The sequence below is a fragment of the Nicotiana attenuata genome, unplaced genomic scaffold (genome assembly GCF_001879085.1).
Source record: "Nicotiana attenuata strain UT unplaced genomic scaffold, NIATTr2, whole genome shotgun sequence".
Classification (NCBI taxonomy): domain Eukaryota; kingdom Viridiplantae; phylum Streptophyta; class Magnoliopsida; order Solanales; family Solanaceae; genus Nicotiana; species Nicotiana attenuata.
Window position 1 is genome coordinate 15,582 of NW_017671886.1, and position 72,089 is coordinate 87,670.

The 72,089-nt window shown below is 39.9% G+C and overlaps 4 protein-coding genes across 5 annotated transcripts; 2 read left to right on the forward strand and 2 right to left on the reverse strand.

The window, feature by feature from the left end:
- The first annotated feature begins 23,340 nt into the window (after positions 1–23,340).
- LOC109210734 (galactinol synthase 2-like) lies at positions 23,341–26,017 on the forward strand. The gene is made up of 3 exons (XM_019374190.1): positions 23,341–23,745; positions 24,374–24,694; positions 25,521–26,017. The coding sequence occupies exons 1-3, from the start codon at positions 23,413–23,415 to the stop codon at positions 25,851–25,853; spliced, it is 987 nt and encodes a 328-aa protein (XP_019229735.1). The 5' UTR covers positions 23,341–23,412; the 3' UTR covers positions 25,854–26,017.
- A 231-nt stretch (positions 26,018–26,248) lies between these two features.
- On the reverse strand, positions 26,249–29,882 carry LOC109210735 (lipid phosphate phosphatase epsilon 2, chloroplastic). 2 transcript variants are annotated; one of them, XM_019374192.1, is made up of 4 exons: positions 29,390–29,882; positions 28,149–28,374; positions 26,733–26,803; positions 26,249–26,564 (listed from the first exon to the last, which is right to left on the reverse strand). In XM_019374192.1, exons 1-4 carry the CDS (start codon positions 29,663–29,665, stop codon positions 26,337–26,339), a joined length of 801 nt encoding a protein of 266 aa, XP_019229737.1. In that variant the 5' UTR covers positions 29,666–29,882; the 3' UTR covers positions 26,249–26,336. The 2 variants fall into 2 exon arrangements, with proteins under 2 accessions (XP_019229737.1, XP_019229736.1); XM_019374191.1 differs by having other exon boundaries at positions 26,733–26,806; positions 29,390–29,881.
- Positions 29,883–31,509: 1,627 nt separating this feature from the next.
- LOC109210730 (dirigent protein 1-like) lies at positions 31,510–31,842 on the forward strand. Its single transcript, XM_019374186.1, has one exon. It carries the CDS (start codon positions 31,510–31,512, stop codon positions 31,840–31,842), a length of 333 nt encoding a protein of 110 aa, XP_019229731.1.
- A 24,994-nt stretch (positions 31,843–56,836) lies between these two features.
- LOC109210736 (jasmonate O-methyltransferase-like) lies at positions 56,837–59,098 on the reverse strand. The gene is made up of 4 exons (XM_019374194.1): positions 58,980–59,098; positions 58,456–58,881; positions 57,824–58,096; positions 56,837–57,292 (listed from the first exon to the last, which is right to left on the reverse strand). The coding sequence occupies exons 1-4, from the start codon at positions 59,052–59,054 to the stop codon at positions 56,957–56,959; spliced, it is 1,110 nt and encodes a 369-aa protein (XP_019229739.1). The 5' UTR covers positions 59,055–59,098; the 3' UTR covers positions 56,837–56,956.
- Positions 59,099–72,089: the final 12,991 nt, after the last annotated feature.

A 72,089-nucleotide genomic window follows, 5' to 3' on the forward strand; every position in this document is an offset into this window, starting at 1 on the left:
AAAGGATTGTCTTAGACATGACATTAACAATTGAGATCATGGGGAGGGGTTATGGAGGTGTGGGATTTACAATCATAATAGTGATGAATAATGGCAGGTTATTTACATCATCGATGAAAGTAGTGGTAATAGTGGACATCCACATTTATTAATAGTTTTACAACAGTATGTGTGCTCTATAAGGTCTTTTTCGGTTTAATCCTCTAATGTCTAGTACTTAAAACTCATTTATTCGACTAATTCACATTTAAATAACTTCCAAAAAGGGTGAATTGAGTGTTTCTCCTACCAAAAAGATGCTTAAATCCAAATACTTGAGAGTTCGGGTTAAGAATAGAAACATCTCAATCACTCAATGATACTAGGAATACTCTTTTAATATTTTTTTTTTAAAGATTTTAACCATTCAATATTTAAAATTCAATGGCTTAATGACGAGTGCAAAACACAATGCGAAATTAAAGCTCCCTAGCCAAAGATAGTACAGTATAATATCGTCTCCACAGAGATTGGATTTAAACAATGCTCTAGTAATTCCTGATTTAACTGCTATTCAGGATGATTAAAACTTGGTTGGAATGATTACCAACTATGATTAACTACTAAAGTAAAGAAATTGACAACTGACTGCAAAGAACTCGAGATTAGCAAAGTCGGTTTCTTATCAAAGTGAGGAATAAGGGTTTGACAGGATAGGTGCAAGATAGTTATTTGGGATTTAACTCACTCCAATGTTCTAATGATTCTCAAAAATTCACTCGATGATTAGTTCAAACGTGTAGTCAAGACTCCTCTCTCGATTAAATCTTAACTCTATGGGGTGAACTAATATAAACACTATGAAGTATGCAAGCACGCGTTAATGGAATGGTCCTTAGGAAAATGTCTTTCGAATACTCTCAAGTTGATTTAATCAACAATTCAACAAGCTCTTTCTGTTACTTAAGGGAATCAATGAATTAAATCAAACAAAATAATGCAAAGATAATCACCAAGATATTCCTCTTTTGATTAAATAAACTGATGAATAAAGTTGCAACAATTCAAAACTCCATAAACGAATTCAAGCACGGACTAGAGTTAAAATCCACAAATATTTATCAAACCACCATATCCGTCAAACCCTAAGGGAAATTATTCCATAATCATGAAGGAAGTCATCACAAATATAATTAAAGAATAAGGAAGCATCAATATAACTTTACAATCCAAACTCTCGTCTTGAACTGATGGAAAGATGATGGAATCTTGTGTCTTGTAGCCTCCATTGCTCTCCCAAAGCTTCCAAGGTCAAAAGTCCCTTCAAAAACGTCTTTTTGGTGTATTTATACCATGTAGAAGTGGGCCCAGGCGAGATTACCTTTTTTTAGCCGAAACAGGACAAATACTCTGAGAAAATTGCACAGGCGTGCCGCCCCATGCGGGGCGCTTGTGGGAAAGTTCAAAGAGCAAGTTCTGACAGACAACAGCCAAAGTGTACTGGCGCGCCACCCCATACGGCACGACAGTGGAAGTTTTTCGGAGTGAAATATTTTTCTTCGATTTTTGATATCTAGACTTGGCTCCCGACCCTCGAACACGATCCCGATTTAATCCCTTGGGCTTTTACTGAGACTTCAAAGCTCCAACTTATTCAATTTAGCTCCCGAATTTCCTTTTAACTCAAAATCACTTCCTACAAGGCATATAACACATAATAAGTGCAATACACTAGCATTTAAGCTCAAACACAAGCAAAATGCAGTAATTAGAGTGCAAATTATGACTAAAATACGTGATTCTAGCCTACCATCACTTAATTAATTTGTATTTGCACAAATGTACTATAGGGGTTTTTAGTGCTTCCTATCTAAGAAGTCTCTATTCTGAGTGATCAAACTAACCTTTGATTAAGCATGAATGTGATTTTATTATTCCACCTTTTAGATTCTTTTTCTCTATTTTTTACTTAATTATTTGGTGTCTGATTTGAAAGCTTTTTATAGAGGACGCAGTGCACGCTGCTCCCAAGCCTCGGACCCGAGACCTGCTCTTAGATTTAACTTTCAATGAAATGTACTATAGGGGTTTTTTAGTGCTTCTTATCTAATAAGACTCTATTATGAGTGATCAACCTAACCTTTGATTAAGCATGAATGCGATTTTATTATTCCACCTTTTAGATTCTTTTTCTCTATTTTGTACTTAATTATTTGGTGTCTGATTTGAAAGCTTTTTATAGAGGACGCAGTGGACCCTGCTCCCAAGCCTCGGACCCGAGACCTGCTCTTAGATATAACTTTCAATGAAGCCTTATTTCTAGCCAACGTCGCACATAATGCTAAACATTTGCTAAGTTGTGGGGTCAGGTTTTTATTTTTACACGTAAAATTTTCTATCATCAGGTTTTAGTACTCGATGACTACCCCAATCCAATATCCCTTACCATGGAACAAACCACCACCAATTCTCCACTTAAACCGCCAAATTTGAGCACCATGCACATTGATTCCCCACCATCCAGCACCCACGATACGAAACCATCCTTCAAGACCACCCTTCTATCCCACAATCAAGTGCTTCACTTACCCAGTACCAGCCACACGACACCCTCACATATTGATCTCTCAGATGAAACAACAAACGACCAACAACATGAATCCTTCATACCTCTAACATCTAATGAAAAATCCCGTCTCTACTCCCCTTGGAAATCATCGATAATAGTAAAAGTATTTGGACGCAAAGTTGGCCACCAAACACTAAAAACAAAACTTCGTTCCTTATGGCAACCCACTGAAGAGATACCTCTCACAGATCTAGGTTGTGACTTCTTTCTAATCAAATTCCAAAAGGATAAAAACACGAACAAAGCGCTACATGGAGGACCCTGGTTCATTTTTTAACCATTTTCTATCCGTACGTAAGTGGGAACCCATATTCATAGCCTCCAATGCACAAGTTACTTACTCAGCCATATGGATTCGTCTTCTAGAGTTGCCTACTGAATTCTATGACCTTGAGATCTTACATTGGGTTGGCTCCAAACTTGGGACACTACTTAAAATAGATACGTGCACATCGACAACCACTAGAGGTAGATATGCACGTATATGCATCGAAATCCCCCTAGAATGTCCGGTAAAAACTCACATATTCATTGGCACCCATCGTCAACAAATATTTTATGAAGGCCTCACCATGTTATGCACACTGTGTGGACGTTTAGGCCACAACAAAACCTGTGAACCCAAACACCCTTTTCTACTGCCTCCACCACCACATCACCCATTTCTACAATTTCTCAAAATACCACACTGTCCACACCCCTCATCAACACATTACTACACAAACCCCTTCAGCCCCTACATCTACTACTAACGAATGGAAAAAAGTCACTTTCCCCACACGATCAAAAAACAAAAGTCCACCACGCTGGAAAGGCCCTCTATCACAATGCCCAAGTTCCTCACTGGAACTTAGCCACTCCCTTCGCAATTTCAAGGCGGCTGGGCCACTGGCAAACGACTACATGGGCCCTACGGGTAAGCACTCTAACGAATCACTCCCAGTCCCTGCTCCCTCCACTAAAGGAAAAGACTTTCATACCCCCCCCCCCAAAATTTTTTAATAATAATACATTACTCCTAATTGAGGAAACTATGGATACTAATATGATGGACTCAGTCACAAATCAAACGAGCCCAACGTTACCCACTTCCAAGCCCATCACACTCTCTCCTAAAGCATATCAAGCCATCCAAAGCCCAATCCAAATGGGCATAGGCACGCCTACTCATTACAAAGGCCACCAACCATCCATTCCTCCTCCCACGTCACCCCAATCCCCTACCACCTCAAGCCACATGGTTACAGCTACTGACATGGACGCCACCTCGCCTTTACCGTCAAATCTCGCCCCAACATCAACTTGTACACAATCCACTACCCAAACTCATGATGGCCCTAATATATCTACTTTCCCAAGCCCACAGCCAACTCAATAGCCTACTCCCAACAATCACACCCTTCACTCAGCCCAACACCTATCACCCACGCCACATGCAACACCTACATGTGACATTACCCCTACCAGCAAACCATCATCAATTACACTTTCTAATCAACTGCACTAACTAACCACTCCAATAAAACCTAAGTCTGCCAATGTACCATTAATTCCCACACCAAATATTTCCCTTCCTACTACACGTAAACTTCCTCATATAACTAACCAACACCCTAATGAATCACCTACCATTAAACCTCCAACACCGGAGAACACTCTCTTACTCCAGCACCCCCCTTCTCAATCATCCCATAACCATGAATCGCAACATCATCCATCCTTGGAACATTCCCCCTCGCCACCTGCCACCCACATCACTCAGTATCCACCTACACAAGCTTACCCTCAATCATGAATGAGCCTACAGGAACATGCACTCACATTCACGATGGAGGTGGAAGGCCAGGATATGATACTCATGATCCAGAACCCAGCAGATATTGCTCAGATAGTAACGGAAGGCATGAGGATGGGGGTGGAACTCTACAACCAGTACCTCTGGGCCATGCATCCTCCCTCGTCCATGCAACACTTCCAGACACACACCCCACTTCCCCCTCCATACTACAATCAAACCTCTCCCATGGAGCTCCCATTCTATCCACCACAACTTCCACCTCACTCTCTAGTACCATGGATACAACCAAGGTCAACCATTCATATCCCATCTCCACTGCATGCACAAGTGACACCTTATCAACCCACTCCAGTGCACCCACCACTAGCCACTCCCAACGCACTCGACGAAATAGAGAAACTCGAAGTGGCAGCAAAAATGGCGGACATACGGGGAACTCAGCCAATATTGTGCTTCCTGTCGGCGCCCCCTTTTTCTCGTGAAATCGGGTTTACGACATTCGGGAAGACAACTCTATTCCCGTTTGGGAATTGAGTTTTTGGAATTGAAGAGTCGCCACCTAATTATTGAGTGCATTAGGACACTAAGAAGGGTTTTGAATTGGAAAACCAGAGTTCGAGTAAGGGCTAGAAATTATCTCGAGGGGAAGGTGTTAGGCACCCCTCAAGATCCACTAGTGTGGTTCCCGGCCATGCTATGTTGTGACTTTAATGTAAACAAGTATGCAAATAAATTTACACATAAGGGTTGCTAACAAGCATGTTGGAACTTATAAACAAAGAAGGAAGAGGGATAATGCAGTAAAAAAAATAAAGGGGAGTTTTGGGTGATTGAAAAGACAGAATTTGTTGATATTAAACAAAGTAACATAGGGCAAGGGGTCCTAGGTTTATAAATCACATGGATCATCCACACAACACCGGTAACCAATCGTGCGCATAGTGTTATCGTGTGATCATCATCTCCATGTCTACCCTTCCCACCCCGATAAGGTATTAAGCGCGAAATTATGTCGTTACCTACAACGTGCTATTACCCATCCCACCTATCAGTCCTGGAGGCTTTAAGACCACTAATCCTAAAGGGAGGGAGCTTGGCTTTTCAGAGTTTCAAAAGCTTAAAATACTAAGGCGTCAGGCAAAACACATAAGACAGTTATGGGAGCACAAAAGCAATTAAGGCTCAGACAAACCTCCTTTAATCACAGAAATCATGTAGTTTAGCACGTCTTACACATACTGATTAGGTCCAAATTATGCTTAACGTTAGGCAGGTTGGTTCATTACATATTTTTAGACAAGAAGTTTGCATTAGGCTCGCCTGGCTGCAACTTATCGAAGACTGGTGCAATTATTTAACTACTTACTTGTTTCCCTAAGTGATGGTATCTACTGGTTTCAGGAATAAGGAAGTGAACTGATTACTGAAAGTTGCCGGTTTTAACAAAATAATACGAGTTCTGCATTTGGTTACTACTGACGGATTAATCTTAAAACGAGTGATTCAGATTGGGTTAATAGTTCCTATAGGCATGCTTTCTAACGTTGTTAATTTTAAACACTTTTTACAGGCGTAGCAAGAGTGCAGAAAATCCTACGAGCATGGTATCTAGGATGCAGTTGATTATTATTTTGACCTACAACTGTTTGCCTAATGATGGATGCAAAAATGCAGAATCTTAAAGACATGGTTCCTACATGCGGAGTTCTTATGAGCAGGATATCTATATGATATGCAGAGTTCTTATGAGCATGATTTCTATAGATGAAAGTGCAGAGATAAGCATGATTTCTATATGTGAAAGTGCAGAATTCCTATGAGCATGGTTTCTACATATGAAAGTGCAGAATTCCTGTGAGCATGATTTCTATAGATGAAAGTGCAGAGATAAGCATGATTTCTATATGTGAAAGTGCAGAAATTCAAAGAAAAAAAGAACTCCTATAGACAGGATATCTACCCTTATGCATACACAGATAGCCCTCCCCTTTTTACTAAAACCCCATAAGTTATTACAAAATTACAGACCAAATGAATCAAACAGAAAATAAAATTACATTAGAGCTTTTAAGCTGCATCCACGGAACCTAATTCAGACCCAAGGTCTAACAATATGATATGAGCCAACCGTCGGGATCAAGTTCCAAGGCCTTTCCCTTATCTGGAATGTGTTAAAGTTCCAAGGAGTTTCAAGAACTCCAGGCAATGCTTACACATACAGAACTGAATTAAAGTGCGGTGTGGAAGGGCCAGCCCTCCAATGTCCAAGTTCAGAGGGAACTCAAGGTCCCAAGGCAAGGCTCATTGGAGGGGGGCAGAACTTAGAATCTAGGAACAAGGGTAAGTGCAATAGAGGGGATTAAGGGATGCTAAGGCAGGCTGGTGGTCATGCCCAGCAACATAGAATGCTGGCACACCCCCTGACCAGTCCACTAGCCAAACATTGGAGAGTCAGGACCTATTGAAGGTCAAACCATGGCCTGGGAAGTAATTGGGATACTGTCAGGCCAAGGTTTCAACTCAACACATAAAGGGGATTAGGAGTAGGGATTCATATGAGAACAGAAGCAAATAAAGGAAAAATACTTAGCATAAGTTACGAAGCATAAACATCAAACCACACAAAAGAATGAGACTACAGAATAAACACATAAGGATGAGGCAAACGTTTAAATAAAGGCATACCAGTTTCAGAAAGAGACAAGAAAAAGAGAGCAGAAGTCTTGCAAAGAAGCCACAACACAAACAGCAAGAGAGAATACTTTGTGTGTGAGTGTGAGTGCAGAAAAGACTCCAGTGTTCGTGTTTTTTGTTGTGTTGGGTGTTAATAAAAGAGCAGGTATTCATAGTGTGAGAAACATGCAGAAATAAGGTAAGGACTGTAATTCAGACATAATTGGAGGAATATGTGTCTTATTAAAAATCAAATCAGTATCAAAGACTTCCTTTAATAAAGCAATTAAACCAAACGGTAGCATGCAAGTGTTAAATAGGGAAAGAAATCACGCAGGGTTGGACATGACAAATAAGGAAATATTTTCAGCACAGTACGAATATACCACATGTATTAGGGGTTAAGTTCATTAGACCTTAATTAAGGAAAGGCCTGGAAAACTCGTGGATCTAAGCCGGAGAAGTTAGACTCAGGCTCGAACGTCCACAATATGCCGGAGTAGAGCCAGAGATAACCATGGAACCCTGAATCGAAGGAGATCTGGGTAGAGATCTTCAAGGTCAGGCCTTGAATCTTCAGAAAACCGGTGTATAAGAGCACCAGGGGGAGGGCGTGAGATCCCCATGGCTTTGGTGGCCATAGATTCCGGTGGATCTCTGGTCTGAGACGGCAAGAGGTGGCTAGGGTTTGAGAACCCTTGAGAATTTGAGAGAGTGGAGGGTTTCAGAGGCGGCAGCTGAGGAGAAATGAGGTAGGGTAAGGGGTCGTTTGTATTAAAAAAGGAAAGGGATGAGGGGAGCCGTTGATCTAAAAGATCAACGGCTAGGATTAAATGGGGACCGGGTTTGGGTATGATAGGAAAGGGTATGGGTCGGGTTACAATAGAATTGGGTCGTTTGATTAGGGTGTGATTGGGGGTCCAATTTGGGCTAAAATTGAAATACAAAAAGGGCTGTCATTTAAATAGCCAGTTTTCCCCTTTTTAATTTATAAAAATAGTAAAAAAATGACTTGAAAATANGTTTCATTTGGATTGACCCACTGGGAAGGATTATTTGGAGTTATGGCGGGGATTGGGGTGACGTAACCGGCTGCTTTGAGTCTTTCATATAGTTGGTCGATTGGCTCGGCGATGGCGCTGTATTGCCTGGGAGGTTTGCGGTCAAAGTTAGGGCGTGGCCTGGGGATATTTTGACGGGCGGGAGGTGATTGGTAGTGGGCATTATAGGCTTGGTAGACGGGTGCAGGTTGGGAATATCTTGGTGAGGTGGGTTGATATGTGGGAGAGGGAGATGATTGGTAAGCGGGTGATGGAATTTGGTAAGAAGGCGGAGGTGCTTGGTAGTTGGGGATAGGTTGGTATGTGATAGGGGGTACCGGGTAGGCTTGGTATTTTATTGGGGACTTGGTTCACTGTGCAACCATCACGGCACTCACGTCCTTTTTCTTGGAAGCGCCACCAGATTGCAGGGCTTTGTTGGTAGCCTGCAGTGCTTCAAAACTAGTGACCATTCCGCTCTTAATGCCCTCTTCAATCTTTTCTCCTAGTTTGATGATATCGGAGAATTTCTGGCCCTCTATCAACATTAACCTCTCATAATACTGCGGATCTTGCGCTCGGGCGAAAAATTGGTTCATATGTTCTTCCTCCAAGGCCGGCCTGACCTTAGCAGCCTCGGATCTCCATCGAGTAGCATACTCGCGGAATGTCTCAGTGGGTTTCTTTTTCAGATTCTGGATGTAGAAGATATCTGGTGCATTTTCTGTGTTGAACCTGAACCTATCCATGAAATCGGATGCCATTCCTACCCAGCTCGTCCATTTCTTGGGATCTTGGCTAATGTACCAAGATAGCGCATCGCCTTTCAAACTTCTCATGAAGAGTTTCATGCGAATCTTCTCGTCTCTTCCTACACCGACCAGTTTATCACAATAGGTCCTCAGATGGACTCTAGGATCCCCTGAGCTGTCAAACATTTCGAACTTGGGAGGTTTGTACCCCTCGGGAAGTTCAATGTCCGGCTGGATGCAAATATCCTCATAATTCAACCCTTCAATGCCTTTGTTTCCTTCCACGCCCTGGACCCGGCTAGTCAACTTTTTGAGCTCAGCTGCCAGGTTCTTGATGAGAGAGTCTTTGTCATTAGACTCTGGTGTGTTTGTAATGGGTTTGGTGTAGTCTGGCAAGGTTTCCACATATAAGGGAGTGTGGTGGGGATAAACATTTGATGGTTCAGGGATGAGGAGTGGAGTGTTGTTGAGATGTGTGTTGTAATGAGTAGCGGGCTGTTTCTGCGGCTTTGGGATGTTTTGTGGAGGTATGGGGTGTTGAGCACTGGGAAAGTTGATGTCTGGAGTAGTGAGGGAGAATGACAGACTTGCCAAGTTCCGAACTTGGTCTAGTTCTTCTTGAAATTTCAGTAGCTTCTGTTCGAGCTGCGCGGCACTTTCTTTGGACACCTGAATGCCCTAAGGAACCTCTATCCTTTCAGCTGAGTTCTCTTTTCTGATGTTGTCCATTTTCGCTTTGTTCTTGCTTTTGATAGGACATGGAGGAGGAGGAGGTGGAGGGCCCTTAGATCTTGTGGAATAGGATGATGATGCCAGAATGCATGAACTAACCTTTTGAGGAGGGGAATAAAAATAAAAGTAAAAACAACAAAAGGTAACAAGTTAGTGCGGATTCTGAGAAAAAAAATATTGCGGTATTTAAACACATAGTATAAAAATATAAATCGTGTCCTAAATTGGGTGCCTCGTTGTGCCCGAGGTAGGCCAAGCGACAAGTTGATTTGGAGAACTTATAATGCTAAATGCCTCATTTTATTGATAAAAACAAGACGAATCCCAAAACGACACTAAAGTTGCATAAGGTAAAAATGTCACTAATGGCCATTGGCCTTATTATGTTTAAAAGCAAAAGAAAAGACTCCTAACTACTTGGTCCCATAGGGACCTTCCGCAGGTTGAATGCTCACGTTGATCAAATCCTCCACCTCGCGTAGGTTCACCAGTAAAAATGCCTTTGCCAGGCGTTCTCCTTCGTTTCCCTCAGCGTTCTGGCAGTCGGTGACTCTTTTCCTCACTTTTCCCTCCAACTACAGCAGACTGTATTCCAGATATTCCAGCTTCTCACTAGCCTTGGTGACCCTCTCTTTCCATTTATTGATTTGGTAACTTGATGGGAGATTCCTCCACCAGGTCAGCAAGAGTGAGGGTATACTGACCATACCGAAGTCGGGGACCTTGTTCTCCATTTTTTGCAAAACAAAAGGGTTAAGACCATACCCCCCACCGGACTCGACTATTTAAACCAATAATTAGCATAAAAGCATTTAGTTCTCCAAATATATGCACAGAGTATGGTGTTGTCCGTTTGGGTCCCAGAGGAACCTAGTGGACTTTGGATAAGGCCATCTTAAAGAGTCATTATGTGGACAACATAACTGACTCGACTAGGCTTGACAGTGATGCATGAACAGTTAAATAGAATAAGGTTTCTATGGGGTGCTAGACCGGTACCCTTGAGCGGACAACTCAAGAGGTAAAGGCACGGAACTGTCGACTGCACCGCTGATCGACTAATTTTACCGCAAATACGCCTTTGCCAAAATTTAGGGGGTAATAATATTGGAAGAGCGCAACCACTCATCAAGCGTTGCTATGGTATTTTTTTGGCACGAGTGGAATATGATGTTGAAAAATGCAATTACAAGAAATGAAACAAATTGCCACGTATTTTCACGTTCATAATGATTACAATAATTGCTCGAAAATTACAACGGTATTGAAGAAAAATAGTAAATTAAAGCGTTAAAGAAAAAAAAGGAAACAAAAAGACAAGTCGGTTTTGAATAAAGGTATTAAACAAAGCAGTAAAGAAAGCAGTAAAGTCACATATAACATGAAGTGGTAAACGTATAAAGATTCCCCAGCAGAGTCGCCATGTTGTCGACGCCCCCTTTTTCTCACGAAATCGGGTTTATGACATTCGGGAAGACAACTCTATTCCCGTTTGGGAATTGGGTTTTTGGAATTGAAGAGTCGCCACCTAATGATTGAGTGCATTAGGACACTAAGAAGGGTTTTGAATTGGAAAACCAGAGTTCGGGTAAGGGCTAGAAATTATCTCGAGGGGAAGGTGTTAGGCACCCCTCAAGATCCACTAGTGTGGTTCCCGGCCATGCTATGTTGTGACTTTAATGTAAACAAGTATGCAAATAAATTTACACATAAGGGTTGCTAACAAGCATGTTGGAACTTATAAACAAAGAAGGAAGAGGGATAATGCAGTAAAAAAAAATAAAGGGGAGTTTTGGGTGATTGAAAAGACAGAATTTGTTGATATTAAACAAAGTAACATAGGGCAAGGGGTCCTAGGTTTATAAATCACATGGATCATCCACACAACACCGGTAACCAATCGTACACGTAGTGTTATCATGTGATCATCATCTCCATGTCTACCCTTCCCACCCCGATAAGGTATTAAGCGTGAAATGGTGTCGTTACCTACAGCGTGCTATTACCCGTCCCACCTATCAGTCCTGGAGGCTTTAAGACCACTAATCCTAAAGGGAGGGAGCTTGGCTTTTCAGAGGTTCAAAAGGTTAAAATACTAAGGCGTCAGGCAAAACACATAAGACAGTTATGGGAGCACAAAAGCAATTAAGGCTCAGACAAACCTCCTTTAATCACAGAAATCATGTAGTTTAGCATGTCTTACACATACTGATTAGGTCCAAATTATGATTAACGTTAGGCAGGTTGGTTCATTACATATTTTTAGACAAGAAGTTCGCATTAGGCTCGCCTGGCTGCAACTTATCGAAGACTGGTGCAATTAATTAACTACTTACTTGTTTGGCTAGGTGATGGCATCTACTGGTTTCAGGAATAAGGAAGTGAACTGATTACTGAAAGTTGCCAGTTTTAACAGAATGATACGAGTTCTGCATTTGGTTACTACTGACGGACTAATCTTAAAACGAGTGATTCAGATTGGGTTAATAGTTCCTATAGGCATGCTTTCTAGCGTTGTTAATTTTACACACTTTTTACAGGCGTGGCAAGAGTGCAGAAAATCCTACGAGCATGGTATCTAGGATGCAATTGATTATTATTTTGACCTATAACTGTTTGCCTAATGATAGATGCAAAAAATGCAGAATCTTAAAGACATGGTTCCTACATGCGGAATTCTTATGAGCAGGATATCTATATGATATGCAGAGTTCTTATGAGCATGATTTCTATATATATGAAAGTGCAGAATTCCTATGAGCATGATTTCTATATATATAAAAGTGCAGAATTCCTATGAGCATGGTTTCTACATATGAAAGTGCAGAATTCCTGTGAGCATGATTTCTATAGATGAAAGTGCAGAGATAAGCATGATTTCTATATGTGAAAGTGCAGAAATTCAAAGAAAAACTCCTATAGGCAGGATATCTACCCTTATGCATACACAGATAACCCTCCCCTTTTTACTAAAACCCCATAAGTTATTTCAAAATTTATTACAGACCAAATGAATCAAACAGAGAATAAAATTACATCAGAGCCTTTAAGCTGCATCCAAGGAGCCTAATTCAGACCCAAGGTCTAACAACATGATATGAGCCAACTGCCGGGATCAAGTTCCAAGGCCTTTCTCTTATCTGGAATGTGTCAAATTTCCAAGGAGTTTCAAGAACTCCAGGCAATGCTTACACCCAGATATCATTACAGAACTGAATTAAAGTGCAGTGTGGAAGGGCCAGCCCTCCAATGTCCAAGTTCAGAGGGAACTCAAGGTCCCAAGGCAAGGCTCATTGGAGGGGGCAGAACTTAGAATCTAGGAACAAGTGTAAGTGCAATAGAGGGAATTAAGGGATGCCAAGGCAGGCTGGTGGTCATGCCCAGCAACATAGAATGCTGGCACACCCCTGACCAGCCCACTAGCCAAACATTGGAGAGTCAGGACCTATCGAAGGTCAAACCATGGCCTGGGCAGTAATTGGGATACTGTCAGGCCAAGGTTTCAACTCAACACATAAAGGGGATTAGGGGTAGGGATTCATATGAGAACAGAAGCAAAGAAAGGAAAAATACTTAGCATAAGTTACGAAGCATGAACAGCAAACCACACAAAAGAATGAGACTACAGAATAAACACATAGGGATGAGGCAAAAGTTTAAATAAAGGCATACCAGTTTCAGAAAGAGACAAGCAAAAGAGAGCAGAAGTCTTGCAAAGAAGCCACAGCACAAACAGCAAGAGAGAATACTTTGTGTGTGAGTGTGAGTGCAGAAAAGACTCCAGTGTTCGTGTTTTTTTTTGTTGTTTTTGGTGTTAATAAAAGAGCAGGTATTTATAGTGTGAGAAACATGCAGAAATAAGGTAAGGACTGTAATTCAGACATAATTGGAGGAATATGTGTCTTATTAAAAATCAAATCAGTATCAAAGACTTCCTTTAATAAAGCAATTAAACCAAACGGTAGCATGCAAGTGTTAAATAAGGAAAGAAATCACGCAGGGCTGGACATGACAAATAAGGAAATATTTTCAGCACAGTACGAGTATACCACATGTATTAGGGGTTAAGTTCATTAGACCTTAATTAAGAAAAGGCCTGTAAGAATCCCATACTAATGTAATTAAGGTAATGAGATCAAATCAACTTAAGTAGAAAGGCAGGGTCGAAAGGAAAATATTTCAACAAGTCCAAGAAACAAAGGAAATCAAAACAATAAAGGAAAGAATCAATTCAAGAGTGCAATCAAAGTTACACAAAGAGATTTGAAATCAGTCCACAATCAAGGTTATTTTGAGAGGGAAATTTGACCTATAAAGAGTGCATAAACATTAAGCATGCGAGGCTGGATTTAAGACAAAGAAGAGTGTCATGCAATCAAAGAAAATCAGTGAGTGAGGACCATAGGAACATGGTAGTCATCTCAGAGAAGAGGGAATAGCATGCGAAAGGTCAAGTAAAGAGGTCAGAATCGTATGAAGAAACAAAGTTGACACAAAGATTTCGAAACTCAGTCGAACAGTAGAGGAAACAACTTCAGGAACTCAAATAGGTCCAAAGAGACTAGGGTTTTGAAATCAACACGTGCAGAGATAAGAAACAAACAAATCACATAACAAATAATCTCAAAACTCGAGTGAACCCCAAATTCTAGGGTTTTTTTACCATTAATCGAGTCTAGAGATAAAGACAAGTAAGTCAAGCAAAAAGAAAATATTAACGGAATAAGTGCAGAAATCATAAAGGAACACGTATTTCCCAGTAGAAGAAAAACATAATAAAGAACGATCATGCAAAAAAAACAGTAGAAGAACTCGTAAGAACAAGGTAGAAGAAACACAGTAGAAGAAGCACAGAAACATGTACAAGAAACATAGTAGAAGAAACATATAAGAATCACAGTAGAGCATGTTAAAAATATCAAAGAAACCCTAAATCGGGAAAGATGAAAAAGTTAAAAAGCAAGTTTTGAAAGAAACTTTTGAGTAAACGTTTGAGACCCCAAGATAAACACAGATCTAGGAAAGATCTAAGAGAAATCAGAAGAACCTCGAAAGGTTTGGGTTTCAGAAGAAACCTAGAAGTGAGAAAGGCCTGGAAAACTCGTGGATCTAAGCTGGAGAAGACCATGGAACCCTGAATCGAAGGAGATCTGGGTAGAGATCTTCAAGGTCAGGCCTTGAATCTTCAGAAAACCGGTGTATAAGAGCACCAGGGGGTGGGCGTGAGATCCCCATGGCTTTGGTGGCCATAGATTCCGGTGGATCTCTGGTCTGAGACGGCAAGAGGTGGCTAGGGTTTGAGAACCCTTGAGAGAATTTGAGAGAGTGGAGGGTTTCAGAGGCGGCGGCTGAGGAGAAATGAGGTAGGGTAAGGGGTCGTTTGAATTAAAAAAGGAAAGGGATAAGGGGAGCCGTTGATCTAAAAGATCAACGGCTGGGATTAAATGGGTTAAATGGGGACCGGGTTTGGGTATGATAGGAAAGGGTATGGGTCGAGTTACAATAGAATTGGGTCGTTTGATTAGGGTGTGATTGGGGGTCCAATTTGGGCTAAAATTGAAATACAAAAAGGGTTGTCATTTAAATAGCCAGTTTTCCCCTTTTTAATTTATAAAAATAGTATAAAAAATGACTTGAAAATAAATTAAACGTACTGGACCAATTAATAACATATAAATATTAATGTAAAAAATACTAAAAGTAATTTTATAATTATAGAATGCCGTTAATCATAAAATAGGCTATAATTACAATTATATGCAATTAGCTTAAAAATACCAAATAAATGTATAAAAATATACAAAAATTACCCCAATTATATCTTAGGGTAAATATGAGAATGAAATAAATTATTCACTAAAAAATGCTAGTTTGGGAATAATTATTGAATTTTGTAGTATTAAAATAGACAATAAATTGGTTTTAAAATCTTAAAAAAAATAAAGGAAAAATACCAAAACTTTGTGGCATGCTTATATATGCCTGTACATGCTATTTTAAAAGTATTTTGCATATATAAAAATATAGGAAAAAATTGGGTATCAACACTTCCTCAACAACAACAAATACTACGACCTCAAAGAACAATATGCAAGAAAGGTGATCATCATGTGCCCGCCGGAACTCCAAAGCTGCTCACTCAATCTTCGTCCAACAAACAACCCAGAGGTAGGAAAGTACGGGATAGTCTTGATCCCCTCATTAATGGGAACAACAGTGCCACAAATGGAGATACCACAGACTCCACCACCCTCACACCCCCCCCCCACAGTAATCAAATGCAGTTTATCATATGAAATTGTCATGGAGCTCAGTCACAAGACTTCAAGAGAAATTTTCGTTCGCTACTCAATTATCACCAACCTGTCCTCGTGGCTCTCTTGGAAACTCATCTACAATGCCATACTCACTTGAAGGAGGAGTTTGGTTTTACAAACATGGCACAAGCCCCAGCACAAGGACACTCAGGTGATATCGCATTGCTATGGCATGATGACCTACTCCAGCTTGATCAAATCAAGGTGACCTCGGAAGCTATCCACTCTATTGTACAGGTACCTCCTAACCCTACTACTTGGTTATTTTCAGTTATATATGCCAAAAATGACTTGCATGCATGTACTTCGTTATGGGCTCATTTAATGAGCATGCATGATAATATCCATATGCCTTGGCTAATTGGGGGCGATTTTAATGAAATAACTCGTGCAAATGAAAAATATGGGGGTAACCCTATTAATAACTCAAGATGTGACCAATTCATCCAATGTCTTAATTATTGCAATTTATTAGACTTAGGCTTTAGAGGAAGTAGATATACATGGACAAACAAACGCTGCCTAGCTAATAGAATTTTAGAAGACTAGATAGATTTGTTTGTAATTATGAATGGCTCAACCTCTTTCCTGAAGCCAATGTACAACACCTTCCACGAACCCATTCGGACCACTGTCCGTTACTCCTTCAATTGAAACTAAATTTTCCTCGTAAGAAATTGTTTCGTTTTGAAACCATTTGGTCATCCCACACGTCCTTCCCTTCTCTTATTACCAATCACTGGACTCCTCATAAATATTTGCTACAAGCAATTAATGATTTCACTGAAGATGTCCAAAACTGGAATCAATTCACTTTTGGAAATATTTTTAAAAGGAAGAAAAACTTATTAGCTCGTCTCAATGGTCTTCAATCATCCCCTGGTTACCCCACTAGTCATTTCCTTCAAATCCTAGAAAAAGGACCTCATAGAAGAATTTAATCAATTGCTTAGATTGGAAGAGGACTTTTGGCGATTAAAGTCAAGAATCAATTGGCTTCAACAAGGTGACGCCAATACAAAAAAATTCCACATGGCAACCCTCTAACGACGGAGGAGAAATAGGATCACAGCGCTTAAAGATCTAGGAGGAAATTGGATTACGGAACAACCCCTAGTCAATAATTTAATCCATACTTATTACAACACCTTATTCACCACATCCCATGCCCACTCCAACATTAAGCAGCCTAACCCTGATTTTCATACATTAACTGCCCTGGATCATACCACCTTGGCACGCCCATTATTCCCTCAGGAAATACATCATGCCATACGTTCTCTCCAACCCCTTAAATCACCAGGGCCAGACGGTCTACACCCCTTCTTCTATCAAACATATTGGCCTCAAGTTGCTCACTCAATAATCTCCTTTTGTAATGAGATTTTTAGTACTTGCCAAATACCAAATCAAATTAACAAAACCTACCTATGCCTCATTCCTAAGGTCAAAAACCCTTCACTCATCACCCAATATCGCCCCATCGGTCTTTGCAATACTATGTATAAAATAATTGTACATCGTATTAAACCTTTCATAACAAAAATAATTAGCCCTGAGCAATCTGCCTTCTTAAAAGGGCGTAGAGCCTCGGATAATGCCATAATCGTTCAAAAAATTCTAAACTACTTCCGCAAGAAGAAAGGTCAAGTAGCAAATTTTCTGATTAAACTTGACCTCGAAAAAGCCTTTGATAAGATGGAATGAGGCTTCATTAAAGAAACATTACACTTCTTTAATTTCCCTAATAATATCATCTCCTTAATAATGTCTTGTATCACCACCTTCTCTATCTCAATTCTGATCAATGGTCACCCTTCCCCATTCTTCTCCCCCTCGAGGGGAATCAGGCAAGGCGATCCTCTATCACCTTACCTTTTTATATTATGCATGGAAAGACTCTCACGCCAAATTCACCAACTAGTTGATTATCAACAATAGAAAGCCATCAAACTCTCAACCAACGGACCCCAATTCTCTCATCTCCTTTTTGCAGATGATATTACCCTTACCTCCAAACTAACCACCGCTAGTGTACATACAATAATTGATACCCTTACCCAATTTACTCAAAAATCCGAGCAAAGTATCAATTTCATTAAATCAAAAATCTACTTCTCCCGTAATGTTACACCATTGGACAAATCCTTTGTCCTAAGCTCCTTTAACATGAGGGAGGGTGTCCTTTTTGATAAATATCTTGGCTTCCCCTTGTTTGCTAATAAACCAACATCCCACGATTTTCAATACATCTTAGACAACTTTAAAGCCAAATTGTCAGGATGGAAAATCAATATGTTTTCGATGGCAGGACGTACTACCCTTATAAAATCAACCTTAAATACCCTCCTAAATCATGTTATGCAATTTATCAAAATACCTGCCCAAGTTATCAACAAAATGAATCGCTATCAAAGAAACTTTCTTTGGGGCACTACTCAACACAAAAAGAAACTACACTTGATTAAATGGTCTGTAATACAAAAACCTAAGCATCAAGGTGGTCTGGGTATTCAAAACCTAACTACTAAAAATAATGCACTTTTAGGAAATTTAGCTTGGCGTCTATTTAAATGTCCCAACACCCTGTGGGCATCTCTACTACTGACTAAATACAAAAACATCACCCAAAGCCATAACACCTCCCTTATCTGGAAAGCCATACAACTAGGTTAGAAATTTTGCCAACACGGCATAGTATGGCATATTGCCAAAGGAAGGCACATACACTTCTGGAACGAGCCATGGCTTGGACCTAATATTATCCTTCGTAACACTATAGAGGGACCACTACCCTCTCATGAAATAACTGCCACAGTCAGCCACCACATCCTCAACAATCAAATTGATACCACTTCACTCCCTTTTGTCATCCCAGAACCCACCCTTTCATTGATCAACCAAATCCATATTCCAACCTTAACTAACCCCCACTCCTTCGATTAGCTCATTTGGGGGCTCACTCCCAATGGTTAATTCTCTGTTAAATCATCATATCATACACTAGAAAACCCTAAAACAACTTACCCACATAATTGGCTTTGGAAACTACACTTACCACCAAAAATACTATATTTTCTTTGGCTAATATCACACTAAAGATTAGCCACAGCTACTTACCTTCACCATATCCATGTCACCCAATCCAATACATGCAATCTTTGTCTTCAAAGTGTAGAAACAATTACCCATCTTCTCTTCCAATGCCCTAACACATCCATTATATGGTCTCAATTGGGGCTTGCCCATACCTTACATGCTTGTGATATCCTACTCTCACCACCCATCTAAATCATCCACCAATTGATCAATACCTCTCCCAGCCTACCATTCCACTTGCCCCCACGTATACTGATTCCACTCATAGTATGGCATATTTGGAAGCTCCGAAATCACTACCTATTTAAACGACACTCACCACCCCCTCCTTCAATACGGAATATGCTATCACAAGCAGTAGAATATCACTACCTTATCCAACAAAATTCACAAGCACCGGCACCCACCCACATGTATGTCAAATGGCACCCACCACCTATAGGTAAAATTAAATTAAACACTGATGGAGCCGCCAAAGGCAATCCAACTAAAAATGGCATAGGAGGAGTATTCCGAAATGCCATGGGACATTGTTTACTAGGCTTCATGGGTACACGACCTACAGGTAACTCCACCTATATGGAACTACATGCATTATTACAGGGTTTGCAATTAGCTTGGCGTCATCAACTCATACCATTGGAAGTGAACGTGGATTCTACAGAGGTAATCTCGATGCTTAAGAAACACAATTTACACTACTCATCCACCTTAATGGAATGCAGGTACTTACTCCAGCAGCTGGGTAATCCTCCTATTATCCACACATACAGGGAGCAAAATTACGTTGTACATACTCTTGCTCAGAATGGCGCCACTGCAAACGTGCAGGACCACACAACAATCTTCACCCAACCACCCACCTTTTTGCTGCCACAACTTTTGGCTGATCAACAGGGAGCTGCTTACCCAAGACTTGTGAAGATTTCTGGCCCAGACAACTTGTCCTATAGGTTGCATGCACGTGAACTTGGTACATCTTTTGCAGATCAAGACCATGATCATCTATCAGCCCACTTTTTTTAAAGTGATCACTCCAATGATTACCTTTTTGATTACTCCTTTTGTAATGTATTGCAACGAGCTCCTTGTAATGTTACCGTTTAAATTAATATAATTTTGTCTGTTGACCAAAAAAAAAGTACTCGATGACTGATGCAACCGTTACAACAACACCAACTGGGTTTCTTCGGCGACGGTTACGCTAGTCAAACATCTCCATTTGTGGGTAAAATATTTCTGTATTTATTGTACGTAAGAAAAAATAAGAAAAGAAATAAAGAACGTCGTACAATTTTTTTATCCCATCACTTTAACCCTTTAGTCAATGTTTTGGAATTATTAAAAGAAAGTCGAATGATCTGTCAAAAATTAACGCATTAGCGGTTCAATTCAGCTGTGTTAATTTTCAGAATAGGAAATGGAGTCCACTACCTTATACTCAAAATATGTTATGCTTTTTAATGTTTATTTAGGTTAAATTAATTAACATTTTAATTCGTGTAAAAGATTGTAACTTTCGCAAAAATTCTTTATGTTTTAAAAGCCGTCTTGTAATTCCTTTTAAATGATAAAGAGGTATAAGGTGTTAAGAAAATATATGATTTTTATCCAAGGACTGGCTTAGGGGTCAAGATGCATGTAGGTGTAAAATAGCTGTAAATCTTAACGATTAAGGATCAAATATTTGTACGAAAATATAATGGTTATTCTGCGTAAGTCTTTGTGATTAAAGTTACTCGATATTTGTACGGGGGAAAGATATAACATATATCCGATGAACAATCAAGGTACATAAAAACTAACTCATGATTTTTAACCATGACTCGTCTCACCACAATCCTTAATAATAGCAATTAATCATGCTCCACAATTGTGGGGATCGTGACACTCCTTAATTAGTTAAGGGATTACATATGAATGTTCGCCAAAGCTAAAGTTGGTGTTGGACGACATAGTCAGCAGTCCAACTGAACCATTTCCAGAGGATAATGTTTTTGGCCGGTTTCAGATTTTCAACTGTTAAGACCAACTAACTTAACTGCTGAGACTAGAATAGTAGCTCAAATAAAGAAGTAGTAAATATTTATTGGTGTTATAAATATATTATATTATGGATGTTCATTTAGTACTCCGTTGTAAATAAGCTTCCTGAGGAAGCTTATCCATATGGGACTCCGCCGTAAATATGTTTATCTATTTGGTACTCTATTGGAAATAAGCCTCCTGAAGAAGTTTATCATTTCGGTACTCCTTTATGGATAAATATTACTCCCGGTAGAAGATTATCTAAATCTGATATAGTAGCAGCTTACAAGCAGCTTACACAGCAGCTTCCTTTCTTCTATAAATTGAGGAAATTTCAGTTTATTATGTACATCAGTTTGAAGTTGAATAATATATTAATTTCTCTATACTTGTCTTCGATTTATTTATTTTACCGTCTTTATTTTATAATAATTTGCTCCTTTTCACGGAAGTTGCCTTTTAATTAGCCAACGTGGCAAATCTTGTTGAGAAGTGGCAACCTTTGTGGGGCCAATATTTTAACTTTCCACCACTTTTGACTGATAATTTACCTAACAGTAACAGATAATGTTAAATAATCTCAGCATGATAATATGAAAAATAAACAATATTTACTCGCTAATTAAAGTCTGTTAACTTGCACTAATAACTAAATATTTCTTGTATAGAGTAAATCTAACACTGGAGCTTGTGACACCACGTAGAAGCTTCTGGACACGTGGCTAATTCTGTAGCAATTTTGACATCAATAAGTGGTGTTTGGTCGGCGACGGTTACGCTAGTCAAATATCAAATACCTCCATTTGCTAGTAAAAAGATTTTGTATTTATTGTACGTAAGCTTGAATAAGTAAACATATAATATTTGCATCTTCAAAATCTTTTAATTTATCCCTTTGGTCAAAACGTTGAATGCATGACTTCATAGAATATTTAAACTACATTAATATTTTGTGTATATAGTTATTTTTTATTGCTCAAATTAGTAAACAAAGTCCACATTACCTTTTAGGTAAAGCATATGTGTGTGATATAGAATTGAACTCGTAACCTAAAATTGAAAATATATATTACCATGGTTGTATACGTAATTCTACTTCTACATGGATTGGAGTTCATACTTTGTCAAAATAAATTCAGTTTTTCTTCTAGATAGGGACTTAATTAAATGTTGTCATTTTTGACATTGATCGATGGGTAGTGAATAGTGATGACTCAATATGAACAGTGTTCAGTAAGCACGAGACATGCATAAAATAATTGTCTACATTCAAAACATTCTTTTTATTCTTTTTAATATAATTTTAAATTAATGATCATGATATACGTTTCCAAACACTTATATTTATCTTCAAATTTTTCTCCACGTTTTTTTCCTTTCCAATTTTAACAGATTGCATTTGTAATCTGCTTAATTTGTTTCTCTATTTGAAAGCAAATAGTTTCATTAACCTCTTTCTTATATATAAAGTTCTTTTGAACGATTAAATTAACTGTAAGAGCGTAATTTTTTTTATAGAAATAAAGATGAGATATAATTGTAATTTAATATGCTACTCAGACTTTAGCATAAGCTAGTGTTACTTCCTCACCATCTAAGGTGTAGCCTTCGGACAGCTACACTTAACTACAAAATGATCTTATTGTTTAATTTCTAACGATCTAAATAAGGAAGATATTTAGGCGACATAATTGACCTATTAAATTCTAAAGATAAGATATCACATATTTGGAAACTAAAAACTTATCGGTTTCTAAATTAATTAATCTATTCTTACTTCAACAGAAAGGCCGATGTCCAATTGTCCATCATAACAAATTGATTTCGAGAAGTAGCTTATCTTTAATTTGTTGAAAAGGAAAGAAAGTAGGTGATATTTTATTAGTAATTAAGAAACGAAATCCAGATGTTAATTTTTTGTGCAATGTAGGAATGAAACAATGGTAGGAGGGCCAGATGGACTGTTATCTAGTGTTATCAAGTTTGGTAATTAATAATAAAATACAATGACATAAAAACTTTAATGAGTTAACATAATTTATTTCTGGTGAAATTAAAAAAAAAAAGTTAACACAATGTATTAAATTTTTAACACTTTGGCGCCACTTGCACCGCTTATTTTGTAACTGACGAAGTCAAAAGCATTGACACGACGTCGTGCTCGTGCACACAGCTATCTGGATTTTGTTTCCCATGCAATTTAATTAATATTTTGGATATTTTATTACATTGCCTAACGCCTATATAAGAGAAGGAAAACACTCGAAAACTCATCAACAAAACACAAGAAATCTTCTCTTCTTAATAAACTTTTTTTTCTCCCTCTAAACTCACAAAGAATCTCTTCTTTTTTTTTCATTTCAAGATGACTCCTAATGTTGTTGGACGTGCAAACAAGGGTGCCACTGGTTTAGCCAAGGCTGCAAGTTTGCCCAGCCGTGCCTATGTGACATTCTTGGCAGGGAACGGGGACTATGTGAAAGGTGTGGTTGGTTTGGCTAAAGGGTTGAGGAAGGTGAAATCTGCTTACCCTCTTGTGGTGGCAGTTTTACCTGATGTCCCAGACGAACACCGCCACATACTCATCAACCAGGGCTGCATCGTCCGGGAGATCGAGCCGGTTTATCCTCCTGAGAACCAGACACAGTTTGCTATGGCTTATTATGTTATCAACTACTCTAAACTCCGCATCTGGGAGGTATAACAAGTTTCCTTTTAAGTTTGCATTTGAGTTATAACTTTTAGCTGTATAGATTAATTTCTTATATCATTAGGTTAAGATTATCTACAACAATAAGTAATTATCTATAGTAAGCTTAATTTAGTATATCCTAAAATATGTTGTAAATGACTAGGTGGATGCAACGTATTATCAACGGGTTCATCAACTAATACACTTGGTTACTTTTACATGATGAGCATAGATATATACGTGAAAAAGTCACTAAAATATAACAGTGAAATTCTGAACCGATAATTGCAAAAGTGCAGTGATCCAATTGTGAGAAAATAAAGGTTGTACTGGTTCAAGTTTAAATGTTGGATCAGTCTCGACCACTTAAAATGCAAATACTCTAAAACTTTTAGACTACCAGTATATATAATTATATAAGTCAAGTCTTTTAAATTTAAGTTGTAAACATTGACAATATAAGTCTAATATACACTGTCAGTGTACAAGTTCTATTACTACATGTTAGTCCTTTAATATGACCGACTCATATACGTTACACGCCCTTTTTCTTTAATTCCAATCTATAGAAAAGATTGATTTGGTGCTAATTGCTGAGTGGAGTATTAATTATTATTATGTTGACTAAATGCAGTTTGTGGAGTATAGCAAGATGATATACTTGGATGGAGATATCCAGGTGTTTGAGAACATAGACCACTTGTTTGACTTGCCAGAGTCCTATTTCTACGCCGTGATGGACTGTTTCTGTGAGAAGTCTTGGAGCGATAGCCCACAGTACAATATTGGGTACTGCCAACAATGCCCAGATCAGGTCCAGTGGGCTGAAGAGTTAGGCCCAAAGCCCAGTCTTTATTTCAACGCGGGCATGTTCGTATTTGAGCCCAGTATCCCTACTTACGATGACCTTTTGAAGACCCTTAAAGTTACCCCTCCAACATCTTTTGCTGAACAGGTAACATTATTCTTGGCCTTTTCTTCTTGTAATTTTATCTTTGTCCAAATCCAAAGAGTTTATATGCACCATGTTTACTTTTCTTAGTCGGTATACATAGACTGTAGATTGATTATATATATATTATAGATGGATCAGTAAATATATTATATGTCCGTCGGTTATTTTTAATTTAAGCAGTTGGGTGAACGACTATTTAGGTTAATTCTTCAATAATTGTTTACATCATCAATGTATTTTAACTAGTTATAGTAGGTTCCTTTAAATGCTTATTAGAAAAATTTGCATGTAATTGTCTATCAAGAAACGGTAAAAATAGCACGGGCTAGCTAGTTTTTGGACTGGTCATTCAAAAACTGTCAGCGTTTGCAAAGTCATTGAAAAATAGCCATTATTTTGCTGCATCACGGAAAGTTCCAGCATAATATACCGGAGATCGTTGCACCTGTGTATGAACTTCCAGCATATTATGCTGGAACTCCAACACGCGGAAAGTTCCAGCATAATATACTGGAGATTGGAGCACCTGTGTATGAACTTCCAGCATATTATGCTGGACTGGTATATTATACTGGTACTCCAGTATAATATACTGTAGGTCCAGTATATTATACTGGAGTATTTTCCGGATTTTGAACAGTGTTTTCGTTGAGATTTATCTTTACATGAAAAGTGACTAAATTTCTATTACTTTTGAAACTGTGACTATTTTTGAATGAAACTTGTAAATCTGGCTATTTTTGAATTTGCTCTTAAGAGACATGTAGAACTTAAACTCTTGTCAAGATGACTAAAGTGGGCTTTTGTTTTGGTGAAACTTTTGTAGGATTTCTTGAACATGTTCTTCAGGGACATTTACAAGCCAATTCCAAATATTTACAACTTGGTTTTGGCCATGCTGTGGCGACATCCAGAGAATGTAGAGCTTGACAAGGTGAAAGTTGTTCATTATTGTGCAGCAGGGTCCAAGCCATGGAGATACACAGGAGAGGAAGAGAACATGGACAGAGAAGACATCAAAATGCTGGTGAAAAAATGGAGGGATATATACAATGATGAGTCGCTGGATTACAAGAATGCCAATGTCACTAACAAATTCATGCCAGTGCTTCCGAAGGGCGGCGTTGTTCGCTACGTAACCGCCCCCTCTGCTGCTTAGTAAAAGTAGAAACGATATGACTTATACACTTCTAAATGACCGAAAAAAGAAAAGAGATGTTTGATTCTTCCTTTTCCCTATTATTGAGGTGTCTAGGGTCTATAAAAAGTAAGTTATATATAGTACTATATAGCACGGTTTTGGCTTTGTTCTCTTTGCTTAGAAGAGACTATGTATATTTAGATAGGAGAACGTGCTATTTTAAGTTCTCCTTGAATTTGTATCCACTATGAATATTGGAAGAATACATAAATGAACTACATAGTATATTACTATGTTGGTATCTAGTTGATTATGTTACAGTTTGGAAACCGAGTATCAGCAAATGACATTTCCATAATCCTACAATGGGCAGAAATAGCAAACGAACATTTATAAGCAAAGTTGAGAAGAAATTTTGCGTGGAAATTATAAGCTTTGTATGGTTAATTAGTTGCTCTAAAATGATCAATGTTAGTGTTTACTTTCTCACTTTATAAAGAATCAGTTTTCCTCAAGAACCCAGTATCGAACCACATATAGGAGAAAGCTGACACAAATGGCGGCAGTGCCAAGAACGATAATAAGCCGAACCCACAAGTGGGATATAAATGCCTTCAGGACTATTGCATCCCACAACCAAAACCAGAAAACGGAGAAAGAGAATCCTAAAACAGCACCTACGGCTACTTGGCTGGTTGTGTGAAGCCGTTGTGAAACCCGTAGCCATGACTGCACAAACAAAAGCAACGAGCATATCAATTTATGGCTACAATAGTTCAACTAAACTAAGGTTTCGTGCAGAAAATTGGTTGAAAGCAGGCAGAAGCCAGCTGCTCTGCAAGCATATGAAATAATTTGACAAAAACAAACTAAATAAAGGTTCGGCTGTACACTTACAAAGTAGGAGCCAATTGCAAAGATAAGTGCGCTAATGACTGCGGTGATTCCGTTTAACCCAAAATATTCTACTACTGTGACAAACAAAAAGAAAAGATGTATCAGAGGTTAGGTAGTTTTAACGCCATAGCTGCACACAAAATTTGTCAAACAAGAAAAGGAAACTTGAACTGTCAAACAAGGCACAAACTCCCTGTGTCCTTTCTAGTGATCTTATTCATCAAATAAGAACCACATTGTTCTAAGGTATATCTGAGGCGATATAAATTCAATCTGAATCTATGACAGTAGAAGAGCACTCGTGAACATGAACATTTGTAGCAGACAGGTTAATCAAGTTCAGAAGTTATCTTAACGCATCATGATAACATTAATTTGAAGGGCTGCTTGTACAGGCACAGTACTATCTGAACATACTATGAGTCGTATCAATGTCAATAAGAGTCATAAAGTTTAAGTATGTGCAACACAATCACATACAATTATCACATAAAGGGAAGAAAGAGTGCAAATTCAGCACTGCGTCTCACTTTTTAAGGCCAAATTAGGATTATAATTTGCTAGGTTAAAAGCTTGTAGACTGCCTGGAAACCTTAGTATCTTATTCACCTTATATTATGAACATAGAGTTCCCTGTCAAGCCGTTTGGCTTGTGCATCTTCGACTCTCTTTACAAGAGTTTCAATGTATTACTAGAGAAACTTTAAGCATGCATGTAGATTGATAACAGATGAGAAGATTTTGAGCACTATATTGTTGTAGCTTAGCTCTTCAGGCTTTAGTACTGGTATGTATTGCAAGAGATACTGAACTTTACAGCAGATTTATTCTATAGATTCAATCATGATTGAACAGTTCGCACCTAAGTTGCTCTGACACGTCAGTTTAGGTGCAGGAAAATAGCATACCTTATCTAGGAAATCAATCCTTTACTTATCTACTTGAGAATAAAGAAGAAATCCACACTTTACGAGCTATACGTAAATATTCCACAAAATTTCTCATAATTTAGAAATATTTTTATGTTTTTATTTTTTTGAATTATTTTTAGCCGGATACCCGCACCCGTACTAGGATCCGTGTCCACGAATCTTATAATTTACATCTTGAAGGATCCGACCTCTGGATCTCGACCGTGTCCGAAACCCGCACCCGTGTCCGAGCAACTTAGGTTCCCACTTACATCTAACTATTGCCTAAAAACCTATGTAATGATCTATAACCGTGGATGAGTCCCTTTCTAGACGCAATTCACATTCTATTATATCCATGATCAAAGGAGAAAAGTCGTACAGATCAGTTAATTGATTGATTAAAATCTTCTAGGAAGTTCTGACAGGGAATATGTGATAGATATGAAGAATATCTAAAATCAAGTATAATCCCTCCATCTAAGCAATTGGCTATGAAAATTACTTGAGACAATACAGAATGTCGCTGCATAGATGATAGACTGTGCATGAGAAGATGGCATTCCAGGGTCTGATCTTAGTGTAGAAACGGGTCGCTCTTGGTTCAGTATTCTCTTCAGTACAGTTGAGAGCCAGGCATTCAGAACAGAACCAGAAGCAGCCCAAAGTGCTTCTGCGTCATGCCTCCAAAGGAAGATTATACCAAAAACTGCAGCCACCAGCCACTTACTCTGCATTTTAAGGTAATTATGAAATTAGAACGCTTTACGTATCATTAATTTATAGTTCCATTTCCAGAAAGCATGATGATTCAAATGATAGAGTTAATTTGAAAGTCTTTTACACGACATTACAGAAAAGATCACAGCTTCATGGAATGTATTCTTTCATTAATCACATATAGAGGGTCAGAGAATATCAGATAGCACCCTCGATGACTTGAAATTACAAGCTTAACATTAGCTGAAAAAATGTGCGAGTTTGTAGGACCAAAACCCAACCTAACACCAAAACTGGTAAACCAGTTGTAGTCTACTTCCTAGGGTGCAGGCAGATTCTATTTAAAAGATTTAAATTTTATGTTATCATGAGAATAGATACATTATAATATTCTCAAGTTCAGTTATTCCAAAACTTAATGAGTAGCTCGTGTTGAGAATCAGGGGCTTGTAATAAAATGAACAACAATATGGTTGCAGATGCTGGACTCTATCAGGGTAATTTTACAAGGTCTTCTAATTTTATACAACTCCAGATGTTAAAGCAAAATTCAGCATCAAACATGCTCCATAAGGCCATACTACTTCCAGTTTCAGCTTAAACTTTCCGTGAACAAGCAAAAAAAGATGAATAATGAGAACTCACTAGTCACTACTTTGTAGCCTGGGTAACTAAACATTAAACTAAAATTTAATTTTTATTTTTTTTGTTGCTAAATGCAAGGCAATTTATTAGAGCTAGTAGCAAGAAGGTACTACAAAACACACCAACTTCTACATAAGAATTCTAAACTCTTTTCTGTAACATATCAGGAAAATCTCCAATCAACCTATATCAAACTATAGCTTTGTCTTAGAAACATTTAATTCAAACACTTATCAGCTAGAAATGCCAAGAATTCACCTCAATTAAATAGTCAAATTAAAGAACAATCTTTCCCTCTTTTCTTTTCAACAATAACATTGTAAGCACAAAATAAATCAAGAAACGGTACGAACGGTTAAAATGGTAAGAAAGTAAACCAACCAACTTATTGAGAGTGGCGTTGAGTCCACCAGTAGCAGAAATTGAGGACCCATCAATGAAAGCTTCTTGTTCAAAACCTCCAATTTTTACACCCACTCCATCATCACCTACACTAGCTTGACTTCTTACTAAATCCGCCATATTGGGATATGGGTATTTTTTATCACGGGATAAGAAAGTGAATTTACTACGGAAATTCAATTTAGAAGTGGAAAATGATTTGGGTTTAGGAAACTGAATTAAGGGTGAAAAAACAAGGGTAGTTATGGTAGACATTTTGTGTTGTATATTTTTTTAGTTGAAAGCAGAGCCCCACTGGCAGAAATATAATGGGACGAGTTCTCAACTTACATGAAGAAAATACAAGGTTTTGAGAATTTAAGTGGTAGAAGGAAAGAAAAAAGAAGAAATTAATAACAAGTGGCAATCGTTAGTTCGTCAAATAATCCCATTTTGTTGGTACGATTCTAGAGTTTGGCGCATAGCTGATAGCACTCATGATAATTGAGGAAGCTAGCAGGTTATGCTGGAAAATGTTAGCTTGCGCTCCATTTTATACTAAACTAGTTAAACAGGAAATATTTTTTTACAAAATTTGTCGATATCGAAGGAGTAAATTTTTAAAATATAAAAATAACTACTATATACATATATAAATATAATTAAGAAAAATATAAAATAGAAATGGATATAATTAAGAAAAGACATGAAATAATTTGAAATGGATCGTATAAGGAAATAGAAAATAGAAGGCCAAAATCATATGCGGCCCCCTAAATTTGTCCAGATTTTCCTCTCAAGACACCTTATCTAAGCTATATTTCAATTGAACACTTATATTATTTAAAATTGTTCATATTAAACACTTTTTGCTGACATGGCATAGTGTATGTAATACACCTAAAAGCAGCGCGTGAAGGGCTTATATCTAGCCAATTTTTTTTTTAAAATCTCTTCTTCTCCATTCTCTCTTGGCCACCGGTTCCTCCACCATCAACCACCGGACGCCACCACCACTGCAATAATTATTTTCTTTATCTCTTTCAGATCTGGAAACCATCACCACAATCATCCCTTTCTTTTTCTTTAAACCCAACAACACCCGCTACATTGCTATCTTATTTGCCGGAAAAAATAGAGATCGCCATCACTCTCTATCTTCTCCCTCCCTCCCTCTCTTCTCCCTCCCTCTCTTCTACCAAAAAAATTAATACAACCACAAAAGTTAGAACTAAAAAACTAAAAAAACGTGAGGTGTAGGGGGGCAGCAGCGGCTGGAGGGGGTGGCGACGGCGGGTAACTGGTAGATTCAGTTGGGTAAGAGATTTACAATTTACAACCAACAAAAATTAGATTACAACAATAAAATAGTTAGCTCTAGAAACCAAAAACAAACGTGCGAAATAGAAAAAGGAGGTGGGACGATGACTGATTTGTTTGGTAAGAAGAAGAAAGGGAGAGGGAGGGTTGGGTAGGTGTGGGGATCGGGATTCAGAAAATAGTTTTTCTTTTTTTCTTGGCAGAATAGCCTAAATGGCACCTATACTGGTGCCACTTTGTCATGTCGGTCCTTCTACTTTACTTTTTTTCATCCAGACACTTCAACTTGTTCAAAATTCATATTTTAAACCCCTCTGACCATTGACCAAGCACATGTGGCAAAATAATGGTTGAGCTGGACAAAGTGAGTGTGATTCACGCGGATAATGAGCGTGAATATGAACATTTGAACAAGAAATTATTAAAATAAGAAGAAAAGTCATTAAAATAAGTAAAAAAGAAAAGAAAAAAACAAAAGATATATGTCTCTTTTTGTTCCTCCCTCCCCCTCTCCCCCCCAACGCTTCTTCTTCTTCTTCCACACTGTACTCCCCCCCCCCTCCCAACAACACTCCCACTGTACTCACCCACCTTCTCAGCACACTCCCCTCCCCTTTTGTTCCCCAGTACGCTTCTTCAGTACGCTTCTTCGTCAACCCCCCCCCCACCCAACAACACCTCCTCCCTTTTCGTTCCCCCCGTACGCTTCTCCCCTCCTACTTTTCATCGCTGATACGCTCTGGAATTTATACTTGCTTCTTCTTTTTAAAAGAAGTTGCATTTGGCATAGGGATGCAACAATGGTTGCAATGGATGATCCAGTAACTGAAGGTCCAGATCCAAAGTCCAAAGAGATTGGTAGAGCGCAAGGCATGTACATAAATTCACAGTTAGATGGTAAGGGACTGCACTTGATGTTTTCTGTAATTTTCGCTGATGGGAAATTCAAAGGGAGTACTTTGGAGATTCAAGGTGCTGATCTTTTTGCAATGAAGGAGAGGGAAATCTCAATTGTTTCAGGGACGATTTTTTTTAGATTTTTTAAAGGTTATGGCATTATGACAACTCACTTTATTGATATTCCTAATCTCAGAGCCATTCTTAAGCTTCATGTTACTGTCAAGCATTATTGACGTTTACTAGTTCTATTTATTGGTAGTTTTGTGGGTCCTATCCTAAGTTAAAGTTGCTTCATGATTCAATTTACAATTCGAATTGTAATGTCTAGGTTGATAGATTTCATGAAGAATTTATGATGTTGGAAGGTTTTTTTTAGGCAACTATTTTCTGAAAACTATTTGGTGATGTACGCTTCTCCCTTCCCCGGCTTCTTCTCCCCTCCACCTTCTGGTTGTGAATGGAGAAGGGATATGAGATGGACAAGGAAGAAGAACTCTGTGAATTTGAGGGAAGAGAGGTGAGGTTGAGGTATTGATTTTCTTTTTCTTTTTCTTTAAGGAAATAGTATATAATAAGTGTTTTTAGTAGATAAAATATTAAAAATGACATGGAATATGTTGTGTCATCCACGTCAAGCAAGTGAGATACACACACAGTCAGAGGGGTTTAAAATATAGATTTTGAACAAGTTGAAGTATCTGGATAAAAAAAAGTAAAGCACATCTGCGACTATAGGGCCGCAGGTGCGGTTATATCAATAACTAGTAGTGTAACGACCCAACTGGCCGTTTTGCCTTTTAGAACCTCGTTCCCCTAAATAAAACCTTTCGTACTTGCTTTAGCTAATTTACGACTTGCGGGGACGGTTAGTTCGGGAGTTGGAAGAGTTTTGAGTGAAATATGCCTAATTGTTTCTTTAAGATTCTCTTAAAAGACAAAGTTTGACTTCGGTCAACTTTTTGGAAAAACGGACCAGGACTTGTGATTTGACGGTCCCGGGATGTCCGTGGAAAAATATGGGACCTGGGCGTATGCCTGGAATCGAATTCCGAGGTCCCTAGCCCGAGTAATGAATTTTTATTGAAAATTGTTAAATTGAAATCCTAAGAGTTTAATAAAAAGGAAAAATGCTTGATCACATTGATATCGGGCCCGTATGTTGGTTCCGGAGCCCGGTACAGGTTCGGTATAATATTTTAGTCTTGTCTGTGAAATTTGGTGAGAAACGGGATTGATTTGACGTGATTCGGACGTTCGGTTGAAAAGATAGGAATTTGGGTGTTCTTGAGGATTTCATGCATTTTGGTGTTAAATCCGTGGTTTTAGGTGTTAATTAGGCGATTTGATTGTTTGACAAGTTTGCACATTGTTGTAGGACTTGCGTGAGTGTTCGGAGTGGAGCCCTGAGGGCTCGGGTGAGATTCGGGCATGGTTGGAGGTAGGAAATCACACCAGTTTTTCTGGTATTTTTACCCCTGCTGCAGGTCTCGCAATTGCGAGATGGTCATCGCAATTGCGAAATTTGAGGTGTGGGTACCTCGTCTTGGCATTGACGAGTGTTTTTGCTAATGTAGTGGATGGGAGATTGCATACCTTTATTTTCGCGAATCAAGACTACGCTTACTGCTACCTCGGATACGGCTAGATAGACGAGGATTCACTCCCCATGTTCGGGTTTCGAAAGCAAGGGCGGTGATGATGGGTACGCCTTTAGTTCTCGTAGAGCCTAGACGTACTTGGAAGTCTATTCGAGGCAGTTATCCTTCTTGAGTACGCCAAAAAATTTGTGGCATCTATCCGACGACCGTGAAATGAACCTTGATAGGGCAGCGATATGACCAGTCAATCTTTGGACTTGCTTTTGGGCAGTTAAGAGTCCCGGTATCCCCTCGACAGCTTTGATTTGGTTTGGGTTGACCTCGATCCTTTGCTACGACACCAAGAAATCCAAGAATTTTCCCGAGGCTACGCCAAACATGTATTTCTCCGGGTTCAACTTCATTTCGTATCGTCCGAGTATGTCAAAAGTTTCTTTCAAATGATCGATGTGATCCTCTGCACTTTTGGACTTGACCAACATATCGTCTATATGCCTCCATGGTCTTACCAAGTTGGTCTTTGAACATCTTGTTTACCAACCTTTGATAAAGTAGACCCCGCGTTTTTTAGTCCAAACGGCATGATCCGATAGCAATACGTTCTTTGGTGGGAGATGAATGTGGTATTCTCTTAGTCTTCTTCTTCTATGAGAATCTGATTATAGCCTGAGTAGGCATCCAAGAAACTGAATAGTTTGTGACTGGATATTGCGTCGATAAGCTAGTCGATGTGGGGTAACGGGAACGAATCCTTCAGACATGCTTTGTTCAAGTATGTGACATCCATGTACATTTTCTATTTTCCATTTTTCTTTTTGACCATCACTACATTGGCAATCCACTTGGGGTACTTTGACTCCTTGATGGAGCCGTTTTCTAATATTTTTTCCACCTTCTCGCGGACTGCGTAGTTGATGGCGGAGTTGAATTTACGTTTGACTTGCCTTACTGGGGGGTGCAATGGGTCGATGTTTAACTTGTGTGTGGCGTTTTCTTTTGGGATGCCCTGGCATATCTGCATGGCTGAAAGCGCACAAATTTGCATTAGCTATTAAGAACTGACTGAATTTACTTGGTTCCTAGAGTTTGCAGCCAATATCGGCCTTCTTGTTATGATCGTTAAGGTCCAATTGAACAGGGTCGAGGTCGTTTATGGTCGAACCTGCAGCCTCGACCATGTCGGGATCCATGATGACATCCCTGGTTTCTTCTTGCTTCGACCTCGACCCTATTGATTACTATGCCTCTTTTTTTATCTTTTTTTCTGTTGGATGGTCGTGCTATCCAAGGCGATGCAGTAGCATTCTTGGGACGTGCGCTGTTCTCCGCGTATGCTGAACTTAATTACTTGGTATAGGTTGGATGGGATGGCTCTCATGGGGTGTATCCATGGTCGTCCCACTATGGCATTGTATGCGGCCTGGTCCATGATGTGGAATATCGTCTCCAGAGTTACTCCGCCGGCCAAGATACGGAGTGTAATTCCCTCGGATATTCACTTTACTGCATTATTAAACCGGTTTACATGATGTAGCGCGACACTATCTTATCCTCGAGCCTCATTTGGGTAAGGACTTGGGGATGGATAATGCATGCACCGCTTCCATTGTCCACCATGATACATTTGACATTGGTATCTAAAATGAGTAAAGTAATAACAAGGGCATCATTATGAGGGAAAGTCAAACCGTAGGCATCCGACTCATCGAAGATGATACTTTCTTCGAGTCTGTCGTACCGTTCGCCGGTGATATACCGCTTGAGTTTGTGAGTGGTGGTGAAATTCACGTCGTTGATAGAGGCGTCGTTGCTACCGCCTATGATCATATTGATGGTACGAGCTGCCGATGGAGGCTTTGGCGGGCCTTAATGTTCACGTCCTCTGGAAAATTTTATTCTCCCTTTATAGCTTAACAGCTCCTTGAGGTTCCCTTGCCGTAACATGTTTACAACTAAGCCTTGTGAATTAAAGGATACATCTTATCTTGGTGGGTGGTTGCTTAATCAAGTTTGTAGAGACTTAATTAGGACAGAAGAATCGAGTGGTATGTCATTCCTACTCAATTTAATAATTCCACCATAACTGCCTTGATGAACGCCGACAGATTTAGGTAGTGCTGGAAGAAGATTTTTTTATAGAGGAACTGGAAATGGGAGTGTTCATGGTGTTCACCAGAGATTCATTTCTAAAACACATAGATATCATATAGAGTTTATCAAAATAAGCAACTATACAGTTACTACATGATGGACCAGACACAATCCCTACCGGTGCACGCCCACACGCCCGTGACCTAGCATGTGTGTCACCTTATTTATCAAAACAGTACGAAATTTTGGGGTTTCATACCCTCAGGTCTAGATTTACAATCGTTACTTACCTTAAACCGGATAAAATTCTACTCCGCAATGCCCTTGCCTCTCGACTCGGCCTCAACTCACCCCAAATCTATCCAAAATTAGAATCATAATATCAAAATAGGCTACAGGAACAAAGACCACACAAAAATAAAAATTTGCTCTAGTCTTTGTCGTAGCTTTACAGAAGCTTAGACCCTATTTCCAATGCCACCCTATCTCGGTCGTCATAATTTTTCCTCTGAGGAGCATTTTGCATAAACCCAAGCTATAGGGTAGGCTGGCCAAATGGGCCATCGAGCTAAGTGAGCACGATATCACATACCAGCCGCGAACGATGATAAAGTCACAAGTGCTAGCCGACTTCAGTGTAAGAATAATACCTAAAGTCGAAAGGGAAGCCGTCCAAACTTCCCTCCAAACACAAGAATTCTGGGTCCTATAAACCGATGGCGCATCTAATGCATCAGTGTCCAGACTGGGACTTGTACTAGATGTCCCAACAGGTGAAGTAATTCACTAGTCCATAAGGTTCTCGGATATGACTAATAATGAGGTCGGGTATGAGGCCGTAATTGCAGGGTTAAGGCTAACACTCAAATATGGGGTGAAACGGTTGAAACTCCGTTGTGACTCCCAGCTCGTAGTCAACAAAGTCACAAAGAATTTTTAAATAAAGGAACAAAGATTGCAAAAATACCAGCTTGATCAAATTCCACGAGCACAGAATGCCGAAATAGATTGCCTCGCCAAACTAGTCGTAGCTACCAAAAGCATCATGACCGTAGATAAAAGCATAGTCCACCTCCCCAACTCATTACTAGACCAAGTCGAGGTAAGAACTATAAATTCAACTTGGGATTGGCGCAATCGTATTATCACATATTTGCAGGAGGGCACACTCCTAGGCGACAAAAAAGAGGCCAAAAAACTAAGAATGCAAGCGGCCAGATATAATCTCCTTCATAGAGACCTGTATAAGAAGACTTATGCTGGCCCTCTGGCAAAGTGCTTGGGCCTGAACCAAACCCAGCGCGTCCTCGAAGAAGTTTATGAAGGTCATTGTAGAGCTCACTCTGGCAATCAAGCAGTGGTCAGATTCCTCATACGGGCGGGATACTACTAGCCCACCATGAAAAAGGATGTCGCAGACTTCGTGAGGAAATGCGAACAATGCCAAAAGTATGCCCCAATGATTCACCAAGAAGGCGAACACCTCCACTCGGTCACCTCCCCTTGGTCGTTCATCAAATGAGGAATGGGCATCGTGGGTCCCCTCCCAGCAAGGCGAGGTAATGTATGATTTCTTTTGGTTTTAACAGACTATTTCTCTAAATAGGTGGAAGCAGGTGCATTCGCCCAAATACGGGAACAGGATATGATCACCTTTATATAGAGAAACATCATATGCAGATTCGACATACCCAAGGAAATCAGCTGTGATAATGGACCCCAGTTCACAGGAAAGAAAACCACCGAGTTCTTTAAAAAATGCATATCAAAAGGATACTCTCAACCCCATACCATACAGCGGGTAATGGCGAAGCATAATCCTTCAATAAGTCTATACTAAACATCATGAAGAAAAAGCTCGAAGATGTCAAGGGACCGTGGCCGAAAATGCTACTAGAAGTATTATGGGCCTATCGAACAACTCTGAAGATGAGCACATGGGAGACACCCTACTCTTTGGTCTACGAGATAGAGACAGTAATACCTGTCGAGGTTGAAGAACCCAACCTAAGGTACTCTCATTAAAGCGGCGGGAGTAACGACGAGAGTAGAAGGCAGAAACTCGACGAAATAGATGAACGAAGAGACATGGAATACATAAGAATGGTCGCCCAAAAACAACAAGCAGAATATTATTATAACAAGAAAGCAAAGGTCTGGCTGCTTAAAGTCGGGGACTCCGTACTGAAAGCCGAAACTCAAGCGAGCAAAGATCCCCGAGAAGGCAAGTTGGGAACAAACTGGATGGTCCATACAAAATCACAGTCAAAGCGAACAAGGGTTCATTCCAACTAGAGACAATGGAAGGAAAGCTACTACCAAACAACTGGAATATCAGCCACCTCAAATACTTCAGCTTCTGAGAGAAAAAACGTCCCCCAAGTCGTACTCTTTTTACCCTCACTTGGGTTTTGTCCCATTTGGGTTTTCTCAAGGAGGTTTTTAACGAGGTGATGAAAGGAAAGCTTCGAGTAGAAGTACGTGAAAGTAGGGTCGTGATTACCATTTCATTGCTCGACCTCTAAATACTCTCCAGGTCAACCAATGAAGGGATTAGATAGACTGGGACTAGGACTGGAACGCCAGCCAACACCCAAAAATCTGTAAATTTCTCCAAGTATGTAACCAAAGCAACAATATCAAAGCAACGAGAAACTTACGCTTGTCAGCACACCTTTTTCTTGCAAAGATTTGTTTAACCTACTAGCCCTCGGCCGCGATTTAACGAAAGGTTATGTTCGACCAAGCTCGAACAAACACCTACCGGCCCTCGGCTGCATTTAACGAAAGGTTGTGTTCGACCAAGCTCGAACAAACACCTACCGGCCCTCGGCTGCGATTTAACGAAAGGTTATGTTCGACCAAGCTCGAATAAACACCTACCCGCCCTCGGCCGCGAGTTAACGAAAGGTTATGTTTGACCAAGCTCGAACAAACACCTACTGACCCTCGGCCGTAATTTAACGAAAGTTATGTTCGACCAAGCTCGAACAGACACCTACCGACCCTCAGCCGCGATTTAAAGAAAGATTATGTTCGACCTTGCTCGAACAAACACCTATCGGCCCTCGACCACATCCCAACAAAGAAACAAAAATATACATAAGTACATAAAATAAACCATAGGAAGAGAGAAGATGCAAGGAACAACTTTGATATTTCATATACTTAAAACTGTTGACAATAGGCTCGTGAAGACAGCTGCAAAAAATACACAAAAAATCAAAATAGAAAACTACTGGTCACCACCATTACGGCCTTTAGCATCCTTGCCAACTTGGCCCTCAACAGCGTCGCCACCCTGACCATCAATACCCTCACCATCGCCACATTCGCCCTCAGGATAATGCGGCATCATAGCAGGCATTCTCCTCAATCCGGTCTACACCTTCGTCCCCCTCGTCCTCACCGACCTCAAGTGTAGCGTGATCATAACCACAAGTGACTCGAGCTTCACGAGCATTAACACGAACATCTTCAAGGGCAGCCTCAAAAATAGATCCCGCCGTATGCAAATCTCCAAAGACATCTAACTGGGCCTCGGCAGGAATCCACTCCTCGAATAACTCACTAGAGAAGCCGCTCTTCTTTAAGCCTTGCCGCTGTTAAGTCATTTTCTCGCTCAAAATAGAGAGTCCGGATCACCACCTCAAGAGACTCTGCCTTTCTCAAAGCCTCCGACCGAGCGGACTCCGTCTTCTCTAACTCCTCCGTCTTCTCGGCGACCTCGTCACTAAGAGCCTCCGCCCTGAATTGACATTCCTCAAGCTGGGCTCGCAGCCTAACCACCTGATCTTGGAGATCACTGCACTGGGCTTCGACCCCGTTGCTGAGCTCGAGCTCTTCCTCCTTGCTCCTTAACGTCCCCTCCAAGATGCTAAACTTCACCACCATCCGCACTAGCTCCTCGTCCCTCACTTTCAAGTCATCCCTCAATTGGCACACATCGCTGCTTTTGCGGAGCAGACACCGAAGCTCCCGGTACTTCTTAAGGACTCTGAATTACTTGTCTATCAACTTCACATAGATATCTTTATGCCTCTGCTCCATACGATCACTCTCAATCTCCAGGACGACCATCTGCATAACGAATGAAGTTAGGACCTACGAAAGGAAAAAACTTAAGGAAAATAATAGATAACAAATGTACTTACCTGAAGGGCGAGGCCGGCAATGTTATTCGAAAGGTCACTGTCATTCATAGTCTTGAGGGTCGTACCCTCAACTTCAAAACTAAGAGGGACAAGGGAGGGGATAATCTTCTCGGTATCCACGAGAAGATTACGATCCATCGGGATCGTAATAGTCCTTGAACTCCCCTCCAACCTCACTTCAAGCTGAGTAAGCCCCTCGTCGATCATCCTCAGCTCGTCTACATCCATGTCGAAATCGGATCCAACATCGTCCTCAGAAATAACCTTCCCTCTTTCATCAGTCGAAGAAGGTACATCCGTCGCAACCCAAGAAGATGAGGCCTCTTCGCGTCTTGGAAGAACAGGGCCGCCACTGCCTACCACGCCTTCCACCGCATCCCCCACAGGTCATATATCCATATCCTCCAAACAAACAGCCTCAGGATTAGCCTCAGGGCTCTCCCCGACATGCACTGTGGCCGTCTCCTGAAGGACAAAACCGCTGTCTCCTACATTGGCGGTCACCGACCTCTCTCCCTCGACGTCCACGGCCCTCCTCTTACGAGGCATCAAATCTCCATCACCGGGCAAAGGTTCGTCCTTCTCGTCTATAAGGGAATATAAGGGAGAAGCTGAGGTCTCCACGGCCGAAGTCTCCACGGCCGAAGAAGGGATAGATTTTGACGCAGCAACAGGAGGGACCGGGACAAAAGCAGGATCAGCCGCAGTCAAAGAAGGGGCGGGAGCCGAGGATGTAGTTGCTTTCCTCTTCCGGAACGAGGGTGCGAGAGCTCTCGACCTCCTCGAAGACCCCCGACCGAAGCTATGTAAACATAAGGAAAGGGAAAGGTCGGCAAAGTTAAACAAAAAAAAAAAAGCTAAGACACTGATGGTAAAAGGAACTTACCAATCGAAGGGAGAGCAGGACCAAACTTCTTGAAAAAACTTGGCTATTCACGAATCCCTATGATGTGAGGGAGGAGCTGATCGACCCCGTCAAGCGGGGAAATTAGGTACTTACGAGCATAATTCCAAGCCTCAGAAAAACTGTCGACATTTTCCACATGTCCTCAGTTCTGACAAAAAAGAAGTTGAACCAGAGCTGACGGTTGGCTTTGTCGTCCATCTTCACCACAAAGAACTTGCCCCATCGGGTGGCGAAGATTCAACATCGTTCCCTTATAAAAGCTAGGGACGAACAGATGTATTAAGTGCCGAAGTGTCAACTCGACCTCGGCAAATTTGGCAAGCATCTTTATAAGTTTTTAAAAGTACGGTGCGAGCTGAGCTTGGCAAACGCCGTAATAACGACACAACTCCTCGACCAACGAAAGGAGAGGAAGGGAATAGCCGACTTGGAAGGGGTAGGCATAGAAGGCGCAATACCCAGGACGGTGGATCTCCACCGTATCCCACCTAGACGGGATTAGCTCAATGTGATTGGGAAGGCCAAACTTGGCCTTAAACTCTTCTAATTCCTTCACCTTCATCACTGACCGAAAGGCTCCGGGTTCAGCATCAGGTGATTTGGTGAAATCGGATATGGAATCAGGGTTGCATGGAATTATCTCTTCCACCGACAGGAAGGTTCCATCCTCAACGGTGGCAGGAACACCCTCTTCATGAGAGGGAAATACCACTGCCAAAGGGGCCACATGACTTCCCTCACCAGACTCAGAAGATACGTTAGACATAGTTTAATGTAGGAAAGAGAGGTATCAAACGAGGAAGGGTTAAGAACAATACAAATCACTGGAACAGAGAAGAGAAGTTCGAAGCAAGAAAAGAGAAAGAGAAAGATACGGGGTTTCGAAACAACAGAAAACTTAAACCTCAAAATCGCGTCCAAGTACCTCTATTTATAAAGGTCTTGGCACCAGAACCAAAAATGGCTCATCATTACTGGCGCCGGAATCGAAGCGACAGGTTTAATCAGAAGTCACACGCTAAACGAAGCAACACATCAGGAATATGCATCATAATGACGCATGACGTCATGACATCATCCTAACTCGTGGACAACATAATTCCAGAAAATCGCCCCGGAAAATTGAAGCATTTGAAATGTGCGGCCCATGTAGGGCCATGCTGCCAGTTCCCTGCAGCCACCACAACCTGCATAGCTCGCCCGATTGTTCGACCACAAAGAACAAGATTCGCTCATCGAACCCGCCTGAAGCCTGTTTCAATAAGTGGAGTGACTAACTGTATTGGTCAAAATCTATCTTTAGAATATTTAAGCCAAGATATTACTAGGGGAAGAGTTCCCAAGTCGTCGTTTGTCGAAATGGCCCAAGAAGTAACGAAGTCTGTGGTCGAAGAGTCAAGAGGGGCTGAAGTCGAGGTGTCAACAAGGGTCGAGGCCGAGGTCGAGTACCTTTGACAGAGTTATAACGGCTAGTTTCAAGATAGGATATTAAAGAGAATATTCTAGTGGATATTCTCTGCAATCGTACTATTAGAGTTTCTTAAGAACATGTTCCCTATAAATAAAAAAAGACACAATGATGGAGGACATGTGGTATTCATTTGTGAAAAGCACACTTTAACTTGAGAAAGAGAATCAGATCTCATTTGCTAAGATACAAACATTACCTTTTCACTGGGATTCTTGTCTATACTTTTTCACTAGATCCGAGAATAACTCAAATATTCAAGGGATTATGTATCATTCATCATTGCCAGAAAGAACATCCACTTATTCCATCCTTTCTTGGGTGATTCATTCATTCTATTTACTTAAATGCCATTTATTGCTATTCATTGATATTGAATGTTATATTATTACCTCTGATTTCTAAATTATTTATTGTATATCCCCACCACTGTCCGAACATATCTACATAGTATTTGTTGCTTCTTTAAGAACTCCATCTAGGGATATTATTGTTAGCTAAGATTAACCCTTATTTGTATAAATTTAATTTTTTGAACCACGATCTATATTTTTTGGTCAAAAAAGTACCGCTATATATATACTTTTTTTAATGAAATATTGTCCTTTGCTCTTGTCAAATAAAAATCTACTGTGACAAAAATACTACTCGTGTTTAATTAACCTTAACGTTGAATTTTTATGTTTAACCTTAGTATGTCTAAGAAGCGATACAGGGAAACACCCCATTAGAATCTCTCACCATATTTGGTAATTGGCGTCCAAGTTAATTTGCTCAATATTCATTAATGAAACTAAACTACATTTTCTCTTCTGTCAGAATATGATCCACTTTTACTTCTTTATTTTAATATTTTAAGTTGTGCTAACGTGTCAGGCTCAATCTAGTTCATTCTTTGATGACGCTGACATGCTGCATATCATGAGCCAATCCCCCACCAAAAAAGATTAAGTGTGCGTTTAGACATAAGAATCGTAAAACTTCAACAACAATAAAAAGTGAATTTTTTTTAACTCAAAATGGTATTTGAAATTAGATTTGTGTTTCGGCATGAATATAACTTTGATGAGTGTTTTTGAAGTTTTGTGAGTGATCTGAGTGAAAATTTTGAAAAACAATTTTTTGAAGTTTTCTAAATTTTCGAAAAATTCCAAAATTCATCTTCAAGTGAAGATTAAAAATTATGGCCAAATACTAATTTTAAAAAAAATAGAAAAAATTCAAAAATACTTATGTCCATACGGGCTCTAAGAGAAAATTTTTAAAAAGAAAAAAACCGGGAAAAAATAGTTCTGGACGGGGATCCCAAGACCCCTGCAATTAGATTTGTCCAAACCTACTTTGCAGACTTCTTCTTCCAAAGTTTAAGTTTTTAGCCCTTACAAGTTACATCAAAGAAGCCGTCCAGAAAAGAAGTATAGAATAATATAATATGAATTCAATTAGCGAATTACAGCTTGGTTGGATGGTTGTCGTATCCTAATGTATTGTAATTCTACGGTGTCGTTTTGATATATACTCCCTCCATTCTAATTTAGATAATATAGTTTGGCTTGACATAATTCAAAAAAAGAAAAAGATTTTTGAAACATGTGATCTTAAAAGTTTAAGAGGCAAAAGCTTTATGGGGCCATGATATTTATGTGGCTACAAAAACTTCTTATTAAAAGTAAAATTGGTAAAATAAAAATTTGAAGTTAAATTATTTTCAAATATAGAAATTGCATTATTCTTTTTGGAACGAACTAATAAGGAAAGTTTGTAATTTAAATTGAAACGGATGGAGTATAAGATTTGGATAGATTGTATTGTACAAGTATAAAAAATAAACTTGTAATATTACAAAGAAAAAGCAAGGTACGAGATAAATTATTATCTTACGGGAATGTCCAAAGAAATAAGCAAGTCTTAACTTACCAATCTCTAGCCATTAATCATAAACTTACTAAAACCAGCCAAGCACATACAAAAATTAAAAATCCAAAGAAATAAGGATTCTTTCTACCTAAGAATCATACAGAAATACGTCCTTCCATATTTTTAAGCGTGATCCGCAACATTAGATGCAAGACGGAAAGAAAATTTCATGGATGAGGTAGCAAACAAGGTGATGAAATGGGCATGGTTGAAATTCGTTGAAAACATATAGATGAGTCAATATACAAATTTTGAGGAAGATTGGATGTGATTTGGCATCAAAATCCGTAGTTAAAATCGAGTTGAAATAATTCTTCTACGACACACGTATCAAGCATGTATCACGCAGTATCTCACACACATGTATACATGGATATTCATGTGATACAAATATGATACATATGTGATACACATATCATCTTTTTCCATGTTCATCTTCTACTTCGAATTTTCATTCAAACCACCTCAAAATTCTACCAAATCATCCCAAAACTAAGATTTACACTCCTTAAAATGTATTCAATCTATTCCAATAACACCCACTCAGAAGAAAGCAAACTTTTGACCTTTTTTGGCTGCAAACAACTAACTGGCTAATATTGATAATATTTTATGAATTGATTAATTTTTGTACTAACTTACTTATGGGCTGACATAACTGGTAATTTCCCCTTTAATTACACACATAATTAGTTGGTTATAGATTTTTAACTGTCAACTATTTGAATAAATGAATCAATTCTAATGCATGAAAATAGATTTTCTAAAGTTTTTCCCAAAAAGTCAAAAATCGACCCCGGGCCCACATGGTCAAAACCCGAGATTCGAACCAAAACCCGATTACCCATTCACCCACGAACTCAAATATATAATTTGTTTTGAAATTGGTCCTCAAATCGAGGTCAAAATCCCCAAAATTCGAAAATCCTAAGTTCTACCCAAAACACCCAATTCCCCCATGAAAACCCTTGATTTTGAGTTAAAATCATGTAAAAGATGGATTAGATTGAAATAAATGAGTTAGAAATGACTTACAAATGATTTGGAAGAGTAGTTGTCTTTGAAAAATCGCCCAAAGGTGTTTAGGTATTGAGAAGGTTTGAAAAATGACTGAAAATGCGTCTAAATCTCAATTAACTGGTCTCTGATGTCGCAATTTTGAATAAGGTTCGCAATTGCGAACCCCTCAGAAACTGATGACTTCGCAAATGCGAAGATTTTGTCGCATTTGCGACATTGAAGGAATCTTGTCCCCTTCGCATTTGCGAGGGACCCTTCGCATTTGCGATATCGCATTTGCGATAAATACGTCGCATTTGCGACCAAGGCAGCCCATACCATCTTCGCATTTGCGATACAAATTTCGCATTTGCGGGCTTGCATTTGCGAGCCTGGCTTTGCAATTGCGAAGCCTGCAGACCTGCAACACACCAGAAATGTCTTAAGTCTAAATTTCACTCCGAGGCCTATCTAAAACTCACCCGAGCCCTCGGGGCTCCAAACAAAGCGTGCACGCAAGTCTAAAAACATCACACGGACTTGCTTGTGCGATCAAATCATCAAAATAGCATCAATAACTATGAATTTAGCATCAAAATCAAAGAAAAATCTCATGAACTCTTAAGTTCAAATTTTAACAACCGAAGGTCCGATTCACATCATTTCAAGTCCGTTTCTTACCAAATTTTACAGGCTCAACTTAAATACCATATAAGACCTGTACCGGGCTCCGTAACCAAAATACGGGCCCGATACCATCGAATTCAATTACATTCAAATTTCCAAAAACTCTAAGAATTTCAGTTAAATAATTTTCTTCAAAAATTCATTTCTCGGGCTTGGGACCTCGGAATTCTATTCTGGGCATACGCCCAAGTCCCATATTTTCCTACGGACCCTCCGGGATCGTCAAATTACGGGTCCGGGTCTGTTTACCCAAAATGTTGACCGAAGTCAACCTAAATTCGTTTTAAAAGCAAAATTCATCATTTTTCACAGATGTTCACATAATGGCTTTCTGGATACATGCCCGGACTGCGCACACAATTCGAGGTGAGACAAAAAGAAGGTTTTAAGGCCTTAGAATATAGAATTTATTTCTAAAACAAGTGATGACCTTTTGGGTCATCACATTTCTGCCCAGCGAATTCTTTTTTGCGGGCAAGGGGTCGCATCTGCAACGCTGCACCTGCGGAGAAACCATTGCAGGTGCGGTTCACGCTTAAGTCAGGACTTTCTGTTTCTGCGGACCAAACACACTTTTGCGCTTCCGCTTCTGCGTACAAAACACGTTTCTGCACACGATGTCCGCTTTTGTGATCCCAGGCTTTCCTGGCCATATCCGCTTCTACGATGAATTGCCCGCATTGGCGAGTCTGCTTCTACGAAACATGGACCACACCTATGGTCCCAGCTGGTCATGACAATATTCGCTTCTGCGGCTCGAGGGCCACTCCTGTGACCCAAAATGCACAGGTGTGATTGCACCAGAAACAACAGTGCTTCAGCAATACCTAAGGTCCAAAATTATTTGGGATTCAATCCGAATCACACCCGGGTCCCACGGGATCCCATCCAATATACTAACAAGTTTCAAAACACATAACAGACCTACTCGAGGCCAAAAATTACATCAAACAACGTCGATTCTACGAATCGTAACCCAATTCAAACCCATTGAAACTATGAACTTCCGAATTCCAAAACTGATGCCGATTCATACCAAAACAACTTCGATTGACTTCAAATTTAACACACAAGTCATAAATGACATGACATAACTATTCCTACTTCCAGAATCAGTATCCGACCCCGATATCTATAAGGTCAACTCCCGGTCAAACTTCTCAAGCTTCCAAACCTTCAAATTCTAACGTTCACCAATTCAAGCCGAAAATGACCTACGGACCTCCAAATCAACATCCGGATGCGCTCCTAAGTACAAAATTATCATACAGAGCTATTGGAACTGTCAAAACTCCATTCTGGAGTCGTCTACAGAAAAGTCAAACTACGATCAACTCTTTCAACTTAAAGTTTCAACTTAGGGACTATATATCTCATTTCACCCCGAAACTCATCCGAAAACCAAACCAAACACCGCCGACAAGTCACGTAACCATAATACAACATAGAGGAGGCAATAAATAGGGGATTGAGGCTAAAATACTCAAAACGACCAGCCGGGTCGTTATATCCTCCCCCTCTTCAAACAAACGTTCGTCCTCGAACGAGTATAGAGACATAACTGAAGTGGTGAAAAGATGAGGATAACGGCTACGCATATCATGATCGGTCTCCTAAGTCGCCTCCTCGACTGGTTGACCCCTCCACTGAACCTTCACTGAAGCAATGTTCTTCGACCTTAAATTTTGGACCTGCCTGTCCAAAATGGCCACCGACTCCTGAACATAAGACAAATCCTTGTCCAACTGGACTGAACTGAAATTCAACACATGAGACAGATCACCGTGATACTTCCGAAGCATAGAAACATGGAATACTGGATGAAGTGCAGCTAGACTAGGTGGCAGTGTAAGCTTGTAGACCACCTCTCCAATCCTCTCAAGAATCTCAAAAGGTCCGATATAAATAGGGCTCAACTTGCCCTTCTTCCCTAACCTCATGACACCCTTCATGGGCGAAACCCGGAGCAAGACTCGCTCTTCAAACATAAATACAACATCGCAAACCTTCTGATTTGTATAGCTCTTCTGTCTAGATTGGGTTGTATGAAGTCGATCTTGAATCAATTTAACCTTTTCCAAAGCATCCTGAACCAAGCATGTAACCAATAGCCTAGCCTCGCCCGGCTCAAACCAACCCACCGAAGACCGACACCACCTCATATACAAGGCCTCATACAAAGCCATCTGAATGCTCGACTGGTAGCTGTTGATATAGGCAAACTCCGCAAGCGGCAAAAATTGATCCCAAGAACCCCCGAACTCCATCACACAAGCATGAAGCATATCCTCCAATATCTGAATAGTGCGCTGGAACTGTCCGTCCGTCTGAGGGTAGAATGATGTACTCAACTGAACCCGTGTGCCTAACTCACGTTGTACGGCATTCCGGAACCGCAATTTAAACTATGTACCCCGCTCAGAGATGATGGATACCGGCACGCCATGTAGTCGGACAGCCTCACGAATATAGACCCGAGCCAGCTACTCTGAAGAATAAGTAGTCACCACTGGAATGAAATAAGCCGACTTGGTCAACCTATCCATAATCACCCATACTGCATCAAACCTCTTCTGAGTCCGTGGGAGCCCAACAACAAAATCCATGGTAACCCGCTCCCATTTCCACTCGGGAATCTCTAGACTCTGAAGCAATCGACTTGTCCGTTGATGCTCATACTTCACCTGCTGGCAATTTAGGCACCGAGCTACATACTCGACTATGTCTTTCTTCATTCTCCTCCACCAATAGTGCTGCCTCAAGTCCTGATACATCTTGGCGGCACCCGGATAAATGGAGTACCACGAACTGTGGGCCTCCTGAAGAATCAACTCACGCAAACCATTTATATTGGGCACACATAGCCGGCCCTACATCTGTAACACACCGTCATCCCCAATAGTAACCTCTTTGGCATTACCGTGCTGAACCGTGTCCTTGAGGAAAAACAAATGGGGTCGTCATACTGACGCTTTCTGATATGATCATAAAGAGAAGACCGAGAAACCACACAAGCCAAAATTTAACTCGGCTCCGAAACATCCAATTTAACAAACTGGTTGGCCAAGGCCTAAATTTCCAATGCTAATGGCCTCTCTGCTGCCGGTAGATATGCTAAACTACCCAAGCTCTCCGCCTTATGACTCAAGGCATCGACCACCACATTGGCCTTTCCGGGATGATATAGAATGGGGATATCATAGTCCTTAAGCAACTCTAACCATCTTTGCTGCCGCAAGTTAAGATCCTTCTGTTTGAACAGATGCTGTAGACTCTGGTGATCAGTATAGACTTCCTAAAGGACATTGTACAAATAGTGCCACCAAATCTTCAAGGCATGAACAATAGCTGCTAACTCAAGGTCATGGACAGGACAAGTCTTGTCATGAACCTTCAGCTGTCTAGATTCGTAGGCATTCACCATACCGTCTTGCATCAACACCGCCCCAAGGACAATACGCGATGCATCACAATACACATTGTAAGACCCTGAAACCGTAGGCAATACCAACACTGCGGCTGTAGTCAAAGTAGTCTAGAGCTTTTGAAAGCTCTCCTCACACTCCTCGGTCCACCTGAACTGAGCACCCTTCTAGGTCAATCTGGCCATAGGTGCAGCAATAGATGAGAAACCCTCCACGAATTAACGGTAATACCCTTCCAAACTAAGAGAACTCCGGGTCTCAGTAGTTGAAGACGATCCGGGCCAACTCTGCACCACTTCAATCTTTTTCAGATCTACCTTGATCCCCTTACTCGACACTACATGCCCCAAAAATGCTATCGAATCAAGCCAGAATTCACACTTTGAAAATTTTGCATGCAACTTCTTTTCTCTCAATGTCTGGAGCACAATCCTCAAATGCTGCTCATGATCCTCCTGGCTCCGGGAGTACACCAATATGTCGTCAATAAACACAATGACGAATGAGTCAATATAGGGCTTGAATACACCATTCATCAAGTGCATGCATGCTTCTGGGGCGTTGGTCAGTCCAAATGACATCATAAGGAACTCGTAATGACCATACCGAGTCCTGAAGGCAGTCTTCGAAATATCCGGATCCCGAATCTTCAATTGATGATAGTTTGTCCACAAATCAATCTTTGAGAATACTCTAGCACCCTGTAGCTGATTAAATAGATCATCAATGCATGGCAAAGAATACATGTTAGTCACTGTAACCTTGTTCAACCGTCGATAATCAATACACATGCGCATAGAGTCATCCTTCTTCTTTACAAACAAGACCGGAGCACCCCAAGGTGACACACTAGGCTGAATGAACCCCTTATCAAGCAACTCTTGCAACTGTTCCTTTAACTCCTTCAGCTCCGCTGGGGCCATACGATATGGTGGAATAGAAATGGCATGAGTGCCCGTCAACAAATCAATACCAAAATCGATATCTCTATCGGGCGGTATGTCTGGAAGATCCTAGAAATACATCTGGATAGTCTCTCACTACCGGAACTGACTCAATGGTAGGAGTATCAGTAGTGAAGTCTCTCACAAAGGCTAGATATGCCTCACACCCCTTCCCAACCATCCGCTATGCCTTAAAGAAAGACACCACCCTGCTAAGAAAATAATCCAAAGTATCCCTCCAATATAACCGCGGCAAACCTGGCATAGCCAACATCACCGTCTTCGCGTGAAAATCAAGAATAGCATGATAGGGCGACAACTGATCCATACTCAAGATAACATCAAAATCTACCATACTGAGCAATAATAGATCAACTCTGGTCTCAAATTCACCAAGAACAAATCAGCACGACCGATACACACGGTCAACAATAATGGAATCTCCCACTGGCATGGACACATAGATAGGAGAACTCATCGAATCGCAGAATATACCCAAATATGGAGAAAAGTAAGATGATACATAGGAATAAGTGGAGCCTGGATCAAATAAGACGGATGTGTCTCTACGACAAACTGGAACAATACCTGTGATGACTGAGTCGGATGCAACCACCTCCGTCCTAGTCGAAAGAGCATAAAATCTGGCCTGGCCTCCTCCCTAGGGAGACCTCTACTTGCCCGACCTCCACCTCTAGCTGACTGTGCAGGTGGAGTGGCAATTGGTGAGGTAACTATGGCCTGAGAAGTCTAGAGACCCTGTGGAATACGTGGAGCTTGAGTGGTCTGTAGAGGTGCACCCCTCCTGAGTCTGGGGCAGTCCCTCACCATATGACGAGTGTCACCACACTCAAAAAAATCTCTTTGAGGATGTGGATACTGAGACTGGCTTCGGCCTGGTCGGCTGGACTGACCGCTGAAAGCACCCCATGCAGGAGGTGCACTAGACAGTGGCGATACATAATGGGCAACCTGAGGCCTGGGAATAGCCGGAATACCGCTGGAAGCTGGGAGTGCTGAATGAACAGGACGATTCACATAGCCTCTACCATGCCGGGCTGCAACTAGGGCACGGAAACCACTATATGTGCTAGAATCTCGAGGCCTCTTGGCCTCCCTCTCCTCTCTCTCCCGGCCCCACATACCCTTCAATCTCCGAGCGATCTTCACCACCTGCTGGTATGGGGTATCAGTCTCCAACTCTCGAGCCATGCTAAATCTAATACTGTGGTTGAGCCCCTCGATAAATTGACGGACTCGATCTCTGACTGTGGAGACTAAAGCTGGTGCATGTCTAGGCAACTCGCTAAACCTGACAGCATACTCTGATACGGTTATAGCACCCTGGCACAACTGCCCAAACCCCGCACTTCATGCATCCCGAAGGCTCTAGGGAACAAACTCTTTCAGGAACATCTCTGAAAACTGAGCCCAGGTGAGTGAAGCCGCCTCGGTCGGGCTACCCAACTCGTACGCTCGCCACCACTAATAAGCCGCTCCCTTAAACTGGAACTAGTGAAAGCAACCCCACTCGACTCCACAATACCCATAGTACGGAGGATTTAGTGGCACTCCTCAAGAAAACCCTGTGCATCCTCTGAAGCTAAACCGCTGAAAGTAGGAGGGTGGTACTTCTTGTACCTCTCGAGCTTGAGCTGCTCCCCCCTCAGATGCTGCTGCCCTAACCTAGGGCTAATTTGTGACAACCGGCTTCACTGGTATGACCTCTGGGACTCGGTCAACTTGGACCTGCTACTCTGGGTACGGGAGGCAGGAGTCTTTGCTCCTCCCCCGGCTTGAGATGTGGTAGGAGCAAGTGGAATCAACTCCACCTGAGCTAGAGTGCAAAACATTCTTAAAAACTAGGAGAGGGTCTTCTGAAGTGCAGGGGTAGTAATAGGCGTCTTAGGTGCATGCCCTCCAACTGGAGCTACTGGTGGCTCCTCTGTTGCAGCTCGGGCAGGTGCTCTGGCTGCACCACCTGCCCGTCCTAGGCCTCTGCCCTAGCCTTAGCCTCTCGCGGCTCTAGCGGGGCGCGCGGGTGTCTGATCATCAGATCCAGCTGTGCATGTCCTCACCATCCGTGAGAGAAAAGAAAGACAAAGATTTAGAATTTCGAAGTCAACAAATTCGCACGATAAGGAAATCGAGAAGTGAAGCTTTTCCTAACCGTTCCATAGCCTCCCGAAGATAAGTACAGACGTCTTCGTACCGATCCGCGATACTCTACTAAACCTGCTCGTGACTCATAACACCTATGAACCTAGAGCTCTGATACCAACTTGTCACGATCCCAATTTCCCTCCGTAGGATGTCGTGATGGCACCTAGTCTCTAAGACTAGGTAAGCCTAATATTCATGCAGAATATAACTGAAATAATGATTAAAGTCTCAATAAATCAACAACTAATATAAAGGAAACTTCGCGACTCAACATAAACAACTCCCCAAAATCTGGTGATTACAAGTCGCAAGCTCTATAAGATGGTATTGAACATCCCTATACACCAGTGTCTATATAAGGATAAGAAAAGAAAATAGCCTAGATAGAGGGTGACTCCGAGGCCTGCGCACGCCTACAGGTATACCTTGAAGTCTCCGAACTAGGCTCGTCTCACTGGTGCCTGGACTGGTAGGAGGTGCCTAGATCTGCACAAAAAGATGTGTAGAAGCGTAGCATGAGTACACCACAATGGTACCTAGTAAGTGCCAAGACTAACCTCGGTAGAGTAGTGACGAGGTTAGGTCAAGGCCCTACTGGAATAAATAAGAAGCTGGATAGGAATATAATAGTGAAATAATGATAGTAATATAAATAAGACAATAAAGAAATACACCAAGATTAGCTACACTTAACTAAGGCAAATAATGCATCACAGAAGAAAAACAAGGAATGCTATGACACAGAACAAAACAACAAAACACAAGTCAAGTAATAGGAAAGTATCAACAAGAATCACTACCGAGGTACCGCCTCATAGTCTCAAATCACACAATAATTTACAATCTTTTCTTATACCACCGCGGGAGCCTTGCATTTAATTTTGAAAATTATTTTTTCTTAAATAGCTTCCCGCGTTTTAGCCCACCTTATCACACCGCGTGGCTTCAAGTAGTTCCCCTACTAGCATCACGCGTATCAATCCCAACTTATCTCACCGCATACGTTTCAACCCCAAAACCTTATATCACCACATGCGCGTATAAATATCACAACGTATCACAAATCGCACCTCAAGTGCGCAATATCGTAACTTGCCAAGAAACCAACAACAATAGTATTTTCACAACAAATAGCCCATGGCTCAACCACAACATGCATAAGAGTCTCATAATAACAACCGCAAGTGAATAACTCAATAAGAATAGTATCTCATAACTTTACAACTTTGCCTCAATGTAAATCACGACCTTTATAACTCAATACCAATTTCAACAAACAAGATATTCCAAAAATAACAACTTCAAGCAAAAAACTCAATGGTTAAATAATGAATAAGAATACAGGAAACAATACTTCAACTAAACATGTAAAGACAATTAATAAGTAAGAGATAAGACAAGTAGAGCATGTGAAGATAGACTAGTAATGATGATTATAACATGTTAAGTTAACTCAATTAAGGCATGACAGGAATCTACATAGCTAAAATCGATAAATTTTCACATTTAGCCAGTGTACACACTTGTCACCTTGCGTACACGGCTTTCACACATAACAATTTTCATAAACAACACCAATCCTAAGGGGTAAATCCTCCACACAAAGTTAAGCAAGATACTTACCTCAAAACATGCTAACTCAATCCACTAGTAAGCCTTTCCCTTGATTATTCAACTCCGAATGGCTCGAATCAAGCCAAAACAATTTTATACCATAAATAGAAACTATTTCGAACAATAAAGTGACGATCTTTACAAAGAAATAAAAAGTCAACTCAAAAAGTTAACCCGGGCCCGTATCTCGGAACCCGACCAAAATTATAAAATCTAAACACCCATTCGATAACAAGTCCAAACCATACACGAATTACTCAAATTCGACCTCAAATCGCCTTTCAAATCCAAAAATTTAGCCTAAGAAGTTTCACAAATTTTTTCTCAAGTTTCCAACTCAAAACACTAATAAACTGATGAAAACAATAATGGATTCTTGTAATATAACCAAAATCGAGTTAGAATCTCTTACTCCGATGAATTCCTTGAAAATCTCCCGAAAAATTGCCACAAACCGAGCTCTCTAGGTCCAAAAATGAAAAATGAAATCGACCCTCGAACTTAGCCTTTTTCTGCCCAGCGGTTTCAATTTTGCGGGCAAGGGGTCGCATTTGCGATGCCGCACCTGCGGAAAAACCATCGCAGGTGCGGTTCCAGCTTAAGTCAGGACTTTCCGCTTTTGTGCTTCCTCTTTCGCGGACAAAATGCGCTTCTGCGCACACGGTTCTGCAGACGATGTCCGCTTCTGCGATCCCGGGCCTTCCTGGCCATATACACTTCTGCGATGCATTCCCCGCATCGGCGAGTCCGCTTCTGCGGAACATGGACCGCACCTGCGGTCCCAGCCGGTCATGACAACATTCGCTTCTGCAGCGCCGCACCTGCGACCCAAAATGCGCAGGTGTGATTGCACCAGAAACAGCAGTGCTTTAGCAATGCATAAGGTCCAAAATTGTTCTGGATTCAATTCGAATCACACCCGGGGCCCACGGGACCCCGTCTGAATGTACCAATAAGTTCCAAAACACATAACGGACCTACTCGAGGCTAAAAAAAACATCAAACAACATTGATTCTACGAATCGCAACCCAATTCAAGCCTATTGAAAATATGAACTTCCGAATTCCAAAACTAATACCGATTCTTACCAAAACAACTCCAATTGACTCCAATTTTTGCACACAAGTCATAAATGACATGGCGGACCTACTCCAGCTTTCGAAATTGGAATCTGACCTCGGTATCCATAAGGTCAACTCCCGGAGATATTGAAACTGCCAAAACTCCATTCCGGAGTCGTCTACACAAAAGTCAAACTACAGTCAACTCTTTCAACCTAAAGCCCCAACTTAGGGACTACATGTCTCATTTCACTCCGAAACTCACCCGAAACCAACACTAAACACCCCTGGCAAGTCACGTAACCATAATACAGCATAGAGGAGACAATAAATAGGGGACCGGGGCTAAAATACTCAAAACGACCGGCCGGATTGTTACATAATATCAAGCAATTAACTATTTCTCAACTCGGATTATCAGTTTTTTGAGTTACTAATTGCTTACAAACCTAACATTTATCACTTTCTTCACATAAACAATATCTGCGGAATAAAATCTTAACAGGCAATAATTTCCAATAAAAATGGAGGAATAATCTAAGTAATTGGATAATGTTTATGTAAAAAATGCCTGCAAATCGATAATCATTCAGTTTGTTATATGTCAATGTACAACCTAAATTATTTAGGTTAATTTACCCTTGACCGATCACTCTGTGATGTTGGTAAAAACAGCTTCTACACCCCAACTGTTGAGAAACGATCGAAACACCATCCCATGAAAACTTCGAATAGATAACCGTCTTTTTAGTGGAGTCTTTTTTAGTTTGTTTGAGTATGTTTTGTCAAAAATCATTTTAAAGATCAAATCAAAATATTTAACTCCCCCCAAAAAAAAAAAACAAGAACCACAACCATGTTTGACCAAAAGATATAATCTAAGATATTGAAACCTTTTTGATTATTAATGAAGATGAAGAGGTAAATCTCATTCAAGTATAATAAAATCTAGATTAAATGATGCAAGATAAGAACAAGGTGAATGATGCTTCCTAGTATGTCGGAACCAAATGATTACTCATAAATGTGATAACCTCAAATGTAGAAAAATATTGTAATAAAATGCGATTGACCAAGATAAAGATGATGTAGGGATTTCAGATCTGTATTCAGTAAACAAAGTTCTCTTTTTTGTATTCATTCTCATCCCCCTTTACAAAGTGTCCTCCCCCTATTTATAAGGGACAATCCCCTTTTAAACCCTAAAAAGGTATAACATAAAGAATATTCGAAAAGCATATTCCTACTGTCTCCTACTACGCTTACACTACTGCAGACGTCGTGCGTTCGCTAACCACTGTCGGTCGTCACCCTTTATAACGACCAAAGGACGCTACATCGTAAGGACCTCTTTCCTCGCCGTACTCAGTAGTGGTCGTGGTCGTCCAAATTTGGACCTATACAAACCAGTGTTACTTTAAACCAATAATTTGAATGCAAAAATATGTTTCAACTGAATGTCATTGGACAAAAATACATAGGAAATTATAGATTTTATTCCAAAGTGAAATATAATTTGGTAGTACTAAACTAGTAAACCATTCAAGTGATGAAAAGGGTTATGCGCCTCATTTAAATTCAATTGGGACTTTTGGAGTACTATCATTTCTAACTCGCGTCAGAAACTATTTATATTCAGCAGCCGAAAAAGTGTATAAAATTTGTATACTTTTTGTATATAACATACAGAATGTATATATATACAAAAAATATACGTTTTTTTGCTATTATATTGAGAGCAGCTATACAATATCATTTTCCCAAAAGTTATAAGCCCAACTCCCAAGATATCTCCAAATAAAATATTACAGAGTATTACAAGTGACCAATTCTTTTTTTTTTTTTTTATTGAAAAAAATATATTGCAAACTCTTGATCATCGTATTTCATTCTCCATCTACAAAAGAGGACATCCAATTTCAGTAGAAAGAGAGAAAGAATAGAGATCTCAAATCTAATGGTACATCTTTTACGTGGGTATTAACTACGGATACAGAGCGTATAATTTTTGTTGTGCACAAAGCTGATGGTAATATAATTAATCATGCAATAAGTCCACCATCAGTTATTAACAGTACTTGCCAACTTATTTTAATTCGTACCACCATGTGGAGCTAGCTAGTTGTATAAAGAAGAGCTACTAGCATATAATATCAACTAAATTAATCATGTTGTACAAAGAAGAGCTACTAGCATAATGTATCAACTAAAAATTGATTTCGACTATTAGAGGTGGATTCTAGTGAAATCCATAAAATTATATTGTTTTTGACTTAAACTATATATACACGTTGTCGCTGCTGACAATATATTTTAGGTTATAGTTTCTTAAGAACGAGGAGGAAAGTTATAGGCCTAATTTCCTCCTTTGCCATCTCTTCATCTACCATTCTTCCATATTCTTCAAACAAGCTTTCTACTATTGCTTCTCCAAAATGGAGAGATATCATAGATTCTTGGATTGCCCTAACTGTCATGGCCACCATTCTGCCATAGCTCATACCATTCCTAACAATATTTTTCTCTACCTCAAATATTTCAAGTCTGTCCACTTGAAAACACCCATCTCTCTTTATTATTTCTCCTATTTCTTCCTTACATGGTGCATAAAAATGTACTTCGTATGAGTCAAGCTTTTCCTTCTCCACTTCTCCCTATAAAGCAACGAAAAATATTAGATTAAGAAAAAGAATAAAAATCATGTCGTCACTAATAATAAGGCTTGAATTTATTTTTGTACCGTAATTATTACAGAATAAAGTGAGTGGCGCATATATAAGTAATTACTCTCTCCGCTCCAAAATAAGTGATTTTTTGGCCTTTTTCTTGTGGTCCAAAATAAGTGACTTTCCAGATTTCAAGAATAAATTAATTATTTTTTTCTTACATTGTCCTTGGAGTAAATAGTGTTGGAATATGTGTTAGGAGTGTTTATGTGAGATACTAAAGGTTAATATGGTCAATTCTATTGCTAATTAATGCTAAAAGGTGGATTTCTTAATCTGTGTGAAAACAGACAAAAAATCACTTATTTTGAACCGGAGGGAGTACAATCTTAGCAGTTTAGAAAGTCGTTCATTTTTCTAATGGAACATCCAATATGTGTCATCATTTCTCACTAAACAAACATGACCAAGTGGAACATTATATACTTTAGCGATGCATATTAATTAATGATTAATTACCTTATTAATTAAATTTGTTAATGACCTAGAGAGGATTTTCCAGAAGAAAGCATTTCCTCTGTCAGCATGATGAAGACCTTCTCTTCCCAATAAAATCAGCACCATTTTTCCACCACTAACCAGCTCCTCCGATCTTGAACGGAGGAACAATGAGAAGTCCTCCTGGAACTGTTCGAAATATGCTTCTGAAACCTGAGTAGGACTGCTCTCTGATATGTATATATTGGCTTTATTCATGGACCTCCCATCTTCATCATAAATTCGTGGAGGAATCTAAAAGAAAAAAAATAATAATTTATACAATTTTTAGAATTTAACTTCTATATTCACTAATAATGTAAAAAAATTGACACTTATCGATCAGGTCATTTAAAATTTAATTATAAGTAATTGGCACATACCAATTAAAAGTAATCTTAAAACTTGTAGTCTTAAACATGACATGATATTTTCGCGATAATAAGAGCATGTTACTAAAGAAAAAATGAGAAGCTTAAGTCTGTTTAAAACATATACTAAAAAGGAAAAATATCATATAAAATGGAACAAATGGTTAAATTCTAACTTTAATCAGCAAAAAATGAGAAGAGCACACATAGATTAGTTGAAGAAAATCAATTATAGAAACTAACCCTTGAAAGCCAGTGCAAGCTATAGGATGAATAGATGAAATGCAAGCAATGATCTGGAAAAAGTCTTCCATAAAATGAGCCAGGATAAGCAGCTATGTATATATTTGAAGGACCTATTTCATCGTCCTGTCCATGATTTCTTTTTTCCTTTAACTGGTGCCGAAATTCAGGTAAGGCCTGAAAAATGACGTTGAAGTCATTGGTGGGAAGGTCATTTAGGAAAACTCGAAACTCGGTCGGTGCCGCCGGTTGCAAGAGCTTGTTATTCCGGCTTGTCGTTTCAATGATTTGTTTAATGTTTGATAAAGTGTTTGGTCCTGAGGAACAACCTAAGTCAGCTATGCCTATGCTCTTAGGCTTTGTTGTGAGACAAACTTCTTCTACAGTCTCTAGGATTACTTGCTTCACCATATCAGATGCCTTCTTCTGCAAATTAGTAAATATATTAGTAATACAATATAATAATTAAAATGTTCGTTAATGTAATACTTAATTTCTAGCTAGCATGCATATATAAGAGAGACCTGAAATGAAGAATTTCTGGAATAGCTAGTTTCTCCAACTCCTCCTGTCATGTGGAAGACTTTCTCAACATCCATGGTGTGGTGCTACTTTTGTTTGGCTTTGAACTCTGTTTGTTTGACGTCCCCTTTAACGTAAATTAGCCAGAGGACAGTTGTTTCACTTTTTTTTTTTTTTTTTTTTTTACGGTGGTAGATACAAGCGCATCTCAATTATTTTATTGAGTATTTGCTAGCTATGTATACCTCCAACCATCATAGATTTAGATAATTTTTACCTACCAAAGTTTAGGTAGATGACCGGTAATAAATTAATCATCAAGCATTTTTAATATTCGTTGTATTTACATTTATAGTAGTAAGTGATGGCCACCGGAAATTAATAAGACATTAATTTAATATTCATACTATACATTCCAATTACATGATTCATTGTTAAACTTTTGAAGATTAAATGAGGGAGGACGTTAATGTAATAATCGATGCAAAACGACTCACTAATTAGATATCGTTTATTTAATTGGGATACCAATGATTTTAGTAAAGTTGGGAGACTAGCACCATCAAGGCCATGATGGTACTTTCGCATGAAGTGACCAACAAAAGATCAGAACCAAACTGTCTACCACTTTCCCATACTTTATTTCTATCCTTCTCACCTCTCCCTCTCCACAAATTTTGGGCTCGAATCATATGTACTTGCTTGCCACTTCTTGGAATCGGAACTTCTGCATTTTTGTTCACGGCTAGATAGTATTTACTCCTCCGCTTCAAAAGGATTGGCATTATTTTCTTATTAGTAATTTCAAAAACATTAACAAATTCTTATATTATTTTAATAAAATTTTTTTTATAACCACACAAATATTACGACAATCACAAACTAGTTTTAAAAGTCTTTCTCTTAATTAAACTTGTGCCAAGTTAAACTAAAACATACACATCAAAAGGGAAAGAGTACTCTACAATGTAAAAAGTAAATGAGATTACTCAAAAGCATTTTTTTTTCCACAAGCTTAGTCAAGCATCATAACTCTCTGGTATAAGCACCTTTGTTCGAGAAAAAAAAACATTTTTAGTTTCTCAAAGTTTCGCCAAGGCGATTATTAATCACCTTCTACAAATGCCCGATGTTCGGATAGAGAAATAAATATAATATTATTATGGATGTGGGACTCTAAACTTGAAACTTCATGATTCTCAACTCATTTTACTTACATTAGGTCATATCCAAGGATGTTATGCTATGTTTTTGCTCAATTGGGTGTAAACATAGAAGTGAGTAAAAGCTAGGGTGTTCGGCTAAGCTTAATTATAAGATGATTAAATTGGTTTATAAGCACCTTTTAGCTTATATACGTGTTTTTTGTTAAAAATCCAAAATGCTTACAAGTCAAGAGCTTATAAGTAAAATCAACAATAAGCCATAAGTTAGTTATCCCCAATTTATGACTTTTCAGCTTATAAGCACTTTCAGTTTGAGCAATACTTTTACTATTTTACCCTAAATAATATTTTTTAATTCACAAAATACCTTTTCCAAAACAAAATTTAGTATTGTATCTGCATTCCATATTTTCGCTTTTCATTTGTATATGAAGATATTTTTAAATTTTCAATTTTTTGTAAAATTTAATTGTATTTGATCACGCCCAACTCTAGTCCTATATAGTATAAGCGATCGTGTCACGTTCCAATTCTCCCTCCGTAAGATGTCGTTACGGCACCTAGTCTCTACGACTAGGTAAGCCTAATATTTGCGAAATAAGGAAAAATGAAAACCAAAATTTAACAACTAACTGCAACAGATAATTAAATAACTGATAAAAATGCCACTCGGCATGTATAATAACCAACACTCTAGTATACACCGTACTCCCAAAAACCAAAAAATCATAAGTCACAAGCTACCGAAGAAAAACTAGTTTCTCTATACACCAGAGGTATCGCCTCGTGGTCCTAAAGTAAACACACAGCTCGAAACCGATGAATACAATAATTAACAGCAAGAATTCTACGGTTAAGACTGATACAGATAAAGGAAAAATAGGAAATCAACTAAGCATGATGCACATAGTTCAAATAAGGATTTTAAGATACGTAGACATGCGATATTAGACTAAACAGGATAACTACACATGCTGGTATAACTCAATTAAGATAAAACAGGTTATTACTCAGTAAAAATCGGATTTTACAATAATTAGCCCGTGTACGAACTAGTCACCATGCGTACACGGCGCTCACACATCACAGAAGTATCACAACAGTACCAAATCCTAAGTGAATTTTCCCTACACAAGGTTAGGCATGCCACTTACCTCGAACCAAGCTCAATCAATCAGTAAGAATGCCTTTTCCACGATTTTCCGACTGCGAATGGCCCAAATCTAGCCAAAAGCAATTGCATACCATAAATATAACTATAAGAAACTAGTCTAATTAAGGAAATAAAGACTTTAGTAAGAAATTAGAAAATTGCCCCAAAAAGTCGATCCGAGTCCACATCTCGGAATCGGGTAAAAGTCATAAAATACGAACACCCATTCACCCACGAGTTTACTCGTACCAAAATTATCCAAATCCGATATCAAAAACTCAATCAAAACTCAAAAATTTGGTTGAAGAATTTTTCCCATTTTTCCCAATTTTTCTCAACTCAAATCCGATATTAAAGGATGGAATTAATGATAGATTAGTGGGATATAATAAAAAACAAGTGAAGAATCAAATCCCACAAAATTTCGTCCTAATCGAGCTATCTATCTCAAGTTATGTTAAAAATGGCTAAACCTTCAATTTTGAAATATAGTCTGATGCCCAGACATTTTCTTCTTCACGAACGCGGCCATACCCTCGCGTTCGCGTTGAACAATTAATTATTGACCAAAAAGTTCCTCCTTCGCGAACGCGAATGACCTCGCACGAACGCGTAGCTTCCACTACCTGCTGCTTCGCGAACGCGTTCTCTACTACGCGAACGCGAGTGACCTCTCACGAACACGTAGCTTCCACTGCCTGCTACTTCGCGAACGCGTTCTCCACTACGCGTACGCGATACCTTCACACGTTTGCGATGCACTTCTGAACATACCTAGAGTTATGATTTCTCCAATTGTCGTAATTCTTCCAGCTACGTCTCCTATAATATCGCCTAAGTATTCTCTACTGATCGTTAGGACTTCAGGTGTCATAATTCTCTCTCGAGTAACTACAATAATTTACTAGATATATTTTTCTTGAACTACGCTAGCTAACACTAGTTCACCGCTTACTAAGATCACACAAAGGTTTCGTTATTTCTAATCCCACCTTTAAACCCTTCTTATTAATTTCACATATGTTCAGAGTGGCGTTGTTCAACAACTGCCTAAATATGTATCCTTTTCCAAGCAATACATAATGAATATGGATAGTCAATTGAGAGCTCTTCAATCAACATCAACAAACACGTAGTTGAACAATTAGAGAAATCACACGCCTCAATTATATAAAAAACGTAACAAGAATTTATCCTACAAAAGGTTCTATAAAAATTCGAGATAAAAATTTTAGCTACTCGTAGTCATGTTAATAATCACGTTAATCATTGAAAGCATTAAACTACAGATTAAGGAAGAACGGAAGAAAACTCTTGTGATTCCTTGCTTCCAAGTGTTCTCGAAGCCTTCCTGCCTCTCCAACAATGTCTCCACTCTAGAAAAAAAGGGCTAGAACTCCTTTTATACATGTCGTGTGTAGGGTTGAAACTACCAAGTCATGGGAGAAATAGGAAAATTAGTTTCCCGCTTCGGTGTTTTGAATCGCGCCTGGCGCAAAGCTGGGCGCCCAACTCTGAGTAGTGCTCTCTTTTGTGTTTTGAATTGTGCCTAGCTCAATCCTAGAGGCCAAAAATCACACTCCTCTAAATTCTCTCATTTTAGCCTTAAATTATGCACAATCCTTCCATATCACCTCCGATAGATTCCTACACAAATAAATACCAAAATTAAGCTCGAGCCACAAATATTCCCAGTAAAGTTAACAAGATCAAGGCATAATGCAAGATAATTTACATGCAAAAATATGAATTTTTAGCCTAACATCACCATCCACACTTAAGCTATTGCCCGTCCTCGAGTAACCTAGCACTTTGCTAACCCAACAACACCACACAAGACATCATACAATGGAGGAACATTTAGCAAATTCAACACACTACACCAATGACCATAGTTGATGCCAACAACTAAGTCATTGTATATGCATTCATGCACTTCCTAACTTTCACCTGCTGAAATATAAGTGAACAATTCAACCTACCCACAACCACCCCACCTCAATGCCCGGCTCGTTGTCAATAAGCACTCTCGACTTTCACACTCACCCCAGCGAAAAAAGTTTAATAAAGTTACTTATCCGTCATAGAACTATGTGCCCTTACCAAAGAATAAGAGAGTATGTAGTCCACACATTCAAATCAAGAGTTTTAAATATAAGTCAAGGACATTATGAATAGAAATCGATCGCTCACTCTCACAAAAAAATCACGTGCATCTCAAGGTCGTACCATATGCTTGCCCGTAGTGTATGTCTCTACTAATCTAACCTTGTGAGGTCTAAGATTAATTAGGTCTTTACAGGTTGCAATGTAGGCTAAGGGACGGGTAGGATATATTTTGGATATAGTGACTAACTCTCCTAAGTAATTTAACACACTGCATTTAAATTTCAAATACATTCTCTTCATGACCAATTCAAGCAATGCCACTAGACCATATACAATTTGGCCTTTCTACTTTAAGCACAACTATTCATTCACTAGCCCGGATTGAGATGAATAGGAGGTGTATTTTCTATTTTTGGTCTTTTTCTATTTTCTTTGCCTTTATTTTTCTTTTTTTTTTCTTCAACACTCACCAAAAATTAAGCTTGTCTGGCTGATGATCTTCCAAAACATACATGCACCCTTTGGCATTTTTATTGCTACACTCAAAAGCTATCCCAACTCTCACCTTACTCTTATAGCGACTTAGGTGCTTTCGAAGGTAAAGGTTCAACAGAATTTAATTAAGAACAAAATGGGACTCAGCTTGTAATGTGTGCCAAAGAAAATGTGTATAGGCTCAAATTGGCTATTTAAGGATAATTTTATATATAGTAGCATAACAGCTCAATGGACTATCAATGAAAGGCCTATGTCATCTTCTAGACTCACAAAACTCACTTATTTCGCTTGGACTAACACACGGGGCAAGTTCTAGACTAATACAGGATAGCACACAATGTAATCGAAATCTCGCATCACACAATGCACATGACCCCAGTCGGAACGGTTTCATTCCAACTCTCAATTTTAGGCAAGTAATAACAAAGTCAAGAAGTATTAAGGAATAAAACACTACATGAACAATAAGTCAAGTAACTGAGAGAAAGCGTCACAGACAGACTATTATCTTTCACGGCATAAATTTTCATCAAAACATGTTAGGAAGGTAATTTATATGCTAAGGCCTAACTATGCTAGCATTAAACAGGTCAAAAGGTACATAGGGGCACTCAAGTCTTCTTCCTTCAATCCTATTCTAAAAAATAAAAATATCCGGTTCAAGTACATCCTTTGAAAAAGAACCGATATCCAAAGAAAAACCAAGAGAAATTTATCTACCTATGACTAACTAAAATAAAAGGGAGATTAGTATCTACCTATGACTAACTAAAAATAAAGAAAATACTTTTTTTTAGATTTTTTAGTTGGACCTTAGCCCCTCAAGAAAGTTGTTCGCGAGATCCACCGTTAGGAAAAGCCCTTTTTTTAATGTTTTTAGATTTTTTTTCCAGTTAAACTAACACAGCTAAATTATCATAGAGTATCACCCAGACAATCTCCTCTCCTCACCCCCACTATAAAATTGTGCATTATCCCGAATGCACACCATAAATAACAAGAAGGTGAAAGAAACTCTCTGGTACTTTGTGCGGGCACCCCACACTTAGTTACAACCATTTTCTTTGCTTTTGCTTTCTTCCAATGGATTTGTTTCTCATGCTCATGCACCTACAAAATAAAAAAAATAAAACAAAACGACACTATAAAAGTAATACATTAAAAAAAAGTTTTAGAAAAAAGAAGTAAAGTTGGGTTGCCTCCCAACAAGCACCTGATTTAACGTCGCGCCACAACGTGAATCACTTTCTGCCTCTACTTCGAACTTATGAATTGGATCTCAAGTTTTGATTATGCTCTATGATCATGCTCTCGGGTGGTGTATATTCTTGCAAGCCAAAAATTAAATAATTCCTTATGCACTTTTTGGCTTTAAGCGAAGGAATTGATATTACCTTGCCTAGACGGCATGAAAAATTTAAAATATATGGCTCGTCTACCTCTTCCTTGTCTCCTTTCTACACTCATAAGGATCCGTTCTTATTTCACCATCCGAAGACAATGTAGAGAAGTGTTTGGAATGAGGTTCAACATGGTCAAATATATGAACTTCGAGAGTTCAACATCCTCTACACCAATGATACTAGAATCAACTAAATATTTATCCACAATGTCATCGGTTGACTCTTGTATCGCGCCTTCGACATCGGCATCCTCAAGTTTTAGTTGGCTAGATTGTTGGTGTTCTACTCTGACTTCTTCCATCAGAGTGTCAAATGCTGACTCTAATTCACATTATTTTTGGTTGCTATCACCCATATTGACTTGTCGAACATTCAAAGCTTCCACCATTTGACTCACTTGAGCCTTCAAGTTATGAATAGTTGCATCTTGCTTTTGTATCTGCAATTGTGACTTATTAGTTTATTCCACAAGTCACATTAACATATTCTTGATCTCCTTTAGGTCAACATCCCAAGTTCTTTGTTCCTAGTAACTACACAAGTAAAAGTAGAACCATCATAATATGGCGTGAGGGGAGGATAAGAAATATAAGCACAACCATAAAAGTGATTATCTTGACCACCACACATATCACACACATTCCAAACATGAGATTGAGTTGGTGCACATAACTCGCTCTCGTGAAATATTGATAATTTTGGTACGCGTGATTTCCTCCATAATATGCATAAGGAAGATAAAAAGTAGAATTACCAATATGAAAAATCTCATAATTCCAAGATGCTATGTCTCTCAAATCAAAAATAAAAACAAGATAAAAAAGACAAATAAAGAGTTCAAAATTGACACCAAGCAATACTTACAGCTATAACTACACCGTTAGTTCACCAGCAATAGCGCAAAAATTTAATCACGCCCAACTATAGTCTTAAATAGGATAAGAAGTCACTGCAAATATAATCTGGTGTAAGAGTCCGGAGTCGAATCCCATAGAGAATTAAGGTTTAGCTACAACTTTTCACTATCACCAAGAAGACAAGATCGAACAATTCCTAAGTTATAAATATAAATATTCTTATGTCTAACTACTTAACTAACAAATTAAAGGAATGAATTAACAAATAAAGATACTAATGGATGGAGACAAGATTAAGGAGGCCTAGAGTTATGACTTCTTCAATTATCGGAATCCTTCCCGATACGTCTCCTAAAATATCGCATAAGTATGCTCTACTGATCGTGAACACTTTAGGTGCTGTAATTCTTTTCGAGCAAGTATCACAATTTACTAGACATATTCTCTCAAACTACGCTGGCTGGTACTAGTTTACCGCTCATTAAGATCACACTAAGGTTTCGTCATTTCTATTCTCACCTTTAAATCCTCCGTATTGATTTCTCACATAAATTAGGAGGACGTTGTTCAACAACTACCTAAATATGTATCCTTTTCAAGCAATACATAATGAATATGCACAGTCAATTGAGAGCTCTTCAATCAACAACAACAAACACGTAGTTGAACAAGTAGAGAAATCTCATGGCTCAATTATATAAAAATATATAACAAGAATTTATCCTACAAAAGATTCCATCAAAACCCTACATAACAAATTTAGCTACTCGTAGTCATGCTAACAATCACGTTAATCATTGAAAGTATTAAACTACAGATTAAGAAAGAAAGGAAGAAAACTCTTGTTATTCTTTGCTTACAAGTGTTCCGTAGCCTTCTTGCCTCTTCAATAATGTCTCCACTCTAAAAAAATGGTTAAGAACCCCTTTTATATATGTTGTGGGCGTGTTGGGTTGAAACTACCAAGTCTTGGGTGAAATAGGAAAAACTTCGGCGTTTTGAATCGCGTCTAGCACAAAGCTGGGCACCCAACTTTGTGTAGTGTTGTCTTATGCGTTTTGAATTGTGCCTAGCTCAAACCCGTAGGCCAAAAATCATACTCCTCTAAATTCTCCGATTTAGGCTCAAATTATGCACAATCCTTCCATATCAACTCTGATAGATTCCTACGCAAATAAATACCAAAATTAAGCTCGAGCAACAAATATTCACTCTAAAGTTAACAAGATCAAGGCATAATGCAAGGCAATTTACATGCAAAAATATGAATTTTTAGCCTAACGTCAATATTTTAGTCATTTAAAGAATAATTTATCAATACAGTCAAACCTTTCTATTGCAGCCTCATTGTAACGATCCGGCCGATCGTTTTTGGAATTTACGCCCCGATCCCCTGTTAACTATTTTCCCCAAGTTTATTTCTGCTATTTCTATTTGCCGGGATGTTCGGTTTTGAGTTTAGGAGAGTTTTTGGACACTTAGTCCCTAAATGAGAGCTTAAGTGTTGGAAAATTTACCGTAGTCGGAATAGTGTGAAGACGGCCTTGGAATGGAAAATTCGATGGTTCCGTTAGCTCCGTTCGGTGATTTCGGGTTTAGGGGCGTGGTCAAATTGTGTTTTGGAGGTCCGTAGCTAATTTAGGCTTGAAATGCCGAAGGTTGAATTTTGGAAGTTTCCGGTTCGATAGTAAGATTTTGATCCGAGGGTCGGAATGGAATTCCGAGAGCTGCAGTAGTTCCGTTATGTCATTTGGGATGTGCGTGCAAAGTCTCAGGTCATTCGGACGAGGTTTGGTAGACTTTTTGATCAAAAATGTGTTTTTAGAGTTTTTGGAAATTTTAAGCTTGAATTTGATGAAAAGTAGGTGTTTTGATGTTGTTTGTCGCATTCCGGAGGTTGGAACAAGTTTGAATGAGGTTTTAAGAGATGTTGGTGCCTTTGGTTGAGGTCCCGGGGGCCTCGGGTGTGTTTCGGAGGCTCAACGGGTCATTTTGAGTTGTTAAAAGTTGCAGAAATTCAGGTTCCGGTGTTGCAGACATTTCTTCATCGCGATCGCGTGGGGTGTATCGCGATCGCGAAGGCTTAGGCGAGGCTGAGGGAATTGTGCTCTTCGCCTTCGCGTGAAGAGGGATGCGAACGCGTAGCTTTGGGCAGTGTCGAATCGCGAACGCGTGGTCTAGGCCGCGTTCGCGAAGAGGAAATAAGGTGGAAGAGGTTGGTCAGTCTTTTCTCTACGCGGTCGCGTGGAGTCGACCGCGATCGCGTAGGTCGAGGAGGTTAGAGCACCGCATTCGCGGACGGGGTTCCGCGTTCGCGTAGAGTAATCTGAGTCGCGTGAAGTTTTGCTCTTCGCGATCGCGACTGGCCTTATGCGATCGCGATTAAGGAAATCCCTGGGCAGATTATTAAAAATCCCAAATCGAGGGTTTAAGCTTATTTTTCAAAATTTCCGAATTTGGGAGCTCGGGAGGGGAGATTTTTGAAGACTTTTACACCTGGGCAACTTGGGTAAGTGATCTCTACCCAACTTAGATCAATTTCTATGATTCCTAACTTGAATCTAGCCCTTAAGTTTCGAATTTGTTGGAAAAATTTGGGAAAAATTGAATAAACTTCATAAACCGAATTATTGGGTTTTGATTGAGTTGTTGGCATTTGATTTGAGAGATTTTTATATAAATAGACTCGTGTGAGTGTGAGGATTCTGAAAATATAAATTTCACCCGATTCCGAGATGTGGGCCCGAGGGGCGTTTTGGTCATTTTACATAATTTCGCGTATTAGCTTAGAATTTAATTGTAGATTCAGCTGCTTGAAGTATTATTTACATTATGAAATGGAATTGAATAGATTTGGGCCATTTGGAGTCGGATACTCGTGGCAAGAGCGTGGTTTCTAGTTGATTTTGAGCCTTATTCGAGGTAAGTGGCGTGTCTAACCTTGTGTGGGGGACTTTTCCCCTTAGGATTGATATTGTGGTAATTAAAATGCCCCGTACGTGAGGTGACGAGAGCATACTTGTGCTAATTATTGGAAATTCGGTTTTTCTTTAAAAATAGCCTTGAATTGTGTTCCTCATTTCCTTGCTTACACTGTTTGGACATTAGACCTGCTGTAGCTTAGAGAAACATGTTTATTTGACTAAATTGCTCTATCTGTCCTAACTGCCTTAATTGTACTACGTGAATCATGCTAGGTTAGGATTACCTGCTTCACTTTGATATGAAATTGATTGGATTGAATTTTTGTTGTTGCTGTGTATTTACTTTGGGACTATGGAACGGTATTCCGAGAGATCCCCCCTGCACTTTATTTTGGGACTACGGGACGGTATCCCGGGAGCTCCCCTGTATGTTTACTTTGGGACTAAAAAATTGCATTCCGGGAGATCCCCCTGCACATTTATGAGTTGGACTATGGAACTGCACCCGGGAGATCCACTGGATATGGTACTTATATTTGGGGACTACAGGACGGTATCCTGGGAGATCCCCGGTTGTTATCTCGGAATTGAGTTATGTCTTTTACTGTGTTTTACTTGCATTTGTAATAGTTGTCGCTGTCCTTCATATCTTGTGTTATTTAATTACACTGTTATTTCACACTGCTAAACCTTATACCTTATTTAACCTCAGTAGGGCCCTGACCTTCCTCGTCACTACCCAACCGAGGTTAGGCTTGGCACTTACTGAGTACCGCTGTGGTGTACTCATGCCCTTTCTGCGCATATTTTTCATGTGCAGATCCAGGTACTTCTGCACAGGCTTACCATCCTTGAGGCAGGGAGAGCTTTTGGAGACTTCGAGGTACATCTGCCGCGTCCGCAGACCGAAGAGTCTCCATCTTTATTCTATCTTGTAGTATTAGCCCTTCTATCATACGGTTGATGTAGACATTCCGGAGTTAGAGCATTTTACTATATTTCTCTCAGCTTGTGTTCCTGTGAGTTTCCGGGTTTTGGGATAGTGATGTAGAAGTTTTGAGATATTGTGCTATATTTGCCGAGTGGCATTCTATATACTGTTCCTTCTAGTTATTTTTGTTTTGATTTATACTTCCGCAAGTTTCGATTTGTTTTTCCGCACTTGTTAGGCTTACCTAGTCGTAGAGACTAGGTGCCATAACGACAGTTCACGGAGGGAGAACTGGGGTCGTGACAAGTTGGTATCAGAGCTCTAGGTTCACAGGAGTCACGGAACACAGGCCGGTTTATTAGAGTCTTGCTGATCGGTACGGAGACGTATGTACTTATCTACGAGAGGCTATGTAACTGTTAGGAAAAATTCTACTTCATTGATTTCCTTATCGTGCGATATTTGACATCACAATTCTAAACTTCTGTCTTCTATTCTCTCACAGATGGTGAGGACACATGCTACTCGAGACGATCAGGCACCCGCGCCCCCTACTGGAGCCGTCAGAGGCCGGGGCCGGGGCCGGGGCCGGGGCCGGGGTAGAGGCCGAGGACGCGCTCGTGGTGCAGCCAGAGCACCCGCGCGAGCTGCCGCCGAGGTACCACCAGCAGCACCAGCCGGAGTCCAGACACCTGATACGTCTGCCACTACTACTCCAGCACTCCAGGAGACATTGGCACAGTTTATGAGCATGTACACCACCTTGGCTCGGGCAGGGTTGCTTCCCCTTGCTGCATCCACATCCCAGGCCGGGGGAAGAGTACAGACTCCTCCCGCCCGCACTCCTGAGCAGCAGGTGCAGGTTGAGCAGGTCCCAGAGGTTATTCCTGCGCCGCCTGCAGTACCAGTTCAGCCCGAGGACAGGGCGGCAGTTTCAGAGGATGAGCAGCGGAGACTTGAGAGGTTCAAGAAATATGATCCTCCTGTATTCAGTGGGTTAGCATCAGAGCATGCCTTGGGATTTCTGGAGGAGTGCTACCGTATTCTCCGTACTATGAGCATATCAGGATCGAGCGGGGTTTCCTTCACTACTTTCCAGCTTCGAGGAGCCGCCTATCAGTGGTGGCGTGCTTATTAGTTAGACAGTCCGGATGAGGCAGCTTCCCTGACTTGGACTCAGTTTTCAGATATGTTCACGAGGGAGTATGTCCCCCTGAGTCTTAGGGACGCCTGGCGCGCGGAGTTTGAGCATTTGCGCCAGGGTACTATGACTGTCTCGGAGTATGTTGTCCGTTACATTGACTTGGCTAGACATGCACCAGCTTTGGTTTCTACGGTTCACGAGAAGGTTCGCCGGTTCATTGAGGGGCTTATTCCCAGCATCAGATCTAGCATGGCTCGTGAGTTAAAGATGGATATATCTTATCGGCAGGTGGTGAGCATTGCTAGGAGGATTGAGGGTATGCATGCTAGGGACAGAGAGGAGAGGGAGGCCAAGAGGTCTCGAGAGTCGGGCCATTATTCTGGTGCCCGTGCCCCAGCTGCAGGTCGTCATGGTAGGATTCATATGGGTCGCCCCGTTCATTCAGCTCTTTTGGCAGCCAGTGGTATTCCAGCTCCACCTAGGCCTCAGGTGCCTTATTATGCACCTCTTGTCTTTAGTGCGCCTCCTGCACGGGGTGCTTCCAGTGGTCATTCCAGCAGACTTGGCCCGAGCCAGTCACAGCCGCCACGTCCTCCCAGAGCGTGTTTCGAGTGTGGTGACACACGCCATATGGTGAGGGATTGCCCCAGACTTAGGAGGGGTGCACCTCCGCAGACTCCACAGCTACAGCAGGCCCCGCAGAGCTCTCAGGCTATGGTCCCAGCACCAGCTGCTACTCCACCGGCCCAGCCAGCCAGATGTGGAGGTCGGGGAGGTAGAGGTCGCCCTCGAGGGGGAGGCCAGGCCAGATATTATGCTCTTCCAGGCCGTAGTGAGGCTGCCGCCTCCGATTCTGTCATCACAGGTATTATCTTGGTCTGTCACAGAGATGCATCGGTTCTATTCGATCTAGGCTCCACTCACTCT

Excerpts from the sequence above, each read along its gene's own strand:
- LOC109210730 (XM_019374186.1), top strand. The coding sequence starts at position 31,510 with ATGGTTGCAATGGATGATCCAGTAACTGAAGGTCCAGATCCAAAGTCC.
- LOC109210736 (XM_019374194.1), bottom strand. The coding sequence starts at position 59,054 with ATGGATGTTGAGAAAGTCTTCCACATGACAGGAGGAGTTGGAGAAACT. Across the intron at positions 58,882-58,979 it reads CCAGAAATTCTTCATTTCAG|AAGAAGGCATCTGATATGGT; the intron begins GTCTCTCTTATA and ends ACTAATTTGCAG. Across the intron at positions 57,293-57,823 it reads TAACAAATTTAATTAATAAG|GGAGAAGTGGAGAAGGAAAA; the intron begins GTAATTAATCAT and ends GTTGCTTTATAG.
- LOC109210734 (XM_019374190.1), top strand. The coding sequence starts at position 23,413 with ATGACTCCTAATGTTGTTGGACGTGCAAACAAGGGTGCCACTGGTTTA. Across the intron at positions 23,746-24,373 it reads CTAAACTCCGCATCTGGGAG|TTTGTGGAGTATAGCAAGAT; the intron begins GTATAACAAGTT and ends GACTAAATGCAG. Across the intron at positions 24,695-25,520 it reads CAACATCTTTTGCTGAACAG|GATTTCTTGAACATGTTCTT; the intron begins GTAACATTATTC and ends AAACTTTTGTAG.
- LOC109210735 (XM_019374191.1), bottom strand. The coding sequence starts at position 29,665 with ATGTCTACCATAACTACCCTTGTTTTTTCACCCTTAATTCAGTTTCCT. Across the intron at positions 28,375-29,389 it reads ACGCCACTCTCAATAAGTTG|AGTAAGTGGCTGGTGGCTGC; the intron begins GTTGGTTTACTT and ends CTTAAAATGCAG. Across the intron at positions 26,565-26,732 it reads TTGCAATTGGCTCCTACTTT|TCATGGCTACGGGTTTCACA; the intron begins GTAAGTGTACAG and ends TTGTTTGTGCAG.